The sequence below is a fragment of the Vigna angularis genome, chromosome 11 (assembly GCF_016808095.1).
Source record: "Vigna angularis cultivar LongXiaoDou No.4 chromosome 11, ASM1680809v1, whole genome shotgun sequence".
NCBI classification, from domain to species: domain Eukaryota; kingdom Viridiplantae; phylum Streptophyta; class Magnoliopsida; order Fabales; family Fabaceae; genus Vigna; species Vigna angularis.
Genome location: NC_068980.1, coordinates 12,819,018 through 12,891,106, shown reverse-complemented (window position 1 = coordinate 12,891,106; position 72,089 = coordinate 12,819,018). Strand labels below are relative to the sequence as shown.

The following is a 72,089-nucleotide window of genomic DNA, read 5'->3' as shown; positions in this document are numbered from 1 at the left end:
TGATGACGAAAGCTCTGATGACGGGACATGGGAAGCAGGTGCCGAGGAGAGATTGAAGAAAAACAATGAAGATCTCAGAGCATTGAATGCCAAGATTGGAGTTCTTACTAGGGAGTTATTTGAAATTTGTCAAACTCCAATCTTTACTGAAGAAGATGCATGTGGCATTGATGAAGAAGTTGGTGGTGGAGTTGATGAAGCACCTGAAGTTGGAGGTGACGAAGAGCCTGAAGTTGGTCGTGATTGTGGATTTGAACAACAAGGTGATGGTAATGTAGTTGATGACCCCCTAGGTGCATATACTGAAGTAGGAGGGGAGGATAAAACCGCACATGAAGATGAGATAGTTTCAAGAACTGATGATAACATTGTTTGTATTGAAATCGATGATGATGGTGATGAAGAAGAATGGGAGGTCGTACCATTGGTTATCCCCCCATTGCATAGTTTTGTTGGTGATCCAAGCACCACTGTTGATGTAGACCAATTGTACAGAGCAGTCAGTGTCAGAGAGATCACTGTATACAGGTATATGCCTTGAATTGTAGTTGTGGTTGACGAATCTGTATTGTTTGTGATTGACTATTATTTATATGTTTAGAGTTGTATGCGAGATAATTGGGCAAACCTTGAGCATGACTTCATTTTACACTTTGGCCCCGATAAAATACGTTGATAACATGGTTAGTCTTGTGATATTTGTCTGTGTTTCATGTTGTAGTTTATGTTAGTAATGTGAAAATTTTTTATTGTGTAGGTGGTGTTATTTGCTTGTACGATGTTTATGTACTTTGAGAAAACGTTGTGCGGTGTTGTTAAGAGGATTCATTTTAGTCCATTATACTCGATAAATAAAATTTGATATTGTATCATATATTTCATTGAAGAAATGAATTTTGATTATTTTTTGATTGATGATTTTGAAATTGTCCACAGCACCATATTCTTACCGATTATAGGAAACGTCCACAAAATCGTCATGTTTGAACGCTTCATAACTATAACAGTTATCTGCGTTGCGATCAGTTTGGACTTGGAGACATTGCCACAGCTGACTTTGTGAGTAACCTTTAATTCGCAATATTTGTCTAGTTTTGGTTGTAAATGTGTTACTGATATTGTTTTTATTGTTTGTAGTTGTTTATGCCATTTGTCCACGATGATCATTGGTGGTGTTATTCAGTGAAATTGAGTTTATTAGAGATATTTGTGATTGACTCATTGGGTAAGGGGATCAGAGACCGGAAAAGGATAGACACAGCTGTTGTAAGATTCCACATCTTTCATTGTTGATGACCTTGTGATTGTCAGATAACCCTGTATTGTTTAACAATTTATTGTATTTGTTAACTGGTAGGCTGAAAAATATGGCACGGTTTTTTTGCATCTTGATGAATAGACCGGAAGGTAGTATTGGTCCTTTGATTGTTAAACAAGAAAATATCCCATCCCAACCAAACTTATAAGGTTTTTGAATTGTACTGCTGGATTATATTGTGTTGTGATGAATGTACGGTCAAAAGTAATTTTATGTGGTGGGTATATTATTTCAGACATGATTGTGGAGTCATAATGTTGAAAGCAATGGAAATTTGGGATGGAGACGACAAATACAACGGAAAAAGCATGCCTCAATATACAATTGTAAGTAGCAACTGTGTGTTTGTTAAAATTATTTTATGGGTTGGTTTCTAATGGGGAAAATGTTGGTTTCAGGAGGAGCTGGTTGGGATTAGAAAGAAATATGAATGTGAATGGATCCTGGACAACGAGAACATAAGACAAACGGAAGCCCTAGAGCTATATGGCATTCTTTAGGATTGCTTAGACATGATGTACATAATGTTAGCCCTAGAGCTATACAACATGTTTATATATGTACATAATGTTAGTTGACAATGTAGACTTTGTTTTTGTAATAAGATTATTGGTTGGATTTTCAATTTAATTGTTTTGACGTTGTGTTTGTTATAATGAATAAATCTTTTATTGAAAAATTAACGCAGCATCATAATAAGTATTTCAAATGTAGGGGAGGGTTTGATAAGTTAAATTAAGGGTAATTACTGGGTGGGAGTTGATCAAGTTCTGAGCTGGGGTGGTGAAAATACTAAGTGGTAATCGTTTACAGTGGGTTAGTAAACGATTACGCGACAATAAGGTGTGTTTCGTACAGAAATTTGAACTGAAGTAGTCAGTCAGGGTAACAGGGGTGACCACTGTCAAAACCTGTGAGTTTGAGTGACATTTGCACTTGTGTTTGGAAGATCTTGGTGTTTGACTGTTGGGAGATGGTGGTGGGTGATGAGATGTGAGCCCAAGGAGTGTGGAGTGACCCCTTATGAGTGGGGAGACCAAGTTGTGCAAGGGATGAATGAGATTCTTCAAAAAACCCTGTGGCAATCGTTTACAGTGTGCTCGTAAACGATTACCAGACAAAAATCATATTTTGTACAGAAAGTTGAACTGAAGTAGTCAGTCAGGGTAACAGGGGTGACCACTGTCAAAACCAGTGAGTTTGAGTGACATTTGCACTTGTGTTTGGAAGATCTTGGTGTTTGACTGTTGGGAGATGGTGGTGGGTGATGAGATGTGACCCCAAGGAGTGTGGAGTGACCCCTTATGAGTGGGGAGACCAAGTTGTGCAAGGGATGAATGAGAGTGTTCATAAAACCCTGTGGTAATCGTTTACAGTGTGTTCGTAAACGATTACCCGAGAGAAATCCATATTTTGTACAGAAAGTTGAACTGAAGTAGTCAGTCAGGATAACAGGGGTAACCACTGTCAAAACCAGTGGATTTGAGTGACATTTGAACTTGTGTTTGGAAGATCTTGGTGTTTGACTGTTGGGAAATGGTGCTTGGTAATGTCATGTGACCCCAAGGAGTGTGGAGTGACCCCTTATGAGTGGGGAGACCAAGTTGTGCAAGGGATGAATGAGATTGTTCAAAAAACCCTGTGGTAATCCTTTACAGTGTGCTCGTAAACGATTACCCGAGAGAAATCCATATTTTGTACAGAAAGTTGAACTGAAGTAGTCAGTCAGGGTAACAGGGGTGACCACTGTCAAAACCAGTGAGTTTGAGTGACATTTGCACTTGTGTTTGGAAGATCTTGGTGTTTGACTGTTGGGAGATGGTGGTGGGTGATGAGATGTGAGCCCAAGGAGTGTGGAGTGACCCCTTATGAGTGGGGAGACCAAGTTGTGCAAGGGATGAATGAGATTCTTCAAAAAACCCTGTGGCAATCGTTTACAGTGTGCTCGTAAACGATTACCAGACAAAAATCATATTTTGTACAGAAAGTTGAACTGAAGTAGTCAGTCAGGGTAACAGGGGTGACCACTGTCAAAACCAGTGAGTTTGAGTGACATTTGCACTTGTGTTTGGAAGATCTTGGTGTTTGACTGTTGGGAGATGGTGGTGGGTGATGAGATGTGACCCCAAGGAGTGTGGAGTGACCCCTTATGAGTGGGGAGACCAAGTTGTGCAAGGGATGAATGAGAGTGTTCATAAAACCCTGTGGTAATCGTTTACAGTGTGTTCGTAAACGATTACCCGAGAGAAATCCATATTTTGTACAGAAAGTTGAACTGAAGTAGTCAGTCAGGATAACAGGGGTAACCACTGTCAAAACCAGTGGATTTGAGTGACATTTGAACTTGTGTTTGGAAGATCTTGGTGTTTGACTGTTGGGAAATGGTGCTTGGTAATGTCATGTGACCCCAAGGAGTGTGGAGTGACCCCTTATGAGTGGGGAGACCAAGTTGTGCAAGGGATGAATGAGATTGTTCAAAAAACCCTGTGGTAATCCTTTACAGTGTGCTCGTAAACGATTACCCGAGAGAAATCCATATTTTGTACAGAAAGTTGAACTGAAGTAGTCAGTCAGGGTAACAGGGGTGACCACTGTCAAAACCAGTGAGTTTGAGTGACATTTGCACTTGTGTTTGGAAGATCTTGGTGTTTGACTGTTGGGAGATGGTGGTGGGTGATGAGATGTGAGCCCAAGGAGTGTGGAGTGACCCCTTGTGAGTGGGGAGACCAAGTTGTGCAAGGGATGAATGAGATTCTTCAAAAAACCCTGTGGTAATCCTTTACAGTGTGCTCGTAAACGATTACCCGAGAGAAATCCATATTTTGTACAGAAAGTTGAACTGAAGTAGTCAGTCAGGGTAACAGGGGTGACCACTGTCAAAACCAGTGAGTTTGAGTGACATTTGCACTTGTGTTTGGAAGATCTTGGTGTTTGACTGTTGGGAGATGGTGGTGGGTGATGAGATGTGAGCCCAAGGAGTGTGGAGTGACCCCTTATGAGTGGGGAGACCAAGTTGTGCAAGGGATGAATGAGATTCTTCAAAAAACCCTGTGGCAATCGTTTAGAGTGTGCTCGTAAACGATTACCAGACAAAAATCATATTTTGTACAGAAAGTTGAACTGAAGTAGTCAGTCAGGGTAACAGGGGTGACCACTGTCAAAACCAGTGAGTTTGAGTGACATTTGCACTTGTGTTTGGAAGATCTTGGTGTTTGACTGTTGGGAGATGGTGGTGGGTGATGCGATGTGACCCCAAGGAGTGTGGAGTGACCCCTTATGAGTGGGGAGACCAAGTTGTGCAAGGGATGAATGAGATTGTTCAAAAAACCCTGTGGTAATCCTTTACAGTGTGCTCGTAAACGATTACCCGAGAGAAATCCATATTTTGTACAGAAAGTTGAACTGAAGTAGTCAGTCAGGGTAACAGGGGTGACCACTGTCAAAACCAGTGAGTTTGAGTGACATTTGCACTTGTGTTTGGAAGATCTTGGTGTTTGACTGTTGGGAGATGGTGGTGGGTGATGAGATGTGAGCCCAAGGAGTGTGGAGTGACCCCTTATGTGTGGGGAGACCAAGTTGTGCAAGGGATGAATGAGATTCTTCAAAAAACCCTGTGGCAATCGTTTAGAGTGTGCTCGTAAACGATTACCAGACAAAAATCATATTTTGTACAGAAAGTTGAACTGAAGTAGTCAGTCAGGGTAACAGGGGTGACCACTGTCAAAACCAGTGAGTTTGAGTGACATTTGCACTTGTGTTTGGAAGATCTTGGTGTTTGACTGTTGGGAGATGGTGGTGGGTGATGCGATGTGACCCCAAGGAGTGTGGAGTGACCCCTTATGAGTGGGGAGACCAAGTTGTGCAAGGGATGAATGAGAGTGTTCATAAAACCCTGTGGTAATCGTTTACAGTGTGTTCGTAAACGATTACCCGAGAGAAATCCATATTTTGTACAGAAAGTTGAACTGAAGTAGTCAGTCAGGATAACAGGGGTAACCACTGTCAAAACCAGTGGATTTGAGTGACATTTGAACTTGTGTTTGGAAGATCTTGGTGTTTGACTGTTGGGAAATGGTGCTTGGTAATGTCATGTGACCCCAAGGAGTGTGGAGTGACCCCTTATGAGTGGGGAGACCAAGTTGTGCAAGGGATGAATGAGATTGTTCAAAAAACCCTGTGGTAATCCTTTACAGTGTGCTCGTAAACGATTACCCGAGAGAAATCCATATTTTGTACAGAAAGTTGAACTGAAGTAGTCAGTCAGGGTAACAGGGGTGACCACTGTCAAAACCAATGAGTTTGAGTGACATTTGCACTTGGGTTTGGAAGATCTTGGGGTTTGACTGTTGGGAGATGGTGGTGGGTGATGAGATGTGAGCCCAAGGAGTGTGGAGTGACCCCTTATGTGTGGGGAGACCAAGTTGTGCAAGGGATGAATGAGATTGTTCAAAAAACCCTGTGGTAATCGTTTACAGTATGCTCGTAAGCGATTACCCGAGAGAAATCCATATTTTGTACAGAAAGTTGAACTGAAGTAGTCAGTCAGGGTAACAGGGGTGACCACTGTCAAAACCAGTGAATTTGAGTGACATTTGCACCTATGTTTGGAAGATCATGGTGTTTGATTGTTGGGAGATGGTGCTTGGTGATGTCATATGACCCCAAGGAGTGTGGAGTGACCCCTTTTGAGTGGGGAGACCAAGTTGTGCAAGGGATGAATGAGATTGTTCAAAAAATCCTGTTGTAATCGTTTACAGTGTGCTCGTAAATGATTACCCGAGAGAAATCCATATTTTGTACAGAAAGTTGAACTGAGTAGTCAGTCAGGGTAACAAGGGTGACCACTGTCAAAACCTGTGAGTTTGAGTGACATTTGTACTTGTGTTTTGAAGATCTTGGTGTTTGACTGTTGGGAGATGGTGGTGGGTGATGAGATGTGACCCCAAGGAATATGGAGTGACCCCTTATGAGTGGGGAGACCAAGTTGTTCAAGGGATGAATGAGATTGTTCAAAAAACCCTGTGGTAATCGTTTATAGTGTGTTAGTAAACGATTACCCGAGAGAAATCCATATTTTGTACAGAAAGTTGAACTGAAGTAGTCAGTCAGGGTAACAGGGGTGACCACTGTCAAAACCAGTGAGTTTGAGTGACATTTGCACTTGTGTTTGGAAGATCTTGGTGTTTGACTGTTGGGAGATGGTGGTGGGTGATGAGATGTGAGCCCAAGGAGTGTGGAATGACCCCTTATGTGTGGGGAGACCAAGTTGTGCAAAGGATGAATGAGATTGTTCAAAAAACCCTGTGGTAATTGTTTACAGTGTGCTCGTAAACGATTATCCGAGAGAAATCCATATTTTGTACAAAAAGTTGAACTGAAGTAGTCAATCAGAGTAACAGGGGTGACCACTGTCAAAACCAGTGAGTTTGAGTGACAGTTGCACTTGTGTTTGGAAGATCTTGGTGTTTGACTGTTGGGAGATGGTGCTTGGTGATGTCATGTGACCCCAAGGAGTGTGGAGTGACCCCTTATGAGTGGGGAGACCAAGTTGTGCAAGGGATGAATGAGATTGTTCATAAAACCCTGCTGTAATCGTTTACACAGTCCTGGTAAACGATTACCCGAGAGAATTTGACGTTTTGTACAGAAAGTAGATCTGAAGTAGTCAGTTATGACTTGGTAGGTAACGTTTGGACAAAACAATTTAATTTTAGCCACAGATGCAGTGCTATGGGGTTGATGTTGGTATTACAGTTGTGGTAGATGGTGGGAATTGATAACAAAGCATGCCAACAATTAACTTGAAAACATTTCTATAACAGAAACAAACTCATCATAACACAACATTAATAGAAATTCAGGTACACACCATACACAACAATAATACATTGTAGGTTTGAAATATTACAGTTATCCATTAAATACTTATAATGGTCTTAATATAAAATTACAGTTATCGAAAACCCACTACTGGTTGTCTGGTTGTTTGGACGTTGATGGTTGGTCAGATGGAGGTACAAATTTGCGGAGGATGTCATCCACGTTGAGTTTCTTCTCTGCCCACATAGGGAGTCGAATGATAGGTTTTGGGGTCTCCTTAACAAGGTCAATTGTTGGAGGACAAACTTCAGCTGGAAAAACCTTGACTATAGACCGATGCGTAATATTGAGGTAGTAGTTTTGCCGAAATGCAATGAAGGGGTGGACCTAAATGTACAAACCAAATTAGTGAGAAGAAAAACATTGAAAGACCAAGAAAATAATTATGCTAGTTAAGTACAAAATTGATGGGTTACAAGATTGAGTAGCATAACGGAACCAACTCCGATATTGTCTGCAATTTCAGGATCTTCAAGAACTTTCTTGTGCAAGGAAGCCTTCATTGTGGCAGTTGGGTCCTTCAAACATATAATAAGTTATTAATGTACCATAACATGTAGTGTTGTTCAATAAAGGAAATAATACCTTAACAGTCAACTGCATATCTCCCAACCCATTTGGCTTGCACTCTTTCAATATGCAAGTAAAAAATGGAAGGACCTCTGCTGATTTTGCCTCTTGGAGGGAGTTGACATTTTCGAATTTGCCATCCGTTACGAGACCTCCAATGACAAAAAATATATGAAAAGAAATTACAACTCGTGAACGTAATAATGTTGTTGGAACCGTGTATGAGATTGAGTGTACCGTGGTGTTCAATAAACATCTGTGCCCATTTCCAAGCATTGGAGTTGAAATCTCGTTCATAGGTTGCGTCAGCAACATCACGAGCAAATTCTTGTGTCGATTTGGGTTCTTCTGTTACCATTCTATTGAGGAAAGCTGCTTGGATGTTACCTATACGACCAGGAATAAGCGATGCCGACGCATCGCATTTTTAAAAAAACGATTCAAGGACATCATCATCACAAACAAGGTCTTGCCATGCATCCATGATTATGTTGAATTTTTCTGTCCAAATAAATAAGAGTTAAGCATGCAAGCAAAACACACCTTGGAGGTCAACCATGATGCTGGAGTTAGGTTAAATAAGAGTTTCCTTAGCATTGTCAACGATGCCGGTGGCTATGAAAACATGGACTTTGTCGAGCGGGACGCAAGAAACTACATTGGCCAACACAGAAGATCTTTATGTAAGGATGGTGATGGTTAGGAACTCCTACGACACTTTTCTTCAATGAAAGATAGAAATAACAAGTTCTTCTATGACATTGCACTGGATGAAGGGAATAAAATTTGTAGTGTGTTTTGGGCTGATGCAAGAAGTCGTGCTGCATGTGAAGAATTTGGTGATGTTGTTTCCTTTTACACGACTTACTTAACAAATAAGTACGACATGCCATTTGCGCCTTTTGTTGGAGTTAACCATCATGGACACTCCATTTTACTTGGTTGTGGATTGTTGTCTTCGGAAGACACTGTTTCATTTGTATGGTTGTTCCAATGTTGGCTAAGATGCATGCGTAATAAGAGTCCTCAAGGCATTATTACTGACCAATGCAAGGCAATGGCCAACGCTATTGAACAAGTGTTTCCTGATACAGGCACAGGTGGTGTTTATGGCACATCCTTAAGAAGTTGCCTGAAAAATTCCACGGGTATAGAAATAATCCCGCTATCAAAAGCGAGCTACATGCGCTTATATATGATTGTGGTTGTCCAAGAGAATTTGAAAATGGTTGGGAGGAAGTACTTACCAAACATAGATTGGAGCAAAATGAATGGCTATGTAATTTGTACGAAAAGAGACATAAATGGGTTCCGTGTTACTTGAAAAAAAAATTTTGGGCCGGCATGTCTACCACTCAAAGAAGTGAGGGAATGAATGCTTTTTTTGATGAATTTATCAATTCGACAACCACACTTCAACAATTTGTGGTTCAATACGACAATGTCGTTGGGGTAAAGGCCCAGAAGGAAATAGAAGCGGACTTCTCCTCCATGAACACCACTGTTGCATGTGGCTCTCAGTCACCGATTGAGAGACAATTTCAAGTCGAATACACACATGCAAAGTTTGAGGAGGTCCAAACTGAGTTCCGTTCAAGGATGAATTGTTTCATCAAAGACACCTTAAAGGAGGACTTATGGAACAATTACACTATAAAAGAGGAACGAATGTGGGAGGGTAAACGTTTACCAGATAAATTTTACAAAGTTCAATTTGATCCCCTAACATAGACAAGCACTTGCTCTTGCCAACTATTTGAGTTTAGAGGAATTATATGTCGCCATTCCCTCTTGGTATTTGGTCAAGAAGATGTTTACAGTGTTCCCTCACAATACATTTTGCGGCGTTGGAGCAAATATATCCGAAGAAGACACACACTAATAACAGCATCGTATAGTAATTCCACTAATGAACCACACATGGAAAGATACAAACTGTTGTGCAAATGTTTTTATGAAATTGCTGAAGTTGCATGTGAGTCTGAGGTTGCTAGTACTCAATTGGAAAAAGAAATTAATTGTCTCAGTAAAAACTTTGGGTTCAGTTCATCCATGACAAATAACATCATTAGTGATGCAGGCCAACTAAGATACGATATTGGTGCATGCACGTCAGTACCACATAGTCCAGTTGGAACATCTGATGTCCTTGTACATTGTACACAGTCCTGCAGCTGTTACGCGAAAAGGACGTCCACACACAAATAGGTTGAAGTCCACTATTGAGAAAAGAACCCAAAGAAGAAAGTTGGCTTCATGCACAAAGACTTCAGCACCACCCACCGAACAATGCGTGAGTCATTAATTACGTTGAAAATATTGATTAAATACTTTATTTTGTAACAATTTAGTTGTACTTAATAATTTTGTTGTTGCAGGGGGCAAGGGCATCTAATGTTGTTGAACGTGATGAACATGTTCAGTTTCAAGCCGAGTCTATCCAACTATCACAAGATACCGAAATGGGTCATTTTTGGATTTTTGTCGTTGTTGTCAGCTGTACATAACAATTTCGATAACATAAGTTGATATATACAACTTCTTCGCTGTTTTTTTGTGAATTTATTATGTTTTTGTAAGTCATAATGGTCGTCGATGAAATGCCATTGATGAATGTTTGGAATGCATATGAACACACCAAAATTGACTATTGTAATCGATTACTAGTAAGTCGTAATCGATTACACGTTACAGTACATTACAGAAAACTGCCCATTACATCAGTACATATACAACGTATATAAATTACAATCGTGTACATAACCGCCCAATCACGTCCTCGCCCAAAAACGTTTACAAAACCTCGCTTCTGTCACTGCAAAACCCTAAACAAAATTAAATGGGTGATCGTGCAACCAAGAAACAAAAGGCATCTTCTTCCCTTGGTGGACGTCGACGCCGCCGGAGTCCAACCCCGTCACCATCCTCATCCCCTCCAACGCCTAACAATGATCTCTTCTCCTCAGATGAGCAACAGGAGAAATATGCCCAACATTTTGTCAATCGTGAAATATTGGAAAGTAAGTATGTAGACTACGGTTACTTTGAAGGAAAAAATTTTCATTTCTATGACATATTGGCCGAAGCTGGGCTGACTGAATTTGTGTCTTTAAGAAGACATTACCACCCAGAATTAGTAAGAGTATTTTACAGCAACATGTCAATATCGGATACTGGGGTTATTCGAAGCGAAGTAAAAGGCATAAAAATTAGGCTGAGCCCTAATCTTTTTCAACAACTCACTAAACTCCCCCCTGATGGTGTTCGTTATGAAGGAAAACTTGTAGATGAGTGGAAAGAACAATACGATTCTGTTACTGCAAGGCAACTAGTCTGTAGAGATGATGCAGTCATACAATCCAGAATACTAGCAGGCCAAATGAAGGTTCAACCAAGGATACTTCATTATGTTCTCACTCGAGTATTAATTCCTCGTGCAACCAATATTGGTCAGGCATCCGAAGAGGATATTATGCTGCTATGGGCATTTTTCAATTCCATTCACATTAACTGGGGACATCTTATTAGATATAAGATGAAAAGAGCATTAAGGGAGAACGCAAAGTTGCCATATCCACATTTGATAACCATCTTCATGGAACACTTTGAAGTGCCTACTGCCTACTGACACTGGTCCCACTACTCGAGTCGTCCCACTTACCCAATAACTCACTCAATATATTTCTACCTAGTTTAACATTCACATTCACATCTAAAAACCACGCAAATGGAGTCTTCACAATCAATGACCGATGCTCGTGTGTCAAGCGTTCGTTCAAAGTACATATATACTTTGTCGAAAAAGAGTGACGAACGATCAACTGCATCAACCAAAATAAAATAAGCAAAACTACTAAACCCAATAACCAAAACAAAACGATACGAACCCCAAACCTTAACCCAAACCAAAAAACCATGGAACGAAAAACCACTTACCTTCATCGTCGGACAATGCTCACCGGACCTTGCCATTGCGCACGATAACATCTACGAAAAACACCACCTTTACGAAAATGGAGGGAGACAACACGACGCACAGACAACAATCACAGAGAAAGCAAAGTGAAGAGCCAGGGAAACGAGACCTTCATTTCCATGAAACAGACAGGGGTATTTTGGGATTCTCACTTAAAACAAAACCTACGTACTTCCACTTCCATGATTTTTAAAAAAATTTCATTTTAAAACAAACCAATAAACATGCGACACGTGGCGTTATAAAAAAAAATGTTAAATAATCGTTGTTGGAATATCGCGATCCTATTAGAATATATAGAGTGAAAAAGAAAAGAAGAAAAAGAGTTGCATTGGAAGAAGAGAAGAAATAGAGAGAGAGTGTTTAATAGTTGTTGGACAGAGGGAGATAGCTTTTAGTATTTTATTTATTTATTTAGTTTCATTTTTACCGTAAAAGAATAGTAAGTTTAATAGTTGTTAGATTTTTACCGGGGGTTATATTTATCGTTTCCGGCGGTTTTAACCCCCGAAAAATATGTTACCCGCAGTTAGGAAAACCGTTGGGAAAACCTGCGTCGCTAAGTAATTACTGGCGGTTTTTTTAAAAATCGCCGCAATTAGCGGGGGTTTTGAAAAACCGCCGGTAGTAGTGGGGGTTTTACTAAAACCGCCGGAAATAACCGGGGTTAAGCAAAACCGCCGGTAATTTGTGAGGGTTTATGAAAACCGCCGGTACTTTTGAGGGTTTTCCAAAACCGCCGGAAATGTAATAATTTAATTTTTTTTATTATTCAAATGACTTGATTATCATTAATAAACCAAAATTAAATAATATGAAACCAAAATTAAATCTAAACATTAAATATAAACCAAAATATTATTATATAAATTGTAAACATTAGAAATACAATTAATGTTTCTTAAAAATTAAAATTAACATGTTATGAATAATAATTATAGTTTTGTACTTCTTCAATTGTCTTCATCATTTGATACTTTTTCATTGTCTTCCTCATTTGGTACTTCTTCATTTTTTCCATCATTTGATATGCTTCCTTTTTCAAATACCTAAAATATAAAACAATAATTAGTTAACATCCCAAATTCACTTCGCAACATCAAGAGCAATTCTTAACCCTAGATACCAGGTTAAAGATGAATATATTTGTAAATGATCCCTAATTAATACCCTACAAAGTAAGAAATTATCTACTCATTAACAATACGAAGTCAATATATTCTCATGAAACAAAAAATAACCAAGGTCCAACCTTCCCACAAAAAACAAAACGTATGTGGAGTGCATATATAGTTAACAAAAGTACAGCATGAGTGTTCACATAACTAACAAAATTCTGATCTCATTGTCGAATGTTCAAATCTTTACTGTCAAAAGCAAAAGCTAAAACTGCATAACATTTTTATGAAGAGTACTGCCGAGAAAAAAATCTTTTGACAAACTAAAGAAGTTTTCAAGCTTTTTATTGTAAGAGAGAAATAATACATTGTCAAGGTTTCAAAATGAGGTTCTGAAATAAAACTGAGTGACAACTGCCGAAGAACTCCATTAATTCAAGTGTATATTAATTTGTGTATTTAAACAATGAAAATAGAAACATTATTGAGTGGCATCTTAACTTTTGGACGAAATAGACTGCACTATTTGCAATCATTTGTACTAAGAAAGTCAGATAGATAACAAACTTCACTCATGTATACTAGTTTTTGTTATCAGAAAGTAAAATTTGAACTTATAAATTCAAATTTTATATGGTTATATATAATGAATAAAAGTAGCATCAGCAAAAGAAGTTTCACAAACTGAGGTATATTACGTGTCAGTTGACATGGAAGATGTTGTTCAACCTAAAAGCATATCTCATTTTACATTCTAACAACTATGCACTCATGTCACTTCTAATCATTTCCTAAATATTGTCAACATTCTAAAAGTATTATCTTAGGAGATAATCATACTAGCCAGCTAGCTCTCAGAAGACAGGAATATCATCAATATTTTAGAAAAATAAAATAAAATGACTGTTAAAGCTTAAGAATGTTCTGAGAGTTGTGCTGAGTGCTGCTGCATTATAGCATTACATCAACATCAACAGCAGTAGTGGATTGTGTATCTTTCAACAAAGAAATACAGTTAAACTAAAGAACAATATAATAGAAAGTTGGCCATAATTATAGTCATGTAATGCATTATGTATAATTACTTTTTGGAGGAAAATGCATGTTGCAATAAAGTCACATACGTCACGTGAACCTTTATCATAAAAAAACCATCCCATCAAAACGGGAAAACATAGGCAAAATAACTAAAAATGGCTTATCCATATATTTAAGACATATTTTAGATATTAAACAACTATTAATAACATATACAATGTTGTATTCGAGTAGTAAAAAGAACCAAAAACCACCTTGGCATCTTGGCATTCACTGAGATAGGAAGTAGGCTCAATAGGAAGAATGATACCATCACTTTCTATAACATGTTATTGCTCTCAGTTAAGAATTGTTCTAACTGATTCCCTTCCCTTTTCATTTCCAGAAGATCAGCCTCAACCTTTGGGATGCTTTCCACATCACTGGACAATCTGTTGATCTCATCCCTGTATTCAGAAACAACAAATTCTGGCTTCTGCAAATCAACCTTCAATTGCTCAATCTCTGTATAAGACAACATTCTCAATAATCTCTGTTAAAACTTGAAAAAGATAAGTTGATATAAACTCATTAACTACATAAGAAACCAGATGGCCAATAAAAAAACTATTCACTTAAGGGTTCCTAATAAAAAAGAGAAATGCTACATATTTCAATACATTCTTTGTTACTTTCTTTATCAAAAGATTGAATCTGCACTCTATCAGAGACATGCAAACAGAGACTATTTCTTTAAGCATTTAATTAAGAGTTTGATCATGTCTAATGCATAATCTTTACTTGTAAATCTAGTAATCAAGTTAAAGAATATTCTTGGTGTATAAAAATAAGAATATAGTAGTACCAAGTTCAAAAAGGAGAAATGATGGCAACTATATATATATATATATATATATATATATATATATATATATATATATATATATATATATATATATATATATAGTAGCAAGAATAATTTTTGCTTAAACTACCTGCAGATTTTTGCTTAAAACTAACCTACCTGCAGATATTTGCTTAAAACTGTTCCTTTTTATAGCTTTGGTGCTTCTTCTAGTTGCTGCTATACACACTTACAATCATTATGAACACTTGCATCTTTGGCTTAATTGAAAGTCCTTTTTTCCACAATCAGAAAGCTCATTCCACAATCAGAAAAGTAGTGAATTTTTTTCATCCTCTTTATAAAGTTTAGGTTGTCATAACTATCTTTTAGTTCAACTCATAGTGCATATAGTAGGTTCTTATTCTTCGACGTAGTAGCTAGATTTTCATGTTACTCAAATTTGCATTCACAGAAGTTAATATTACATTTACATATGCATTATAGTTTTAGACTTTAATCTCTGATTCAGCTTTGCATCCTAGAATAGGCTATCATGCATTAATTTTCATTTGCTGCTATACTTAGTTTCAACTAGTAATGGAATGGAATATAGTCCAGTTTCAACTACTATATTGTATTTTCAGTTCCATTTTATCATTATAGCCTTAGCTGTACAGTTCATAGCACATTCATTTTTCAAGTTACCTGCTGATGATGTGGCAAAGATTGTATCGTATCCACCACCGGTGATCTATAAGTCTTGGACAAGGCACGAGTCATATGATCAGTTCTCACTTGCAATTTATTTTGAAAACTTTATGCCTTTAGTTAAAAAAAAACGAATGATGTAAGACAAAAAAATGAAGCATTCAACAAGGCTTCCCCCAACATGAAAAGATTCATGTGCCTCTGAAAACTCTGGCTGTGACATCTGAATATAAACTCTTGCATAGAAGTCAGGGGATGAGAATCGATCAAAGTGTGTGCTTGAAATCATAAAACCATCCTTCCCCCATATATATAGTCACCTAGATAAGAGTAACAAAAGTATGAGCTTTATTAGGATCTATATTTTAGACTACAGACACAGAAAGGAACATCATTCAATTCTCCTAGCAATAGAGCTTTTACTTTCAAAGTTTTCTTCACAGGCAATTGAGCTTTGATATTATTAGAATCAAAGCAATATCTACTATATCTTTGATATATATCAAATCATATGATTCAAATATCTGGCAGCCCAATCTCCACACATTTTGCAAGCTACAATTCAAGAAGAAATAATCAAGAAAGTGTAAATCATACCAGTTATATAATTCATAGATTCATAGATGAAGGAAAGAAATAAGAAATAGTTCTTGCTGCAAATATCAGTACCACTATAAACCTCAACTCATAAAGTCCAAAGCCTGACAAAGCAACCAGGGGAACTGCAGAGAGAGAGGGCTTAAGAACCTATAAAAGCAAAACAAATTACTCACCAAAATTATTTGCAGAAAAATAACTTGCAGAATGGTAAAAATCCTATCTATCAGTGTAATTGGAATTAATCATGATCACTAACTGGGAGTTATCAAAAGAAGGAGGGATTAGTACATTTCTAAAAGAATTAGAGCTAGCTGTCCAAACAAGAAAAATAGAAAAATCTTTAAACATCTGAAAGTATAAGTATTGCATGGATAATCTCAAAAAGTCCAATGTATGTGAGTGCAAGATGGAAGGAAAAACAATTCAAGGATCTAGACAGGAACCAACCTCACTACATTGCGCCAAAGTCCACTGAATCCAACAAAAATTTGGAGGGTCGAAGCAACGATAAGTGTGCCCTGCGTCCCACGCATTATCCTCTCAAATCTCTCCATATTTATCACTAATAAGATAAACAAGGATCAGTAGATCGAACAACGAATGAGAGAGCCAAAACCGAAGAGCCAAGATCGAACACAGTCTTACCTCGACCTCGACCTAAGATTGGTCAGTGCGGGAGCGCACCAAAGCACCTCGACCTCGCTCAACCCGCAAATGCCTTGATGCCTCGACGCCTCCACCTCGACGCTCAACCAAGCAGGAGAAGATGAACACGAAGCCAAGTAAGAGAAGACGAACACGAAACAAGCATGAGAAGATTGTAGTGCGGGGAAGGATTTGGGAGAAATTTTGACGAAGGCGCGGGGAGGGAGGTTAGGGTTTAGACATTTTTTAGATTAGATGAACGACTGAAGGAGCGGGGGAGGGGATATGAGTTGGGTGGAAAGTTTAAAAAAATAAGGTTTAATAGGTTCGGAGGTCCCTATATTTGTGGGTTCGTTTCAATTGGGTCCTCCAATTTTGAAAGTGATCAATTTGGTCCCTAATTTAACAAAATTGAGTCAATAATACCCTTTCCGTTAAATGCAATGGACGTCATTAACTTTTTAAACATGTGGTATGTTGAAGCATCCTTCAAATAAAACTGTGCCACCTGCAAATAAAAGGATGCCTCAACATGCCACATGTTTAAAAAGTTAACGCCGTCCATTATATTTAACGGAAAGGGTATTATTGATTCAATTTTGTTAAATTAGGGACCAAATTGATCACTTTCAAAATTGGAGGACCCAATTGAAACGAACCCACAAATATAAGGACCTCCGAACCTATTATACTTAGTCATAAACTGCCGGAAATTATTTGGGGTTTTTAGAACCGCCGGAAAATAACCTCTCCTAAAATTAATTATTTTAGTAGTATATATATATATATATATATATATATATATATATATATATATATATATATATATATATATATATATATATATATATATATGAAAGAAAGTTAGATTACGTAAGGTTATATATTATTTTAATATAATATAGCTTTTTTGTATATGCGTTAAAAGGTGTGGAGTTTTCTGTGCGATATATATATTTATATATATAGATTCCAGGATTATAAGAAGTATATTTATGTATATAGCTTCCAGGATTATAAGAAGATTAAATTAAAATGTTGGCACTTGAGTTTTCACGAAAGGTTGAGATGTCTTTTTGCGTTATTAATTTAAAAGTTTAGAGAGTATGAACTGTAATGGGAACTGTATTTTATGTTGTGATTTGTCCGGTGAAGTTCTTGGAAGAGTGGTGGGAGTAGCACAGGTACTTGTGTAAGCAATTTTTTAATTTTCAATTGAATGAAAAACACACACGATCTTGAATTTTCATGATATTCACTATTCTCTCATACACAGTGAAAAAGAACTTACTTGGATCCATTGTATAGTTTCTTTCTGTCAATGTTCTCCCTTCTCTTACTCCTCTTTAATGCTTTCTTGATGATATAGAAAATCTGAGGGATGTCACAGTTTCTTTTCTTTTTCAGAGATCGTAACCTTTCTTTCTCTCTTTTCAGAATCTTAACCTGTCAACTGTAGTCCAACCTTTTCCCTCTTTTATGATATTTAATCAACTTTAATAAAATACCAAAATGCCCTTTATTGAAGTTTATTGAAGTGAGAAGAGAGGGATTAATTTTAATAACTCTAAAATAATCCCTATAACTTTAATACATTATATTCTAATAATTATCATATTAGAATCTGTACATCAAAGTTATACTTTAAATTACATGAACCAATCTTAAATATTAATATAATTTAACATTCTCCCACTTGGTTCATGTGATGACTTGAAGATCTAAAACTAAACTTTAAGTGCGCACCATTCATTAGAATTATCAAGTCATCATCCTTATATGAATTGAAATGATCGGATCATGGCGGGCAAAAATCATGAACGACAAGATTCCTTCCATGTATCACATAATCAAACCAACTCAACATAACTTTAATCAATCTTTTAACTTTCATGTCTCTAAAAGAGATATAATATGTTACCACAATCAATAATACATGTATATAACTTAATGTGGATAACAATAGAATAAAGAGAAACATAACTTTAATTGAATTCACAAGTGTCATGACAGTACAAGCATATAACTATACATATTCATATAGATAGATAACATCATTATGTTAATATTGACTTATCCATAATGCCCATATTTTCAACATGGCCAATAAAAGTTTTGGGCGGTAGTCCTTTAGTTAACGGATCTGCTATCATCAAATCCGTACCAATATGCTCAATCAACACTCTATGTTTCTGCACTTCTTCTTTGACCGATAAGTATTTCAAATCCATTTGTTTAGCATCCTTTGAGTACTTGTCATTTTTAGAGAAGAAGACGGCTGCGGAATTGTCACAATAAATCCTTATTGGCCTAGCAATACTGTCGATAATGCCAAGCCTCGATACCAAGTTCCGCAACCACAAAGCATGAACCATGGCCTCAAACCATGCCACGAATTCAGCTTCCATGGTGGAAGTAGCAATGACTGATTATTTTGCACTTTTCCAAGAAATTGTTCCTCCAGCTAATAGATAAACATACCCAAATGTGGATTTTCTTGAATCCACACATCCAGCATAGTCTGAATCTGAGTAGCCAACCATCTCAAGATGATCTGACCTTCTATAGGTGAGCATGTATTCTTTGGTACCTTGTAAATACTAAGAACTTTCTTTGCAGCTTTCCAGTGATCCATTCCGGGATTACTTTGATATCGGCCTAACACTCCAACAGCAAAACTGATATCTGGCCGAGTACAAGTTTGAGCATACATCAAACTCCCAACCACTGACGCATAAGGAATATACTCCATGGCCTTTCGTTCCAAATCATTCTTGGGACATTGCATTTGACTAAACTTGTCTCCTTTTTGAATTGGAACTATTCTAGGAGAACATTTTTCCATTCTGAATCTCTCTAACACTTTGTTAATATAACCTTTTTGAGACAAACTTAACAATCCTTGTGATCTATCACGGAATATTTATATTCCTATCACTTAAGATGCCTCATTCATATCTTTCATTTCAAAGTTGCTAGAGAGAAACTTCTTTACATCATGTAACATACCAACATCATTAGCAACAAGAAGAATGTCGTCAACATATAGAACCAATATAACAAACTTACTCCCACTGATCTTCATATATATACACCAGTCAACGGTGTTCTCTACAAAACCATATGAAGTTATGGTATCATTAAATTTTAGATACCATTGTCGGGAAGCTTGTGACAGAAGCGGCTGCAGCGGAATGGTTAGCGTGGAATAACAAACCAAGAGGGTTTTTAATACTAACGTGTGCCTTTTAATTTCTACTCAATTAAACTTACTTAGCAATTAATAAAGACAAATAAAGCAAGAGTAAGGTTGAGAGAAATTTGCACAGATGATTTTATCCTGGTTCGGATCTTACCAATCCTACGTCCAGTCGTTTATCTCAAAACAAGATAAACAATTCACTAATCACAAAACAATTACAAATTACAATCACAAAGAAACAATTTGTAAAAGTTTAGAAACCACCTCTCTTGATACCACAAGAGATGAACTTACACCTCCTTTGAGTCTTCACAAAGGATGAACACCTCCTCCGAATACTTCACGAAGGATGATTCTCTTCCGAACACCTCCTTAGACACACCAAGGATGAACCGGCTATTTCCTCTGTCACCGTAGCAGCACTTCACTAGCTCCACAGACACGAGTTTCACAAGCCGAACAAGAACACACAAGTCTCAAGAATTTATGAGTATTTGAGCACAAGGGAAGAGTTTCTGTGTCTTTGGTTGTTTTTCTTCTTGAGAGGAAATGAGAGTCTATTTATAGACTCATCCAAACGCTCTTCCATTTTTTGTTTTCAGCCTTTCTAACTGTGTTAATCGATTAGCTACAGTGGTTAATCGATTAACACTCCAACGGATAGTCCAACGGCTCTAAAAACGGGTAGTTTTTCAAACGGTCACTGTGTTAATCGATTAACACCCTCTGTTAATCGATTAGCGTTAATCGATTAACACCCTCTGTTAATCGATTAGCTACAGTGTTTTGCTACAGTAATGTGCTACAGTAATTTTACAAAACACTTTCTTTTTCTGATCTAAGTCTTAGACACTAAACTACAATTATTACAAAAGCTTTCCAAAGCAATACAAGTCTTCATAACATCTTGAATCTTGATTTCTCTTGATTTGGACATCATCAAAACTTCATCTTCATCATTTTGCTAACAGCTTGTTTCAGTCCATATATTGGTTTCTTCAATTTACACACCAAATTTTCTTTTCCTGTTATTGTGAAACCTTCTGGTTGATCCATATAAACTTCCTCTTCTAAGTCACCATTCAGAAAAGCGGTTTTTACATCCATTTGGTGAAGCTCTAAATCATAATGAGCCACCAAAGCCAAAACAATTCTCAAAGAGTCCTTCTTACAAACAAGAGAGAAGGTCTCTTTGTAGTCAATGCCATCTTTTTGAGTGAAACCTTTGGCGACTAATCTAGCTTTATACCTTTCAATATTGCCTTTTGAGTCATGTTTAGTCTTAAAGACCCATTTACAACCGACTCTTTTTGAACCCTTAGGCAATTCAACTAGATTCCATACTTTATTGTCATCCATTGATTTCAATTCTTCTTTCATAGCATTCAACCAATTCTATGAATTATTACTTTCCATGGCTTGTCTGAAAGAGACTGGATCCTCATCAATGCTTAAGTCACGTTCATGCTCAACAGAGTAAACCACATAATCATTCGAAATAGTAGGTCTTTTCTCCCTTACAGACCTTCTTAATGCTGCTTCTTGTGGTTCCTCTATCAATTGCTCATTTATGACTTGCTCATTTGTGACTTGCTCATTGTCATTTGGCTCAACATTTATATGTTCATTTTGTGGGATTGAAACATTAACTTATTGTCTCTGCTTGTTGTGTGACTGTGATACAACAAGATGGATAACAACTTCAGAAGAGACATTAGATGTAGAAACACTATTAGTATGCTCTTGAATATCCACTATTCGTGATTCCTCACTCCCACTAAATTGACCATTTTCAATGAACCGAGCATTTCCAGACTCAACTATTCTTGTACTATGGTTAGGGCAATAAAATCTATATCCCTTTGATTTTTCAGGATAACCAATGAAGTAACCACTAATGGTTCTTGCATCAAGCTTCTTTTCATGTGGATTATATAACCTTACCTCTGCCGGACAACCCCAAACATGAAGATGTCTCAAACTGGGTTTCCTTCCAGTCCATAGTTCATAAGGAGTTTTAGAAACTGCTTTGCTAGGAACCCTGTTAACCAGATATACAACAGTCTTTAATGAATACATCCACAAAGATAAAGGAATATTACTATGACTTAACATACTCCTAACTATATCCATAAGAGTACGATTCCGCCTTTCTGCTACACCATTTTGTTGTGGTGTACCGGGCATTGTATACTGTGCACATATACCCCGAATTTCAAGAAACTTTGCAACTGGACCTGGACATTGTCCACTCTCATCAGTTTTACCATAATATTCACCACCTCTATCAGATCTCACCACTTTTACTTTTCTATCTAATTGTCTTTCCACCTCATTTATGAACACCTCAAGGGCATCCACTGATTGAGATTTTTCATGTAATAGATATATATATAACAATAACGTGAGAAATCATCAATAAAGGAGATAAAATATTTTTCACCACTCCAGGATTTAATGTCAAAAGGACCACAAATATCAGTGTGTATTAATTCAAGAAGTTGACTACTTCTTGTGGCGGGATATTTTGATATGTGTTTTGTTTGTTTACCCTTAATACAATCAATACATACATCCCAGTCATCAAAATCCAATTGAGGTAAAATTTCATTTTTCACTAACCTCAACATCCTTTCTTTGGATATGTGACCTAATCTTTTATGCCATAAGAAAACAAAACATCCTTTTCCTGCACCACAATTTCTATCAACAACATGTTCAACATTAAACAGGGATTTAGAAAAATTAACATCAAGATTTAAATGATATAAACCATCCAATAATGTACCAGAACCATAATAGTACGAAAGTTTATACAAATGAAAAATACCATTTTCAATCTTAAAGTTAAAACCTAAATAATCCAACTTTGCAACAGAAATTAAATTCCTAGCACAACTAGGAACATAGAGACACTTTTCAAGATTCAGACAATAACTAGTGTCTAGAATCAATCTGTAAGTCCCAATTCCTTCTATTTGTGCCTTCATTCTGTTCCCCATATATAAATACTTTTCAGTTCCTTTTATGGGCTGGATTGAAAGGAATCCCTGCATAATATTAGAAACATGAGTAGTAGCTCCAGAATCCAACCACCAGGTATTATTAGGCACTTCAATTATATTTGCTTCAAAACTTACAAAAACATAAAAAGTACCTTTCTTTTCGAACCAAGATTTTCTTTTCGGACAATCTTTCTTGAAGTGACCTACTTTCTTGCAAAAGAAACATTTCTGGTCCTTCTGGATATTGCCCTTATTCACTTTCATTAGGGCTTTGTCCTTCTTGTTCTTCTTTCCTGATTTGGCTTTACTGAAGCTAGCACCTTCATGAGTTGTGAGATGGATAGAATGATCTTTCATTTTCTTCAATCTCTCTTCCTCTTGTACCAACATGGCTTTGATTTCTTGAAAGTTCCATTTATTCTTAAGAGTGTTATAGTTCACTTGGAACTGGCCAAATTCAGGAGGAAGAGAGTTCATGATGAACTGTACTAGAAAAGACTCATTCACCTCCATTCCCATAGACTTCAATCTTGCTGCTATATTTGTCATTCCAGTTACATGGTCATGTATGGGATGTGACCAGTCAAACTTTTTGGTAGTCAGCTCACTCATAAGAGTTCCTACAATAGACATGTCAGTTATGTCTGATTGTGAGTACTCCTTGATCAGTTTCATGAATTCCTTTGCGTTTTTTGTTTTAGGCATAGAAGGCTTTACATTCTCTGCCATAGACATGCACATCAAGTTTAGTGACAGCCTGTTAGACCTATGCCAAGCCTCATAAAGAGACTTCTCATCACTTGTACTAGTCTTTGTAATGGCTGCGGGCATTTCATCCATCATAATTGCCATGTCCAAGTCTAACACACCCAGTTGGAACTGGATTTGTTCTGACCAATCAGCATAATTGATCCCATTAAACTTGACCACATTGTTGCTCAAACTTGATAAATTCATGTAAGCTGGAAATAATACACAAGCTCATACATTAATGCTTTGATAAAATTAATGGATTTAAACAAATTACTACACTAGTCATACATTCAAGTTCACCTTTGGGTGACACTTAAACTGATAGGTAATCATTTAAGTCATTCATTTAAGTTCACCTTTGGGTGATTCTTAAATTGACAAATTCCATATACACTTTAATAAACAATCAATCATACTTAAGTCTATATGTATGTTATCTTTGGATATACAAACATATTTACTAAGTACATGAAATGTCTCACTTTAATGTCATCAATTCTAAACAATGGTTCACCTTAAGGTAATCCATAACATCCTTATATCAATGACTAATAACTCTATATATTCATAATTTAACATCCTTTATATTATGAATAATTTTCACAATAACATGAGTCATTTAAAAGAACAACGGAATTGTTAAACCTTTTAATTTTGATTAGAATTATAACTCATCCGAAATTCAACTTAATTGAATTTCCTTCATCCAAGATTAATAAACAAAATTATACTATGCATGTGAGTAAATACACTTTTTTCAAATTAAAAGCATTCGAAATTATGAAACTTTTAATTCACATTTAATTTCCATTCAATTAACAGTAACCATGTTTAGAATATAATAACTGTGGAAACAAGTGCCGCAACAGTAAAGTTGCGTTATGCCAAAATATAAAAACCCGCGGCTGGAGTTATGAAATTAATGCAACAATGAATAAAAAAATAAACAAAATTATGGCTTCCAAGTTCCAGGGTGAATGAAATTCACGTGAATTGTTTCTATCATTCAGAATTCACTTTACGCAAGGGAATTGGCTTTTCTATCATGCAAAATTAATTTTGCATATTGCGGTCATCGTGCAATAGTAGGGTTATTTTAATGTGACAATCAAAAATTAAAAACTTGCGGCTTCTAGATTCACATTACAGTGAATCTAATTTTCTTTCATGCCAATAAAAAATAACTAAACATCTGAAAAATAAAATCCCTAAATTTCATAATTCAAAAATTAGGGTTTTAAAAATTGAAAAAAATTACCATTAATGGAGAATCATAAAATTCAGAACCAGGCTCTGATACCAATTGTAAGCAATTCTTTAATTTTCAATTGAATGAAAAACACACACAGGATCTTGAATTTTCATGATACTCACTATTCTCTCATACACAATGGAAAAGAACTTACCTGGATCCATTGTATAGTTTCTTCCTGTCAATGTTCTCCCTTCTCTTAGTCCTCTTTAATGCTTTCTTGATGATATAGAAAATCTGAGGGATGTCACGGTTTCTTTTCTTTTTCAGAGAACGTAACCTTTCTTTCTCTCTTTTCAGAAACTTAACCTGTCAACCGTAGTCCAACCTTTTCCCTCTTTTATGATATTTAATCAACTTTAATAAAATACCAAAATGCCCTTTATTGAAGTGAGAAGAGAGGGATTAATTTTAATAACTCTAAAATAATCCCTATAACTTTAATACATTATATTCTAATAATCATCACATTAGAATCTGTACATCAAAGTTATACTTTAAATTACATGAACCAATCTTAAATATTAATATAATTTAACAACTTGTCCGGTGAAGCTCTCTGGGGTAGAGTGGTGAGGGGTGTACACTTGTCCGGTGAAGCCCAAGAGGGTGGTGGAAAGTGTATACTTTCTTGGTGAAGCTCTAAGAGAGTGGTGGGAAGTGGTGTAGTTACCGGTGAAGCCTTCCAGAGTGGTGGGAAATGTTATTATGTAATGTTGTGGTAAAGTGTATCGACAGGTGGAGCTCTTTAAGTGTGGTGTGAAATATTGTTATTAGACGAAATGATGGTATGATTATGTGCTAGTGACTTTGTTTTCTGATAGTGCAGTTGTTAATGATTTGATGATTTATAACGTATAAGATGTCATGTGAAAAAGTGTGTAGTTGTATGAAGATATGTACTAGTTAGCAATCTTATTCTAAGTTGATGTTTAATACTTATGTATGTTTATATGATCTGTTTCTGTTAGCTCACCCTTGCATGTTGTGGTTTTGGTTTCCATCTGCGATGATCGTACTTGTACGGGAGTAGATGTTGTTACAGATATATCTAAAGCGAAGTTGAGCAGCGAGATACATGGGAGAACTATGGGGTTTTAATTTCAAAGCTAATAATTTTGTAATGAAATTCTGTGAACGTTTTATAGTTACGTTGGATTTATGAAGTTTGCTAAGTTCAGTTATAATAAATGAAAGTTTTTATTTAAACAGTATCTCGCAAGGGTATCAGAGTTAAGTTTTACAAAGTTTTTATAAACTCGTGACATCCCAAAATTGGGGTGTTACAAAACCAAAGCTTGACCTTCCCCCTTCTATGGAAGAGACAATGTAGAGGAATACTTTGAGTGGGAAATGAAGGTTGAACAAATTTTTGAGTGTTACCACATAAATGATAGGAGGAGAGTGATCCTGACCACCTTGACCTTTCAAGGTGTAGCTCTCTATTGGTGGACCTCTATCATTAGAGATCAAAAGATGCATAACGACTACACCATCCAATACTGGAATGAGTTAAAGGCAGCCTTGCATCAAAAGACATGTTCCAGCATATTATGCAAGGGAGGTCATGGACAAGCTCTATTGACTTCAACAAAGAAACATGAGTATCGAGGAATATCGACAAAAGCTGGAATTACTCATGTTAAGAGCTGGAATCAAAGAAGAAAAGAGACTCACCATAGCTAGGTTCCAGAGTGGCCTTAACTATGAGATCCGTGATAAGGTAGGACTTTTACCTTACCTAGATCTCAATCATTTTGCTCAGCTATGACGGAACCAAGCATGCATACACAGATTCATAATACAGTTTTTTTTTATGATAGCCTCATCAGTTCTGTGGTCTGAACACTTGTACAACTTTTCACTTATACAACTTTTACCTTCTTCTAGGCCATAAACACCTAAACTAAAACATAATTGAATTTAAGCAACTAATCTAAGAGTATCATCTATCAAATCAAGTAAGGCAACAAAACAGTCAAAGACTTCCTGTAAGATTCAGCCCACTTTGGGGTTTTTTAGTTCTTCTTTCAGAACTTAAGTTGGTAACTCTAACTCAATTCTTCATATCCATGTTTGTTCAAGTCAGAAATATATTATTAACCCTACCAATCATTAGAACAAAAACAAAACAACTACCTATGGTATTCTGAAAATGTACATTTAGATTTAACAAGGACCAAACCAGAAGCTAAACTACTACACATTATACAATTTATAAAAACAACTAAACTGAAAAAAAATTCAGAACCTACCATCTACAATTTACACCAAAGCGAAAGTATCATATACCTAGACTAATTTCACTAAATTGAACAAGCAAAGATTAAAGGTGCAAACCAAAATAAAAGGAAAACGAATCAGAAAACTAATTGTACACTATGTAAAATGAATCAAACTGGGCAGAATCAGAAAACTAATTCTACACTATGTAAAGATTCATTCCAACTTCAAAATGAATTTACAATTATACCAGAATTCACCACCAACTCTTACGGCCTGATGTTATAGTTTACGGCGTATTGATCAATATTTCTCTGACCCTGGAAGGGTTAAAGAAGCCATCAGTTATGTTGATGAAATGAACAAAGCAAACTTGCCAGGGAATCCAGTTATATATAATTCCTCGATCAAATTGTATGCAAAAGTTGACAACCTGGAAAAGGCAGAAGAAGCATACAACTTGCTTCAATTATCAAAAAAAGCATACAACTTGCTTCAATTATCAGAAGAAGCTCCTACTTTATAATCTTCAAATAGTATGATTGCTCTTTATGTTAAGCGGTCAATGGTTGACCAAGCAAAAGAGACATATGAGACATTAAAATAAACTGTCTTATTACATTGCAAGAGAACCCCTTTTTGTAGGGGTTGAAAATGGGAAAGGAGAAAAAATAGAAAGGGGAGAAACCTTTGATGCTTCGCACTTCTGATAGAAAGGTCAACCTTCTTTTCTCGCGCTCCATACCGATCACGTTCTTTGACTTCGCCAATTCGAACTCTTCCGATCACGTTATAGGGTTTGAAAAAAGGAAAGAAAAAAAAAAGAAATGGGAGAAACCTCTGATGCTTCGCACTTCTGATAGAAAGGTGAGCCTTCTTTTCTCGCGCTTCACACCTATCATCTACTTTGACTTTGCTGGTTCGAACTCTTCCGATCACGTGCAACCTCCGGTTAAGTGGCAGCCATGGAGTTTTCCCTTTCTTTTTCTTCTCGTGTTCTCTCTCAACCTTAACCCTAATACGAAGAGTTGCTCTTCCAAAATGAAATGGTTGAGCCTTTGCAAAACTGAAATGAGAGAGAGGGACCCTAAGGCAGCAACTGCCTTTGCTTTACTGAAACACACTATTTCATTTATTCCGCTCTCAGACTAGCACAACAACAACCTATCACACAAAATGACAAAATTACTCTTGATAACATTTACACAAATTGGAGCCATCGTGTGTTAAATAAGTGTCAATCACTTTAACCGTGTCAAATTATTGTTTTCCATATCCTTGTAGGCAAAATTCTAATACCATAGCATTTCACAAATCTATGAAATCAACCACACATCTTGTGAAGAAAATCTTGTTACAAATATTAGCACTAACAAGCCTTCAGTCACATCCCTCTGGATAATCTTTTTACTATATAGAAAGAAATATTTTTTAATAATATTTTTAAAATGCTTTTGTTTTTATCTATTTTTGACTTAATTTAATTCAGTGTTAATATAGTTTAAAAGAAGATTACATAATCATATTTTTTTACATGTTTATTATTTAATTCCAGAAATAAAATGCGAAAAATAACATTAATACTAATATAAGGATTTACATTAAATCTTTTTTAAAATATACACCACCATATATAATAATAAAAAATACTATCAAACCTTTTAAAAACAGGTAAAACTCAAACTTAAGGAATAAGTATAAAAACATAACCAATTTTATTACTTTTACTAGAACTGCTTTTACTTTATTTAGCAAGTATACTCCAAAATATTCCTCTCTTTTATTTCTATTTTGTTAACATTATCTTTTACTCATTTTAATGTAAATCACTTTTGTTTAACACGAAATATTTAATTGAAAAGACAGTTTTATACCGTTTACCGGCGAATTCTACCGCCGTTAGCTGGAGATGGCCGATCGGTTCTTTCCAAACGAGATGCCTCCCTTTGTGGCAGAGACAGCAGACCAAATTCCATTGACGGACTCCCTCACTGCTCTTCTCTCTCTCCCTTACCAAACCCTATCTGCAAAGTTCCAAGAGTCTGCATATCACTTGAAACAATCGGTACTCAAAAACTTCATTTTGAATTTGTGGGTTTCTTTCGATTAGCTTTCTTTGATTTTGGGTAGGGTCAAGTTAGCAGCTTTAGTGATGTTCCTTTGTTGGGTCGGTCTGTAAGTGTTTTGTACTTGTTGTTCAGGTGTTGAGGGAGACATGGGGATCACGTGGGAAGCGTGTGAAGGACTATACCCTTTACACGGGGGCTCTTGGAACAGCATACCTGCTTTTCAAGGCCTACCAAGTAACCAAGGATGGGAATGATCTTAACTTGTGCTCTGAGATTGTTGAGGCTTGTTATTCTGCTTCAGCAGATTCTGGGTATTCTCTCTTTCGTGCGTCTAAGGATATTATTAGTTATGGCTTAGCCACTATAAAGGGTTGGTTTAAACTTTAACATGTTTAAATATAGTGTTTCTGTTTTAGGTTTTAAGGATTGCTTGCTTTTGATGGTTAGACTGGAGCACAATAGCGTTGTTTGAAGCACATTATACTGTTGTCTGTCTTGCTCTGTACTCGGGAGATTTCCACTTGTGTTTATCCCTCGGTTTACTTGAATCAGTATAGTAAATTAGTGTTTGGAAAAGCCTGAAACTAAACAGTTATAGTTTAATGTGGAATACCTTTTGATAAAATTTTATGCTTCTTGTTTATTGTTGGAAAAAATAGTCTCCTCACTTACAGTGTAAAGGAGTTTTTATGCTATTATGTATTAATAAACTGTTATATGTGGTGAGTTTGTTGGCTTTTACAGTACATGCTATGATTTTTTTCTGGTTGACACCGAAAAATTCTCTTAGAGTTCATAGAAATGAATTGTGTATTTCAGTGTACATTATAACTACCATGTTTCTAACATAATCCACAATATCATCTGCCATATGTTTATGTTGGATGTTTGGTTTTTGTTATATGCTTCCATCTGCTGTTAATTATGCTGGCTTCAATCCAATGTGGGAAATGAGATTATCGTGGTTTGACTTTCTAAATTCTAGTGTATGAGTTGCAGCCGTGTGACATTTCTTTGTGGGCGTGCTGGTGTTTGTGCTCTTGGTGTTGTTGTAGCTAAGCATACTGGTGATGAAAGGCTACTTGACTATTACCTGAGACAATTCAAAGAGGTAATTTGTTGTCTTTATTTCTGATCCCTGTGATAATTCCTATTTATACATGGAATCAAGTTGTTTAACTCCTTTTCATATATGTGCCTTTGCTTAGAACAGATTGTAATACCTCGTGATTCGCCATATGAGCTATTGTACGGCAGAACAGGTTACCTATGGGCTTGTTCATTCTTGAACAAGCATATTGGTAACAACACAATACCTACTACCCACATGGTAATAAGGCGTATCTGCTTCATGATGAGTCTCATGGGAATTTTTTACTCTGCAATTTATTTTGATAAGATGGCTTTTTAACTTCAATAGAGATCAGTAGTGGATGAGGTTATCTCGGCTGGCAGACAATTAGGACACAAGGGAAGATGTCCTCTGATGTATGAATGGCATGGAAAGAAATACTGGGGTGCTGCACATGGACTTGCAGGAATTATGAATGTTTTGATGGACATGGAACTCAAGCCAGATGAGGTGGAAGAAATCAAGGGTACCCTACGTTACATGATTAACAATCGTTTCCCTAGTGGCAATTATCCCTCCAGCGAAGGAAGTGAAAATGACCGTCTTGTGCATTGGTGTCATGGTGCTCCTGGAGTCACTCTTACCCTTGTAAAGGCAGCTGAGGTAATATTTTCCTTAGTTGCCAAATTCAAATGCGTACTGACTGCAGAGTAGTATCGGATGTAGTGTGTTCATTCATGTGACATGATTTTTCATCTCTGAAAGGAAACTACTGGTTATAAATTTTGCATCATTTTAGAGTGTTCATTCATGTGAGATATGATTTGTCACCTCTGAAAGGAAGATACTGGTTGTATGTTTTGCATCATTTAAGCATATGACGTGATTTGTTCCCTTGAGAAAGTGTTTCCACACAGGCATGAAGGGAACTCATGAGTTATATACTTCGCATGAATCTGGTTACAATGGGCTAGTACTTTACCGTTTCCTTTGAAAAGAATGACTAATACTAATAATACTAGTGAACATGGTGGCACTGAAGCTGAAAATGGTATATGCATCTCAGTTGGTATTTAAAGTAAGAGAAATGTTAGGAACGTACTCTTTAACAAACTCTACCATTGTTTGAAATTTGTTGGAAATCTTAAAATTGTGGGTCTTACGTTTTATTTAATGAATCTATTTAATAATTTTGTAGATTTCAACAAGTTTTAACAAATGCAAAAAACTGTGTTAAGAAGAATGTGTTCCAAGTACTCTTAAGGGTAATTCAGTTTTGAGTTCAGCAGAAATCATTTTCCTTTCACTTGTCAAACTCCTGTACAAACAAGAAATTAAGTTTCACTTCTTGTTTTCTTATATTTTAAATTGCCGAAGTTATGCAATAATTGTTGAGCCTAGCTGCTAGATACATACATGTTCACATCTCATGCTATAATCTTTGCCATAAAAATTAGGTTTTTGGGGACAAGGAATTTTTGCAAGCAGCTGTAGATTCAGGGGAAGTAGTATGGAAGAGGGGTCTGCTTAAGCGAGTTGGGATGTGTCATGGCATCAGTGGGAACACCTATGTCTTCCTTTCTCTTTACAGATTGACAGGAAATGAGAAGTATTTGTACAGGGCCAAAGCATTTGCTTGTTTCCTACTTGATAGGGCACATAAACTGATCTCAGAAGGAAAGATGCATGGAGGAGATCGCCCCCATTCCTTATTTGAAGGTCTTGGAGGAATGGCATATACTTTTCTAGATATGGTTGATCCACAAATGGCCAAGTTCCCAGGCTATGAACTTTGAGTCACTGTCATGATGTATATTAAAATTACACATATCTATCCTGAAGAACTTTGGAAGTATGAGAAGAAACTGCAACTTTGTAGTTTTGGCTTTGTTATGTTATATGATATGTATGGGATAATGGGAGAGTAAGCTGTTATGCATCATGCATGGTTCCTACTTTCAAAGAAATGTTTGTTTAGGATATATCTTGGTTAATGATTTTTCTTTTAATAATTCTTGAGAGAATTTAACAAATAATTATCTTTTTACAGAAATTGTGCCTAATGAGCATGAAGTGAAGATAAAAATAAACAAACCAAGAATGGCTTTTTATATAACTACACATGAAGAAACATCTTGTTAAATTTTTTTTTCATTCATAATTTTATTAATATTTCTATTCAACTAGTTAACTTGCTTGCTACTTCAGATGAAGAAGCTCTAAGGATAGCCTCTCTTGGTTCTCCTTGCATGTTGCATGCGCAGGTGCTCTTTATATGGATCAAGATCTTAATTATGCCATATTTCTGCAGCTCACTTATAAATGACAATTAACGAAAGACTTGAAAGATAACACCCGATACTATAATTTTTAGTTACTATGCACAGTTATTTCAGAGGTTTTGAGCAAGATGATCACACCCTCATGGATGAATGATTTTATTGAGTCTTGATTCACAATCAACACCCTACATCAAAGCAAAGAAGTGCCTAGCTAACAAAACAACATTAAGGCATTCGAAATGGTAGGATATATCTATCCACTCTTTTGAGACGTCATTTTCCTCCATAGAAGTGCAAGGTCTATAGAAAATGGATTTTGGAAGCTCCCACTTAGGCCAAACCAACGAGCTTCTCACTAATATCCCACACCCTACGAGCCTTCTCAGCATCACTGGCCTCCTGTGACAACTGGTTCTCAAATGAAGCAGATGTTTTATTCCAGCTCCAGTAAACACCAGATTTTGTAAGACTTGGATCACTCACAACCTGTGTAAAAGATAACAACAACAAATGAGATATAAAGACACTTGAAAACTTCATGCTCTTGTTATCATTATGACCAAACTTCATTGCTACCTGAGCAAGTCTCTTTCCTGCTTCATCTTCTGAGACAAAGCCTTTGGTTATGTACTTCTGGAATGGAGGGAATAGAGTTCTGAACAAGGGAATGTGCTCTCTGAACAAACCGGTTGTGGCAATGCAACCAGGGTAGAGCGATGAGAAAGTGATTCCAGTTTCCTCGTGGTATCGTCTGTGGAATTCCTGCATTGTGAGCATATTACAGACTTTGCTGTCCTTGTATGCCTTGGCACCATCAAAGTCTCCACCATCAATCATGGCTGAACTGTTCAGCCCACTCAAACCACCCTGAAGTCCCCTCAAGTCACCAAGGTTTGCCTTGGGAGGTACATTACCAGCCAATGTGTTGGTGTTCCCTGTTGAATCAACCCAATCAGGACAAAAATGCAACCAAATAAAGTGTGATAAGAACTAGAATTCCCAATAAACATCTAACAAACTGACCAGTGATTGAACCAACAATGATCAAGCGCTTTGAAGGGTAATCAGACTTTTGCAAGTCCTCAAGCAACAGGCGTGCAAGGAGGAAATGTCCTAGATGGTTTGTTCCAACACTAAGTTCAAAGCCTTCAGCAGTGTATGTAGGTTCCTTAGCAGTTGGCAAGTAAACTGCAGCATTGCAAACCAACACATCTAGTGGCATTTCTGATCTTTTGAAGTTATCAACAAATTGTCGGACACTGTCAAGAGAGGCAAGGTCCAAGTGCATGATGGTGTAATTTTCCTTAGCCATGCCAGCAGATTTTGCAGCTCTTGCAGCTTTGAGGTAATCCCTGCAGGCCATTATTACATGCCATTTTCCTGTCTCAGCCAAAGCCTTGGCAGTGGCCAGGCCTAATCCAGAGGAAGCCCCAGTTATCACAACACTACCTTTCCTCAATGTTTTCTTGCCTTCTGGTGCAGATTTGGTGACTGCTGGAGAGGCTGTAGCCACTGTCTCCGCCCTCACAGCACCAATTTTTCGCTGGGATTCCCTCTGATAGAAAGAGGGGTGAAACAGAAAAAATTAGACAAATGGCCACAACTTTTTTTCTTTAGGAAGGTGGGTTGATTTAGTATTTTGTTTGTAAGCAAAATCTCTTATAGTATACAGATAAAAACCCATTTCAAACAAGTATAATGACATAATCAGAGGCTAAAGCATTCTAATTCATGTGTTCCAAAAAGTATTCAGTTTCTAAGTGGAATATACTATCCCTCTGTCCAATAGCAAGTGTCGTTATAATCTTTTTACACAAACCAATAAAAGCTAATAAATAGATAAAAAGGTGTAACAATTGTATAACATTAACTTTATCATCCTTGTTTATTTAAACAATAGTATAAAAGAATGTAACACATATCATATGTGACGGAGATAAAGATATTGTTTTGGTCATTTCACATGAGAAACCTTAAAACATGGATTTCCAAAAGAAAAAAAAAAACATAAACTAAAAGAGCAAATTATACTGTCATGCTCTGAGATTTTCTTAAATTTCTCTCCCATATCTCATTTTTTATCCGTAGACTAACTCTTACATTCTTCAAAATAAATTTCATTGACATTGACACTCAATTACCCACATAAAACATGTACTCCCACAAACAAGGAATTAGTAAGATTTCATTGGGTGTGGCGAGCAACCCAAATGATAGTATAATATGCTCAAAATAAAATCATTCTTAAAATACCACTACTGAGAGATTAGGAAGAAGCAAGTTAATGGAGAATTGAGAAGAAGATGGCAAAGCATTAACTGAACTACCTTGCACCTCAATGCAGAGGAGCTGAAGTCAGCCTTGATAGGTTCTGACAATGAAAGACCGAACAGTGTGGAGTCCTTGAGAGAGACACCAATCTTTCCCTGCAAACACAAATGACATGATCCAATTATCTGTAAGGAAAAAGCACCAAACACAATGAATAAGAAGAAGCGACAGCATCCTGGTGAGAAATTAAAGCAAACCTCTTTAGGGACAGAGAAAGAAGCAGGAACAAGAGAAGCAGCTTGGAGAGCCATTGCAAGAAAAAGAAAAGGATTAGAAACTGGATTTTGGGTTTTACAACGTAGTGAAGTAAGTGGAAGTGGTGTTACCACTGGGGTAATGGAATGTGTGGTTCGTGTTTGAGCTGAAAATGAATATATATATGAAATGATGTTTGTGAAATTGTGATGATATGAGTGGATAAGATAATTTGCAGCATGTGCATGTGCCACGTCATTTCGAAGCAACCAATGGAATGTGGAGTTTTGGATTTCTTAAGAAGGGATATTTTGATCCGTTGGAAATAGGAGCCACTGGTAGTTATGGCCTATGGAGTGTAAATATCAGTGCTGAAAGTGACCGAAAGAGTGGTGGTAGGTCATTGAAGATAGAATCTGACTGAATTGAGTACTTTTTTTGGTAGCTTTCTCGATGGGGTATGTGTGTTGGTAATTTTTTTCTGTGACAAATGAAGAAACTAGAAGGTTTGAAGAAACTCCATGGTCCAAATATGTGTCTTTGCAAATGTTAATGTTGTAGCTGAGGGAATGGATCGTTGCGTTGTGTTATCCTAACTCAATCACTGTTTTTTGGTTCATAACCCAATTGGCACAATCAACTATTGAGCCTACCAAATTATCTTACATGATAGCATACCAAATTAAAAGATATGTTTCATGTTTATACAGCGGAAATTGTTTCCATTGTATATTTCCATTTGATAATTTATAAAGTAGAAACGTGGTTCCACTCTATATGAATCTCAACATAATAAAAAAAACAAGTGTCTATTACACATTCATTAATATATTTATATTTTGGATAATATTTATTTTTTGAATTATATATTCTAAAATAGAAAAGTTTAAAGTTTCAAAAATTATGCAATGGGAGAACTCTGATACAATCCGGAACTTAAACACAAAGGAGAAACTCATCAAATGCAATACATAAACATATCAGGACCCATGAACCACCACCGCAACAATTTCAAACATTCATTGTCTAAATTTGTTTCCAGAAGGGTAATATGGGTATTTTGAAAAGTATGGGGGTGCAGGTAGAAAACATGGATGCAAGAAGAATTTGCCTCCCAGGACTTCCTGTCGAATTTCTTGTTGCACCCTAACCAAAGTTTGCAGAAAATTATTTTCATAATAGAAGTGGGCTGATTGTATACCCCCAAATTTTTTTCCAAATTTGAGTGTATGTGTTCGGGAATATGGTGCAGAAAGTAATAGCATGTAAGAAAGCAAGAATTGATGACTCTTGCCTACAATGCAGAGTTTTAATTGATTAATTTGTATATTCAAAATAACTATATTTATAAATTTACATGTTCTTTCTATAGTTTCAATTAAGAATGTTATTAAAATATGACAAAAGTTAAGCATATTAATATAACTGGCCTGAAATATATTTGTTGCTATTGCTGATTAGAGCTGTAGATTAATATTGCACCTCATGGAACCAAAATATAAAGCACATTAGCAAGTGTGGGACATTTCACTTGGGAAAAAAAAATCTTATTATGAAACTTTTGTCAAGGTTATCTTGTGTAAATAAATTTCTGGAATGAAGAATGCCACATGACACTAAATTGCAGCCATGCTGCTTTATTGAATTGATTTGCTTTGGACAAAATATAAAATTCCATAACAATGCTCAAGACAAATAAATGTGTAAAAGAATCATCATTTCTAATTTCAATAAGCTTTTCCCGTGCTTGCGTTACTCTACAATTGCCGATTACATCCATCGGTTTCTAAATTTCCTGCTGTAACTTTTTTTTTGTTTTTTTTTTGTTTGACAATGTTTCCCCTTTATCCCCCTCAGTGCCTGAATGGAATGACAACCTATCTTTCATTCAACGCACAAGAACAAGAAAAGAAAATAAATGAACCCCGCTAATATTACAAATCTCACCCACTTTTTCTGTACAGGTTTTTCACCAACAAATTGAGAAGGTGAACTCAACTGCCTTCAGAGCAGATATCATCAACTCATTCTCCGTCATGTTCATAAACATCTTCGTTCTTTCACCTCTTATATCCGAAGTGGCAATCCAAAATTTTGGAAAGTTCTGATTTCCCCTCGAAGGCCGGCAGTTACAATCACCATACCCCAGGCTGACATTTTTTGACTTGCCCCATTAGAGAAATCCATACTCACACGAGGGCTTTGGTTTCTTGCAGCCAGAAGAAGTTTTTCCTCTGGCCATGTTGCAGAAATTCTATCAAAAAAGTAACTATTTGTGGCACTTGCAATGGTTGCATGGCGTGGACTGTTGTGGTAACCAGATGCAGATCTTGAACCCTCGGTGACAAAGTTTTCCTCTACAGGGGTAGGAGGATGATTGGCTGATGCGACATCATCAGCATTGTTATCAAGCTCGGGTTGCTCTCCAGAAAATGTATCATGCATGTCCCATGCATCACCCATACCAGGCCAGGGAATGGCCACTGACACATCTTTACAGTGAAAATGTTCATATGATCGTGTGACAGTGACACCTTTGCTTCTGTTCGGCCTGCAATCAGCCTCATTTTTCCAGATGTATACATGAGAGTCCTCACTTGCTGCGACAACATATTTACCATTTGCTGTGAGGGATGCTGAAATTGGGCTAGTTGCATTCCGAAAGCCTGCACAAAATTTGCATCAGTTTGATCAGCAGCAAGGAAATAAGAATACTGAAGACTTGTTGCCATTTTAGACTAAGTTGATAAGCTAGTAAGACCGCAACCTTTTCATCTGTCCAAATAAATATAATCATATACGTCTGATAAGAAAGAGACAAATATCCTCCCACTCCAGACAAAACATGAAAAATAATCAAGTTTTTCTTTGACATTGAATTAATAAAACAAATTTTGATGCAGATAAAAGCAGTGTACCAAATGGTTTTTTCACATGTTACACTATCTTTAAATAAATTTTCACTTTATATAACTACATACCTTTAAACTTATGGACCAGATCTACACCATCAACGACCCGTATTCTTGAGTCAGCAGATGTGATAAGTACTTCTGATGAACTTCCAGGGGCAAACTGTTCAAAAATTCAGATAGGAAGACAAGTACAAAGTCAAAGCAAATCCACTAAATTTGTACGCCCTCCTATTTCATTTTACTTTACTTTTTCCCCGTTCAATGTTTTGGGTAGATACAAAAAAGTAGCTTATCTCATAAAAGCACAGCAGTAAATCATTATTCATTACATTACCTGGAAACCAGTAATTTTCTTATGATGTGATTTCTTTTTCTTGTTTTGCAGATTGATCTGACTCTTCTGTTGCAACTTATTTTCTGAACGAAAAAACAAAACGATAATCAGTGGCCCCACAATCACCAAAATATAAATAAATAGACACAGTTAAAAAAAAAGTATCTGACAGTACCAGATGTATTATATAAGTGGCAGCTACCCTTGTATGAACCAACCAGTGCACCCTGCACCAGAAAATTTAACTGAGTTGAACATAAAATTGTACTTGAGTGTTCAAAAAGATTCGTATTAACCTTAGACCAACCTGGCCATCAGGTGTATAACAAGCAGCAGTGACCATCTCATGTAGATCTGTCCAATCAACAACTTGTCGATCAGGAATGCTCCATATGCGAACCTTAGCATCCAAAGATCCACTAATGAAGTATCTATCATCAACAGGATTAAACTGGATGCAAGTTACTGTGGCAGAGAGAAAGAAAGATCGAAGCAAAAGTCTTAATTAGCAAAGAACGAAAAAGGAGGCAGTAGGGAGGTAAGGGGATTCATTGTAAAATCTAATCCACCCTAATGGACAGCAAAGAGCTCTTGTACAATTAGTTTCTATTTACAGTAGAGACGACATTTTAATAAAACTGCCTCTATGCTACATGTGATTATCCAATCCTCAAAGAAGGGGGATGTCTTGAAGAATATTGGATGGGGATAGGATGAACTTAGAATCGGATACAGTTGTTAGTTGGGAACAGGCAGAATAAACAATCATAAAATGTAAAAAATATACGAGTGATCAGTCATTGATCTTAATTAATCCATATGATTTCCACTCAGATTAAGGGAGAGTTGGCAATATGTAATAACTGCATTTACTCACCATAGTCACTGTGTGAAAATATTTTCAAACAAGAGTTGCTAGATAGATGCCACAGCCGCACAGTTTTGTCCATTGAAGATGAGAGCAAGTGCTGAGAAAAATTGGGGGGGAAATATATTAAAAGGATGATCTAAATTTACATGCATTTTTTAACTCATTTGTAGAATATACTGCACTGGTTTTTCCCAAATATTGAAATTATAAGGATTTCTCAACTGACATTAATAATAAAGATCTATAAATAAATAAAAGAAATCTCCAATGGATGTTTTTCAAAGACAACATTTTGGCCTGCAATAAATATCAAACATTACAATTCATCCATAGAATTTCAATCACTCCCAAAGGTGCTCACCCAAGTCCCACAATATTGTGACTCCAAATTTGGTACATGTAGGCAAGTCATTCATAAATTCTAAACAAAATATAAGGAAAGGGGGAGATAAATACAGATTTCTTATAAGGGAAAATGAGACAGGATTACAGCAACTTAGTTTAGAAATGCTTTTGTGCAGTTTTTGAGTTTGACTTAGAAACAGGTCCAATGGAAGCTGACTTTTAAATTTGACTGTCTACTAATAACAATTTCAATTAGGACCTCCGTACCTAGTTAGTCAATATCTTTCTTTTTTCCTTTTTTTTCTTTCTAAGTTTACCAAACACTACCTTAAACTTACATAGGAAACAATGAAAAATGACTTCTAGATAAGATTAAAACAAAAGACAAATCTCAACAATTTATCACAAGGGCATTAATAAACCATCTGAAAAGCAATCCCATGTTACAAACGGGATCCTAAGCACGTCACTGACTGGCAGATATTCTGTCTCTTGAGCACTCTTGAGCAGTAAGTTTTAGCTCTCGTTTGCAGAATTCATCTTAAAACAAATTGACATTAAGTGAAAGGAAATATATAAGCCACATCCTAAGAATTGAGGCAAGCTATATAGGACTTCCCAACACTCGTTTCTTTATAGTCAATCTAAATTATCTCCCTATCTATTGTTCACTATAGTGATTGCTGGAAAAATTGGATATTCCCAGAGGATTATACTGTCAAAGTAACCATTAATTATATTAATTACATTAAACAAAATGCCATCCCGTAGTTTATAAGTTACCTCCCTAAATTAACCATTTTTAAACTCCTTTCTAAAAACTGCCAAGAATAGAAATGTAATTCTATAGGAAAAATAGACCGATTTATACCCATTAAAATAAAAAATTTATAAACCAAAACATCAACCTACAGGGTGTAGGAAAAAAAAAAGAAGGATCCAGAAACCTACTCAATGGGCCAGAACTTCATCCACTTGATCCAACAATACATATTACAACGACTCAACTCAAACTAAAAATAGCCTAGGAGCTCATCAATTGAACATAAACACCTTAAAATGTAATAATCAGAAAACACTAAACAAAATAATGGTAGACCCTCACTCAAAAAGATAATCATAGTTGCCTAAACTGTATATAAAACATAACAGATAACACAATTTGAAATCCATATTTACTATCCCTTGATGCCTTTTCAACCACTTAAAAACTGTCCCACTCCCATCAATTATCTAAGAATGTCAAACCTTTCTGATATACAGATTCAGAGCAGAAAACTCACTCCAACAGTTCAGTAAATGCGAATTGTTCAGCTAACAGAAAAATTAATAATGTACAAAAGTATATCTAACGCAAGAGTGCAAAATACTCTTTACAGTTATACTGACACATTGAAATTGAACACTTTTCTAGAACATCAAGACCCATATGAAAATTGGAAGCTAACCTGAGACTTAGACCATGAGAGGTCAAGAACATCATGTAGATGTCCCTGAAAGGAGCAAACTGGTTTGTCAGTGAGTGCAAACACGGTCTGCGGCACGACAAACTGGTCGAGGCTCAAGGACTTCCTACTCACGCTGGACCTCCCCTTCCTCTTCCTCTCCACATCCCTGAGCGGAGACAGCATTGCCGCAGCCGTCGGCTCCGGCGACCCATTCACCACCAAAAACATATTCACACTCCCCCCATCTTCCCCCTTCTCCCTATCGAGCAGCAGCAGCTCCCCCTTCCTCTCCCCCTCCACCACCTGCCACACATGAATCACGCAATCCTCACCAGCACTTGCTAAATACTTCCCATCCAAACTAAACTTAATGCTCCAAATAGACCCACTATGCGCCTGAATCTCCTGGCTCTTGTAAAGCGCCGTCACCTCCTTGCAACTCTTCCCATACTGCTTCACTCTCACACTCTCCGGACCATGAAACGCCGCGTCCTGGCTGTCGTCGGTGGCGGAGCTGGACCGCCGGCCGCCCTTCTCCGACGAGGTGTCCCTCTCATCGCTGCTCCGTCGATCCCTGTACCCGGCGACGGAGCTCGCGACACTCTTGATACTCTTCAACCACCCCCCTCCTTTCTTCTTCACCTTGGAGCCACTCGCATTGGAATCGACGCTAGCCTCTTCAACATTCTGCCTCCGCATTAACTCCTGAACGATGGGAGAGTGCCCCACCGTCATCTCGAACTCCTCCATCGTCAAGTGCCTCCCCGTGGCAACCTCCCGCAGATTCTCCCAATCGTTCACCACGAACTCCTTCCCGTTGTCGAGATCGCGTATCGTGCAGAGCTCCTCGGAAGGAGGTTTGGGGTTCGGGGGCCTAGGATTGATGGCGCCGGCGGAGGATGATGTGGCGGCGCCGGCGGCAGTCGTGTTTGTGGTCGTGGCGTCGGATTTGGATCGGATTGGGGAAACGCGATCGCGTGGGGGAGGGTGAGGGTTTTGGCGCGTGAGGGAGGAGAGGCCGAGTGATAGTAGGAGGCGCGTGCGGCGCTCGGAGACAGAGGTGGGTTGGGAGATCCATATGTCGTAGTTGTTGGTTAGGGGGAAATTGGGGAGTGTGTCGTTTCGATGGGGTTGGGTTTCGTTCTCGGTTTCGTCGTTGTCGGAGTTGGAATTGGAGCATGAGCAGGAGGAGGAGAGAGAGAGTAAACGGTCGTTTGAGTCGTAGAAACAGTCTTGGTCTTGGTCTTGGTCTCTGTCTCGTTCTTGTTCTTCTTCGTCTTCTTCTTCTCCCAAGGCTTTGCTCATGGTTTGTGGTAACGATGAGGGTTCAGAAGATTCGGATTGGGCATTCCCATTGGCAATGAAAATGCCCAATCGATCCGATCACTGCCACCGATTAGATCCGACCCGAATGAGATGCAATACACCAGAAGCACATAATAATAATAATAAGAATAATGCTAAGAGAGAGAGCAGAAAGCAGAAAGCAGAAATTAGTTTTCGGGGTTCTACAGAGCCTACGCTATATTGCTGTTCCTACTGCCATCGCTATGCTATGGTGTGGTAGCACACAACGCAGGCACCATCAATTTTCTTTTTCCTTTTTTTCTTTTTTCTTTTTTCAGCGTTTCACCATATAATCAATGCATCTACCTCTCTCTCTCTCTCTCTCCCTCGCCGTTTTCTTTTGGTTTCCTCTGTCTCTGTTTTGTGCGCCCTTTTCTCCCTTTGGACTTCCAACTACTAACAAATAACAATTTCCATTCGGTGAGGGACTCCTCACTGGCTAACGCTATTTCCTCTTTCTTCACTAACTTCTTTCAACAAATAACAAAATACTCTTTTCTCTAACTTATTATATTTAGTTTCACCAATTATTTTTCATTTTAACTTCTAACCCTACATTAATGTATCATGCCCGTTACGTCATTCTCATATTCCGTTCACCAATTCAAAACCACCTTCAAATATTTCTACACTGGTTCAAATAAATCATGACGTCATAATAATAATATATTCTTTTCACATGCATTATCTAAAATTATACATTAAAATCTAACGAGACGTGCAAGATTAGTATTAATCTTTCAATAATCAGAACCCAGACCACGTCTTCTCCTTGCTCGGTGTTATGACTTTTTTGTCAAAAATAAAGGGTGCTTTTGACTTTAAATTTTGCTACTAGCTTTTTTTTTTTTAAATTGATGTCATGAATAAGTCGAGTGAGCTCGTTTTTATATTTTAATTTAAAGAAAATAACTATATAAAGATATCAGGTATGTTTTAGCCATATGTCTATCACATTTTAATAATAGAATAGATCATGATACCATTGCAATTTGTCAGCACTTTTATATTAAAATAAACAAATTGTTTTCCTTTTTAAAAAGATAAATCATATTTTATTTTCTTAAACGATTCATCATTAAGGAAGGAAAAAAAATCAATATTTAACTTTTAATATATGTTACGAAGGCAAAGACAAAAAAGCCCTCTATATTTTTGTCACGAACATGTTCCATGCCGGGAGCTGATTCCCACCAACAATCCCATTTGCATCGTTGTTAGCTAAATATTAATTCCAATGTCAGATTTTCTTTCTCATCTATAAACCCAATAATTTCGAAAAAAAATATATTTTTTTTCTCAATTTAAGAAAAATATTAATGTGGCGTGAATATTATATTAGTATATAATTAAGCACGTAAGCATGATTTATGGACGATTAAGTTCAAAGTAAGAAGGGTGTAGATGGTAGATGTCGACCAACAAAAGTTTTTGTGTTCCTGAAATTGTCTCTGGAACAGTTTATGTTCCTGAAAGCGTGTTGCATTTTAGTGAGGCAGTATAATTGTGTCTTGGATTAGCACTCAACAACACATTTGTTTTATTTTTGACATTTCAAAGCTACCATGACAACAAAGACATTCACGAGAGGAATCTTAGGAACATTTGATTACACTAACTGGGGACAAATTGAAAAGGTAAAGCTGTGTCATTATGCAATAAACACTGTAACTTTGAAAAGTGATGACTTACAAGGCTCACCTGAATCATGCATAGGTAGGGTTCACTAAACCTCTTTTCTATGATTAACTATATTATATTCTTTGTTTTAATCAATTAATCTTCTTCTTATCTTTTACTCTTCTTTTTTTTAACTATTGTTATTCTCATGTTCAACATGATTATATCTCAAACTTATCTTTTTTTTTCAGCAACAACCCAAATTATAATAGTTGATTGGTGATCACTTATGATTACCCAAACTTAATTACATTGACTGATCTAAATTAAGCTAGGGATATCCATTTAAAGACCTCCTAAATGTATATATATTTTCTCTGATTCACATGATTTTATTAGGGTTCCATCAAGGGGATAAAGCCATCCCAAATTCCTTTTCTTGGTCAAAATAAATGCTACCTAATCTTTCAATTATTGTACCCAAAAATGAATAAATGGGTATGCTAATTATAATTAGTTTCAAACTTATGTTAATTAGTTTCCCCGCATAGAGTTTTATTTTTTTAAATGATGACAGCTGCATAGAACATTGAGAATTATTGGAACCATTGTGTATAATTTTAAGATAGTTTTATTCAATGACTGGAAAGATTACAGATGAGGAATTTTAAAGAAATAAAACCTTGTATGTGTAAGCTATATTAACTTATTGAAAATATTGTAGTTTTCTGTAATTTCATTAAGAAAAACTTAGACTCTTCTTGCACTAACATCAAAATAAAATAGACTTTAGACTCTAGAGATTAATTGAGGATTCCTAAATCTAAACTTTAGTAATATGCGGGAATTATGGTAAACCAATATTGTTAACAACAAATATGTGAAAACAATATTTGATGGGACTAAATAAATTTCATTGATAAGGACACATACTATAAAGGAAGAATTATTCCATTTTTTTATGTAATAATAATTTACATTTATTGGTTAATTACTTAGAGAACATTTAAAATATTGTTTTTAAGTTATGCATTATAAAAATTAATAATTTCCAATTATGCATTAGTTTATGGTAAATAAAGATGTAAAAAGATGAATAATTTCTTGGTATTTATATTGACCTTATAAATATAAATTTTATGCACTCATCATTAGCATACCATTAATTACATGGTATTCTCTGTCTGATTTATAACATTGTCTCAACAAACTTTTCTCTTGTTTCTTTCAGATTTTGGTACACAATGATTGTAACTTTAATTTTAATTTATAAGAATAATAATAATAATAATATTAATCATTAATTATTCCATTTCAAAAGAAGTTAATAAACTTAAACTATAAATTGTATATAACAAGTTTTCAAGAACTAAATATATATAAAAAACATATATAGGTTGTGACATTTAAACTAAAAATTATATGTTTATATATGTTTAAGATAAAAATGTTAACTATTCATTCTACATTAAAACCTTTTTTGAACCTTCAAAATGACCTCTTATTAATTAACCCATTATTGGTACACAAGAAAGCACATAATAAAGTTGATTTTTTTAATATTTAGTAAGTACAACAGTATTTACTCTAACATGATTAACAAATAAACTCTTTCTCTATATAGTAATTAAGAGTATCTGAATCTAGACATATTCCATAGGGTACAACATTATAGCAAGCACACTTTTAATTATGATACTTAAATGTTAACCTCAATCTATTATTATAGTTGTTGCTTTTATAGCCAATTAATAAAGTGACGCGTTTCATAGAAACTTATAATTCTGTGATATTAAAGGTCAATTATATCGCTTACAAGTTAATTTGTCTGTAAGTGAAGACTTTGGGGTAGTACAAAAATTGAAAATAATATTAATTAATTAATTAAATACTTTACAGATCATCGTAACATGGAAACATATAATGAGCAATCAAGGCGTAACAAGTGCAAAATACTTGTACACATGCCAAATATTCTTAGGGTCGGAACTCACTTCACATTTATTCTCTTCTTCCTTTTTCTTTTCTGTTTCCTCCTTTTTTTCATCTCATAGGAATGGTTCTTTTGTTTCTTCTAAGTTTGCAATTTAATCATGAAAAAGAATCTTCCTTTGTTCAAAACACTGAAAAAACAACATAATTCAATACCAAAGGATGTTGTTGATCATGTATAAAAAAATGCATGATATGATATATATGTTATTTCAAATTAAATATAAGATTAAATAATTCGAATTGTTTAATATTATATATATAGAGAGAGAGATGGAATGTAGAAGAGTTGATTATAATCACGTAAGCCTTAAATTCAACGTAATAACAGTAAATTACAACTCAAAAACAGATGGAAGCATGTTGAAGAGAGAGAAAAGCATGTCTTGTTTTTTATTTGTTTCTTGAATGCATATGAAAGTGTTGTCCGAAAAGCACTTTGTCCTATGGTAAATGGTTTGAAGGGAAAAAGAAAGGTATATATAGAATATTATTATCCTATGAGAGATTATAAGTCTAGTGCATTTTCTTTTTCTCAATCAAGAGAGAGACATAAGGAGATATAGAATGAAAAATGCTCGAATATATATGTAATGAAATTTTTAGAAAATATTTTAAAAAATAGAATTAAGAGAAATAATATAAAAATGTAAAACTACGTGCAACATTCCTTGCATGTGTGACGCAATGATTGAGTTCACCTTGCAAAGCTCATATATGTATGTTTTTTGAGCAGGCGCAAGGAGAAGATAGTTTCCTTTTTTAACTAAAGTAAAAGACTAAGTGGAACTTTAGTGAAATGGAGAGATTATTAGCTAGCAGGAAATAAGGCTTTAAGGCTTCAAAATCACGCTTTACATTTTGTGTTTGGTGTGGGAAACCATAGCTTTTACCTCTTTTTCATCTTCTTCTTTTGCTTTTTTACCCCTGTAATTTTTTGGTTTCCTTAATTTTATCAGCACCTTTACTTATGATAATGGAAAAAACAATGGCCTTTGAACATACATCATAATCCTCAAATACATATTATATTTCTTGTGATCTAGCATTGTCGGTTGCTGTTTTTTTTTTTCCATAAATTACTATCAGTTTTGCATAATGCATCGTTTTGTTGTTTATTTTAAGTGGAACTAATTGTTGGGTTTTTAGAAACCTCTAGTTAGATGACCTTAAAATAATAATTAATATTAAAAATATTTTTGTAATAAGACAACCTTAAGAAGAATAAAAGCACAAATATGTATTGATTGAAATATTGAAATATCACTTGAATTAATGTAGAAAATGACTTATAATATCAATTAAAGTAAGAAATATATGTCACTCCTTTCATATTTGGTTCATGACATAACTCATGTAGAAAAATCTTTATGTTGTTGATATTAAAGATTTAAGCAAGTTTGTTTGAACTTATTTGATGCTTCCATCTATATGAATTTGGTGATGGATGTGTGCTATGGTTGATCTTGTAGTGATTCATGTATTGCATTGAAATTCTTTTTGTTTAGATTATGTTTGGATAAGTGCGTGGTGTATAATATCTCATTTTAATAGCATAAAACTACTAAAATAAAACGTTACAAGGATGATAACTTATAATAAAATTTGGGACTTTTAGAAAAGTAGATTCTACACCTGAAGGATAAAACTTACTACGTTGTTGTTTCTTCCTTAACATCACGCTGAACAACTTGAAGAACGTCTCCCTAAGCTCACACCATTAAGGTTATCATTGAAAAGGAGAAAACACACACAGACAAATAGAAACAAAAACAAGGAAAAGCTAGAGTACAAATGAAATATTTCATAATTTAGATTGATAGTTATTAACATTCAATAACAAATAAACCATACAACCAAAAGACCAACCGCTATACTCAATTATCCAGATACTATGCTTGTACATACCATTTCAAAGGCCTTGAATAGTCATCAGAACATGTACACCATAACAATTTCACCCAAAACATTCATCAAAAATCATATTTAAAAACAAAGAAAGTACTTACTATCGCCACCGCCACCGCTCGACGCTAGAAAACTATCACTCAATGCTAGAGCCACTGGAATATGGCGCTCAATGCCATGAAACTACCTCTCAACACCATATCAGTTGACAGCACACTGTGTTTATGGACTTTGATGCACCTAAGATTTATCCAATTGATCAAAAGTAGGGGTGGACAAATAGAACTAAACTGCACTGTATTACTAAAATCTGTACTGAACTAAAAACTAATTTGTCAAAACTGAACTGAGCTATAAAACAGTTCAAGCACTGAACTGTTTTTTGTTTTATCAAACCGGACTGAACTGAACTATACTAAATTGTACTAAACTAGAATATAAACTAAACTGAACTACTAACTATACTAATTTTAAACTGAATTATACTAATTTTAAACTGAATTGTACTAGTTTTTAAACTGAATTGTGCTAGTTTTTAAACTGAATAATATAACAATACATGTTCTTTTTAATTGAAATTTATTTTAATATTTATTTTATTCTATTCATAAGTGTCTTACAAATTAACTTTTTAATTATTTGATATTATTATTTTCTATTTTATTTATATTTCTTTTATTATTATGTGTATGGAAATTATTTTATTATTTATTTATTTATTTTATTATTTATTTTTTTATTTATATTTATTTTGTCATGAATATTATTTTACTTTTATATTTATTTTTTTAATTATTTATTTATATTTTTTTGTTTTATATGTGTATATAATTTATTTTATCTTTTTATCTACTTATTTTATTTTAAAATAATTTTTTATTTATATTTATTTTGTTCCCTCGTAAAATTGTTTTATTAATCAATTATTTATTATTTATATTTTATTATGTAAAAATTAAACTAACATTTATTAATTATTATAATATAATAAAAGATGATACTAGAAAAGTTACTCTTAATAAACGTTTGTTAATTTTTTTGTCATTTGATATTTCTATAATATTAATTATTTTTGCTACATTACTATTTTTTTATGATATTTCATTATATATTCCTTTAATAAAATTTAACGTTAAAAAATATATTTTAGTTTTAGTATGTAAAATACTATCATTTAAAATAATAATATTGATATTTATTTTAAAGTAAGTTGATTTTTAAAATAAATAGTTATTTTAGTGTGTGCGCTTACACACATTTTAATATCATTAAAAGTTTTTTTAACATATTTTTACATATTTAATAATATGTTAAAGAATATAATATATTTAAAGTATTATTTTTTATATATAGTCTTTTTTTTATGATTTATATTACTTAATCATTTAAAAAAATTAAATTTAAAAAAATATATTTTACTTTTATTACTTAAAATAATATTATTTAAAAATTAATATATGTTTATTGATAAAAAAATAAAAAAATTTGTGATAAAAAAATTTGGTCTTAAAAAATTCATTATTAATTTTTTATTTGAACGGTTTCTTTTATTAATATTTTATTATTAAATAACGTTTTCTTAGCAAGACGGAGCAATTGAATGGGAACTAGAGAAGAGAAAAGAGTAGATACAGTTCTCAAAGTTAACTGAACCGAAACTGTTATAAGTTCAGTTTTTAAAAACTAAACCATAAAATAGTATACTGAACTTATAGTAAAAGTGGATCAGTTTTTTTAAGTATAATATAGTATAGTTAACTATAGTACAATATAGATCAGTTATTTTTGCCCAGCCCTAATCAAAAGTGTTTCTTACACACCATAATTTATATGAAAACACATTTATAACTAAAACAAGGTACCTCTTTGATCATTAGACCCAAACTAGGTGCATTAAACCCATATGACAACTCCAAAAGTACCCAAACTCAAATATACACTTTCTAACTCAAAACTCTGCAAACTAAAGGTATGAACAAGTCTTAAATGACTCAATAACAAACCCCAAAACATTCTTTCTAAGGAAGACCTTCTAATTTAGAATCTCACTAGTTAAAACCCCTAAACCTAGAGAACCCTACTCTGCTCCCTCAGCTATCCAATAAACCAAACAACATCTATAGACAACAAAAACATGATCAGGGGATGTCATTAGAATCACTAATCAGTAGAGAACCTAAGAGAAAGCTCAGACCATACATGCGACCGAGAAAAACACCACATGCATTGAAAAACGTGAAACTAGGAAAAAGAGTAGAAAACTAACTTACTCATTTTGATAAACTGATCGGGTAGATTTGAAGATCTCGCCGCGAGGATCACACAAGTGGTCTCCGATCTTCAACCAGGCGAACAAGGTGTGAGAACCCTTAGAGAGAAGGCAGAAGAATCTAGAAAAGTGATTTTTAGAGGGATGGTATGTTTAAAAATAATGAAACTCGTTTATAACAACTCCTTTTATACTAAAATTTTTTAATATTAAAATAATAGAGTCTCATTATTTTTAACTCACTATCACTTCTAAAATACTATTTTCTAGGTCTTCACATTTAATATTGATATTTCATATATTAAAATTATTTTCAAAAGATTTTAATTGAATGAAATGAATTTTAACTTGTTGAAATGTTCATACCTTATTTGGAAACACAAGTTTAAACATTTAAATTGAATAAAATTGTTTAAAATCATGGAGATTTTATTCATAATCTAATTTGATTTGTTTCAATAATTGCGAATAAATTTAATAAAACAATTAACAAAGTCATTTTAAGTTAATTCAATCAAGTGAATTACTAATTGACTGAAATTATTTCCCCAACTCATTTTACTGTTTTAGTCTATTAATACAAATTTCTACCTCTTGATTTTATCAGTTTAATAAAATTGGTTTCTATTTTTTGAGATTTATAAGAAAACTCAAAATAGCTTTTCTAGATGTATTTTTATGCATTTGAAATTCTTCTTTGAAAAGCAAAAGATATTTCTTGGAACTTTCTTTCAAATAAGATGAAGATTCTTGCATCTCACTCTTGTTGAAAATCACCTAACAATGCTTTTAGAAGAGGATAATTTTTGTTCCAATTTTGTTTCTTCAATTTTATAATTGGTTTCTTGATTAGGATTATCAAGATGGTTTTCTTGTGATAGGATTTCACAAGGTTATAAGACATCTTGTACAATTCAAGATATTGTGTTGTGTTGTATTTCTTATTTTTTCTTACATGATTTTTGTAAAGACTTCAAATTAGTAGATTTTCTTAATTAAGGCAATTCAATTTACCTCTTTTACGAGGAAAAACCAATATAGTTATTGGTGTTTGTCTTTTTGTTCTCTCTTACAACTTATATTTAAACTAGATTCATATTGTGTGGTTATAGTATGTTATAGTATGTTAAAGAACATATGAGTTTTTTATATACAAGTGTGATATTATATGAGAGCTAGAGTTTTTGGAGCTCAATTGAGTAAAGATAATCCAATGTTAGAAGTGAAATAGTCATAAATTGTTGGATTTTATGTAGGTCTTATGTTTTTTATTTAATGAGATTTGTTTTAACTTGTGATAATGTTGATATTTTCGATAGTCTAATTTATAGTCAATTGGGTGAAATTACTTCAGTTTGATGTTATTTGGACTAAATATATATATTTTGGTACAATAAATAAAGAGAAATTTTAATATAAGCCAATTTAAGCAATTGATCTTCCTTTAAAGTTTTCTAAATTATGTAGACTCGTTAAACGAGTCATCTTATTATTGAATGAAATTCAAGCTTTTAAAATCTAAAAAACTCACGTTGTTGCTTGTTGTTTGAACCTTTTATATAAGACTCTCACTATTTTTGTTTACTAAGCGAGCCAAAATCTTGTTGGAAAAAATTAATTTTGTGAACAACCCGAGACTCATGGAGGATTAGTTGTTAGGCAAGTAAGGTATCATCGGGTGAGCCTCTTCTAGTGGTTGAATTGTTGGGCAAACCAATTTCTTCACTGGGCAAGTTTTTTGGTGTAAGAACTTTCAATGGTTGCTCGCTAAGAGAGAGGTCATCTTGTTGGGTGAGTATGTGAGTTTGATGGGGTAGAAAGACCTTTGGTTAAGCTAGAGAGTGGTTCTAAGACTTTTGGAAAAATGTTCTAAATGATTCCAAATGTTAAAAATTGTTGGTTTTTCATGATATTATTTGTTTTAGATAAATGATTGGGATTAAATGCTTTTGTATGTTATGAATTATGGTATTTAAAAAAATAAAGATAAAATGTATTTATGAATGAATGAGTTGTTAAGATGTGATTTTTGGTATGTGAACATGGTTACTATGTTGAGATGATGCAAGTTGTGTATTGAATGGAGATTTGAAGAGAGATTATCTTGACTCTGATAATATCATATTCATATAGAAGAAGATATTAGGTGGTGAGAGTTGATGATGTTCCAATGACCTAACTTGTAGTATGAAAAAGGAACCATGTCTAATAGGTTACAAGGAATATACCTTGTCCTATGAGAAGGACTTAGTTCCTAGCATGTAGTTTTATGTGAGTGAATGTATTATGATAGAAACAAAATCTTTGGATCTAATTCAATGCACGAGTTTTTTAAAAGTAGAGTCAAGTGTTTGTGACAATATGATGTCAATAGTTGATGACATGAGAGGTAACTAGTTGGATTGAGAAATATATTAGACACTTGATTATGTTGTAAGATATTAGTAAGCGAGTGATTGAATTTTTGAATTATGTCCATGATATGATGGATAAGATGTGAAAGTGTGTTATTTTATGAATTTTGATTTTTTGAAGTATACTATAATTTTTATATAATAATAACTTATTTATGTGTTTTGTGGCATAGTTTTAAAATTGTAATGATTGTATGTTACACGAAAATAAATTATGTTTCAATTGAAAAGCCCTTGTAGAGATAGGATTACACACACAAATGAATCAATATCTAAGTCTATAAGCTAAACTAAAATTAAAATAATCAACACTAAACTAACAATAATTACTAATAAAAAAATAAAAAACAAATATAATTCTAACCAAATCAAGAAAACTACTAATTTCTAATACATAAAAAAAAATATTTTTCAATTTATGATAAATTTGTTCAATCTTTTATGTCTAATGGTTCAGTGTTAACAATTTCAACATCCATAATAAATATTACTTTTCTTTAATAATAGTATATTTCAAATCACAAAGTGTAATTTATAAAAAACATTGAAATATTCTATGTATCACTTGCCTCTAAATCTTGAATTTAAGGTATGTAACAAATGCTTAACAGTGACCATATTCAAAGTTTTATTATAACTTATTACATTAATATATCAAATTTAAATAAGTTAATTCATTCAAAGGTAATAAGAATGATTGGAATAGTTTAAACAAACAAAAAACTAATTTATCTTAAGATAAATAAAACTAAGATATATGTGATGATGAAGATAGGAATGATGAATGAGATGAGTATGTGTTGGTTTGATTATTATACACATCTTTAAAGTAAAAATTCATACTCATCTCTCGCCTTCAATACTCAACAAATGAAATTTATGTCTTACTCCCACTCTCATCAAGTAATAAGTATTCTTATTCTATGTTTGAAGCTACCCAAATATTTATTAAATAATGTTTCGAAAAATAAAAATTAAAAAGTAAATGTAAACATATTATTGAAAATTCAACAACAAAATAGTATGGATTTTTCTTTCTCTTTAAAGTTAAATAGCTACGAAAATAATTATAGTTGTACAAATTTTAAATGTATAAAAAAAAACTAATAATGTCTTAGCAATTTAAAATGTGGACATATATGAGTGTTAAGACAAAGATCGTCTAGAAAGACAAGACTGTTCAGTAACTCTTGTTTTGAAGTTTAACAAACGAACTTTAACGAAATAGTGTTTATATCTTAAATCGTCTAAACGATATGCTTGATAAAAACATTGTTGAATAATGTGAGCAAATCGTCTATGTTGAGCATGAATAATATTTTATACAACTCATAAATAGTGTCTGACGAAAATGTGTTTAACATTTTAAATTGTTTAAGACAAAGATTTTATTAAACGTTGTATCTTGTAAACGCTTTGTTACTAAAAGAACATACTTTTGTGCTAAATGCTTAGTACACTAAACATGCCTAGATGCTCTACAACGTTTATAACATTAAGTGCATGTACGATTTGTACTTCTTGTCTATGGTGCTTTGCTTCTCTTTATCTGTGCAGATCATGGCAATACTAAGTTTTATTCAAAAGTCTATACAAGATTAGAAGGACGTTAAGAGATAAAAAGAAATTCTTAGAATATTTCCTTAAAGTTTCCTTCTTTGAGGAAGTCGTACCCGCCACCTTCGTGAAAAACATTATTGCTTTGATGCTACCATGCACCTGATTTCATATTTGAAGGCTACCTGCTTTTCTCAAAGTCAATTGTTTTTAAGTAACGAATATTTCTTGAATAAGGCTATATAAAGAGGATTGGATGAATAGAAGAATACAATAATTTATCTTTGACTCATACACTATTATTCTATCTTTGAGCTTCCATCATCTAACACTTTCTTTATTTACGAAAAAGTTTTACAAGCCTTCAAATTTCATTTTATTGAAAACATACTCTCTTTGAGAGCTTTGATTTGTACTTGTTTTTCTAAAACACTTTCATTGTTTGTAAATTCTGAAGAGAATCAAAACACTTGGTTGTTTAGTTCAGTTGAGCTAAACAGTCTAGTTAGGAAGGCTAATGTTGAACCAAGAGTGGGTACATTTGTATATTCAGATTGGATAGTTATAAACTAGGAGTTTGAAACTTGTTGTAATCTTTAAAAAGATTAGTGAAACCTCTTAAGAGTACTTAAGGGAAAATTGGACGTAGCTTAGTTTGAGTGAACCAGTATAAAAATAAGCTTGCTTTATTTGTTTTCCCTTATATATGTTTTCTTAAACGTTGTTCAAAAACATAAAGTGTTTAATACGTATTTTCGAAAAGTTTTTGAAAACTCTATTCAACCTCCTTTCTAGAGTTTTTTCTGTGTTTCAGTTGGTATCAGAGCTAACCTTAGGGGTTAGTTCTTGATAGGACTTAAGGAAAGATCCAATGAAAAATGAAGGATATGATATAAACCGTCTTCCTCTATTGAAAGGGGAAAAGTTTGACTATTAGAAATAAAGAATAATAACAATCTTTGAATCTTTCCACATCGACATGTGGGAAGTGGTTGAGAATGATAACTATATACCCCTTGATGAAGAGGGGGAGTCATTGGCTAGGAGCAGATTTTCCAAGGTACATTTCACACTACCACCACTACTTTTTCCTTAGGAATTTCTTTTGAGTGCTAAACCTTTATTCTTAGACATTCATTTGCTTGCTTGTCTCCTTGTTAATCTTGGTTTTGTCACCTAAAAATTCCATTTGAGATAGCCTTGTTCATTTTGAACTTTTCTTGTTTTTCTTCTTGATTCTTTTTTGGTTTTTGGTGGTGTTGATTTCTTTTGGTGTATGTTTTTCATCCTAGAGGTGATCCAACATCTTGGAGGTAGCATCTTAGGTGAAGAAGGCCTTGTGGAGAGCTTGAAGTCTTGGTTGAAAATAAGAAGACAAAATAGTATACACTTGGTGAGGAAGAGAGATTTCATTGTATTTTCTTTGCATTGTAAAATTATATTTGCTTTCTCTTTGGTTTGTAATATTTGGTTTGTTAGGGGATTGTCCTAACAAGAATATTTAAAACTTATTATTTAACCGTTATTTGTAGTTGGTGGGTAAGAGGGAACTAAAGTTCCTTCTAATTCATTATTAGGCTGCATAATGTAGATTTAATTGTTTTCTTTAATTGTAATAGTCTAGTGTGCGTTAACTTGTATTTATGGTTTAAATCCCTTTCAGATGTTTAGTACAAGAGAACTTGAGGTAAGCTTTGGCTAGGAAAAACTTGGTTTCTAAGCAATCCATAGTGATTCACCTCTCTTTTTTGGAAGTGAACTTAAGGTTTTCTTGTCTCCTTAAGTCTCTTAAGGAATTTTATTTGAAATACTAAGTTTGTTTTGCATAAATCAGTTTCAAAATTCTTAAAAAGGTCTAGGATTATTTGTCAAAATCATTTTTCAAAATTCTTTTGAAACAAATGAGTTTTTATAGTAGTTTGCATTTAAGTCATGGTGAGGATGAACTACATTATAAAGTTAAGAGTGACATTTCATTCTTTGGTGAGAATACTAGTGCATTATCATACCTAGCATGGGAGAAAAGAATAAAAGAGCTTCATCCATTCCAAGTTAAGCATGGTAATAATATCATATACTTAGTTTATGCATCTCTAGGCTTGTAGGACATGCAAATGAATGGTGGAATCAAAGACAATCTAAGGTTGAGAAAGGTAGAAAATCTCCAATTAAAGATTGGTGTGACTTGAGGGCATGCATGAGAAGAAAATTTATTCCTTTTTCCTTTGTCATAAACCAAGAGCAAATATGCAAGATGACATAACTCATTAAAAGAGGAAATTTTTTTCTAAAAAGTGTATGAGTTCTTTGAAAGAAAAGATGAGTATGAAGAAAAAGTGAAAAAGCTCTTGAGTGAAAAGAGAAAACGAGAGATTAAAAGAAGGAGGGATGAACAATTAAGAGAGTTAGAAAAGAAAAGAAAAAGAGGAATTTAAGATGTCTAAAGCTCCTTCTTATGAAATTAGGAGTGACTCCAGTGAGGCCCAACCATCTTTGAAAACCTTGGCCATAGAACTAAAGTCACTTCAAATTTGGCAACAACAAAAAGAAAAAGAAAGAGTGAAAAGGAAACAATATCTAGCCACTTTGGAGAAAGAGCTTAACAAAACAAGAAAAGATTCAACAAGAAATAAAAGAAAGTAGGAGTAGGAGCTACTCAAGGAGGAGTTCTAAAACTCCCGCCCAAATAACCCAATTTAAGGAAGATAGTAGAATTATTAATCAATTCTACCAACCTCCTCCAAGAGACCAAAGAAATAGAAAGGAAGATAAGATGAGAGAGAAAGAGGAGTAAGAAAGAAAAGATAAAGAGAAGGAGAAAAAAAGTAAAGAGTATGAAGGGAAAAATATAATAGAAAGGAATGAGAAAGAAAAGAGAGAAAAGAAGAAATTAAGAGAATAAAAGAAGAGGAAGTGCTACTAAAGGCTCCTACCACTCCCTCAATCATAGTTGAAGCCAAGATGATAAAGGGAGTTTACTAATCTTTGAGCTTTTCTTAGTTTATCATTAAACCATCTTTCATAATTCCAACTTTTACTCTTGAAAAATTTTCAACTTCATTTTCACCTTCCATTTTGTTTTAAACTCCTTAAAAATTTTCAACTTCACACTTTGAGTTAATGTCCTTCTAGGTTTCCATTAACTTAAAGAAAACACAAGCATTTTTGTGAAGTAGGCCTTCAAAACGCTTTTAAAACTAATATAAGGACTTCTTCTAAATCTTCCTTTGAATACCTTTTGTGTTTGGTACAAGAAATTATTGAATTTGTGTTTGATGACACTTGCATATGGATCTTTGATCCGAGTAGAAACAAACAAACATTAATCAATAATAAGAAAATGGTTTTTTTCATAAAGAAATATAAAGATTGAAGGATAAATCATTTTCAAAAGATAGGGTATGATGGCATATCCCTACAAATAGACTCTTGTGTTGGAATGGATATTCTTTCAAACACTTTCATCCAAGACAAGACAAATAAAAACTTCAAAGATGGTCCTAATCTCCAAGACCTTGATCATTCATTTGATTTAAGATGCATCATTCTTGGGAGCTATATTCTTCAACTACTCACTATTAACATTTGTTCTACCTTTGTTATAAAATGGGTATTTGACCCTAGTGGACAGGCGCACAACACTCCAAAGAACATAAGGAAGTTTGTCTTGTTCCATGTTGAAGATTTGAGGGCAAATCCTTTTCAAGAGGGGGAGGGGGGGGGGGGGGGGGGGGGGAATGATGGAAAATTCCCTAGCCATGGTCAAACACTTTCAAGAGATTGAAAGTCATCCATAAATATGGTATCAACTCTACCTTGTGGGCTACCTTTGGAGCCACCTTTGGAAGACACTCTGAGATTCCATTGTACTTACATAAGCAAGATGTTGAGGAGCTTGCGTAAGGGAAAGAAGAGTTTAATATTACCCTTGTTCAGTTTGAATGATGTAAGTCTATGAGAACTTATTTATATATAATTAATTTATCAAGTTTAATATTACCCTTGTTCAGTTTGAATGATGTAAGTCTATGAGAACTTATTTATATATAATTAATTTATCATGTTACTTATATCAAATCATTTCTTGATTTCAGGTATATGTTTGGTGTAACTAACAAGATGGGGTTCGATGAAGTATATGGGTTCATTGATCCTCAAATGACTTACAAAGGAAATAAATTTGCTGACATCCAAACATATGTCACTAGTTGTTTTACAATGGGGAAGGAGCTATATTTTGTACCTTATATAGATGGGTAAGTGAAGTTTGTTAACTTTAAAGTTTCATTTGTGATTTTAATATATAACACTTAAGTTATTATGATAGCTCCCACGTATCATATTACATATTTCAGACACCATTGGCAGCTACTTGTGGTTTCCATACCGGAGAACATTGTTGTGTGGTTTTTCTCATTGCACAATTCTCCTCCCAAACATCTCACACAAGTAGTAGATTGGTAAGAACATCAATGTTTGGACTTTCTTTGTTAAAGCCATTTTTTTTATTAGTTCCCTTGTAGCATATATGATGTTGTCTAGGAGATCAACTGCTAAGACTAAAAAGCTTGCATGGTTGACCCTTAAGGTTTGGTGTTTTAGTCCAATACTTTCTTATAATAGTTTTATTCCAATGATGTTTCCTTAACATTTTATAATTATGATGATATATTGTAGTGTAATAGACAAAACGGGTCATATGAGTGTAGTTACTACATAATGTATTGGATGATGACCACTATACGTGCCCATATTACAAGTGGATGCGAAACGGTAATATTTGGTTTTATTGAATTTTTTTCTCTATAGTTTAGAATTCATATATAGTAATTGAAATCATTGTGTCTTGTGTAGTGATTCAATTCTATTATTTCAATTCCCAAGAAATTCCTTAAATACAAAGCACTTGCAAAATATGTAATTCAACTCTATAATAGTATGTAGATATTAGGATATAGTAAGTTGTACATTAGCATATTTATGATTAGGTTAACTATGTGTACATTTATTTATGATTCTAAGTTGATTTATGGTTAGAATTATATGTACATTAAATTGATTAATGATTTATTATAATTTGCATTGAAAATAAGCTTTTGGATTGTATTTGGACAATTTCTGTATATGCAGGTGTGTTTTTGCATAAGGGTTGTTACAGAAACAGACTTGCCTTTCAAAAAAAAATTGTAGAATAAGCATCGATTGTGACCATAACGAGGCAATACGTCCTTTATGGAACTAGTTTTGGCCACAACCACGACAAAAAGTCTAACGAAAAAAAAACAAAAAAATACCCTTTACTGCCTTGGTTCAACCCCCAACCAAGGCAAAAGACCCCTTCATACTCCTTCAATTGCAGTAAAAAATTATATGAAATATACCCTACCACCTCGGTTGCATTTGAATCGAGGCAAAACCTTACCCTTTTATGCCTCGATTCAGAACCGAGGCAAAAAACCTACCACTTTTTGCCTTGCCTATATATACCTCGGTTGTTGAACCGGTGCGTATAGGCAAAAATAACCGCTATCGTTTTCTTTTAATGCACTATTGTATATTTAGGACATCTGTGTTCCCTCTTCTCAACTTCCCATAATCATTAAAGGCACTTCAAATAAAGATGAAGTTGTGAAGAAACCACAATAGCCCCTTCCCAACCTCCATTAACCACACCCTCTCCAACTCTTCGATCTCCAAGCCCAAATATCCAAGACTATATTCCCCAACCCTTAGCCACAATCACACCCCCAACCATCCCTGAATTGCTTTCTGACCTCCATTTGCAAGCCATTCACACCCACGTTCATCACTTAATTACTTACAATAATATGCAACAAAAAACCTACCCCGTTTTTGTCTTGCTTGTATATACCTCGGTTGAAGAACCAATTGGTATAGACGAAAATAACCACTATCGTTTTCCTTTACTGCACTAGTGTCTTATTTAGGACATTTGTGTTCCCTCTTCTCAAATTCCCATAATCATTAAAGACACTTCAAATGAAGATGAAGTTGTGAAAAAACCATAATAGCCCCTTCCCAACCTCCATTAACCACACCCTCTCCAACTCTTCGTCTCCAAGCCCAAATATCCAAGACTATATTCCCTAACCCTTAGCCAAAATCACACCCCCAACCATCCTTAAATTGCTTTTTGACCCCCATTTCCAAGCCCTTTACACCCACGTTCATCACTTAATTGTTGAGAACAATATGCGACAAGAAGCTCGCATTGTCGCCATGTTCCAAGCAAATAAGGAGGAACAATAGGTCAATTTCTAGACCCTACTCAACACCCTAAAGAATGTCATAACCTAAACCTGACCAACCAACCACCATCACCACCACCTTATGTTGGGCCATGATGTTGATTTTTTTCCCTTTTTGGTGTTTGGCAAATAATGGGGAGAAAAATAAAGCTAAAAATTCTTTTGAACATTACATTTAGGGGAGTCCACCCATTTATTCATATAATTTCATAATTCTAATGCATAGTTGATAAATAAATTCCATTACTTACTCTAATTTCTTTTCGCTCTGATACTTATCTATTAATCACTCTGATATTATTTGTTTCTGATTGATTATTCTCTTATGCATTGCATAGATGGCTATGACTTATAGAAGTAATATATCATTCATAACATATTTCTTTACTTTGATATTATGAATCGTTTTAAGTATTGTGCTCTAATATTTTGTTGCTCTAATTGTTTCTAAAATCACTATGATCTATAATTTACTCTGATAACATCTAATATTCTTAAACACTTTGATCAAATTTGTTTAAATGATAAATGCTCTAAATCACATCGTTTAAACATCTAAATGATATGCTTATAAATGCTCTTATCTATACTATTTATTCTTTTTATATCTTCCTTTCAAATATATTTCATTTAGCATGAGTATTTGTTAAACACACACCACCTCCGTGAAAAGCATTATTACTCGAACGCTACCTAGCACCTAACTTCGAACCTAAAGACTACATGCTTTTTTCGAAGTCAATTCTCTTTAAGTAACATATCTTTCTCGAGGAAAGCTATATAAAGAGGATTGGATGAAAAGAAGAATACAGGAATTTATCTTTCACTATTATGTAATTATTCTCTCTAAGTCTTCATATTTCGTTGTACATATTCTCTTTGAGAATGTTGATTTGTACATATTCATATAATCCTGAACTAACATATATTCATCTTTTCTCTAGAAAGATCACATACTTCTTGTATATAAAATTTCTCAAAACCAATCAAATAAAAGAGAAAAAAAATTTACTTTAAAACAAATCTTAATTATACAAATTTTATATTCTCCACCAGGTTTTCTAAGATGGTTTTGATCTATATAAACATATTCTTAAAAAATCTATAAAGAATAAAAAAAAAGTAAAGAAAAAGTATTTTATCATTCTTTTTAAAATGATATTTACATAATTAACTTTTTATTTTATAAATTTATATTTAAAAATGAAATAATCCTACTTTATCTTAATTTTATTACTTTTGCTTTTAAATAATTACCTGCATTACACGTCATTATCATGAATGATTAAGACAATTTGTTTTGCTTTATCATTTTTCACTATCTTTAAAATATTATTCATAAGAATGATATCGTAAATATGTTTGTTTGGTATTTAATAATAAACAAGTATTTCTTTTAATTTTAAAATTGTAAAAAAAAAGTATAGGAGATATATAAAATATATGTAACATCCCAATCAAATAGAATTACTATTATAAATGAACTATTACATAGTTAGTATTATAGAATAGTTAACAACGAGAATATAAAGTTCTATTATAGTCATTTAAACAAAATTATAAATCAAACTCCATATACATGTTACTAAGCTCAAAACTATTGGTTATCTAAAACAATCAAAGGAAAAGATAACTACTACAAATATAAGTACAAAAATTACTCTACATCTGGGCCATCTCCACTTAGAGCCTGCTCCACGGTCACATCATTACCTCTGCTCACACCCACCAGATGATCATCGCCAAAAAAAATCAACACATAAAGCAACCAACCAAGAAACACACACAAGAAGGTAAGCTAATGATAAAATAATTCAACATGGTATAATAAATTGCATCATATATCACATTTCATATGGAGTAAAACAACCGCCCTAATTATACTATAGACCTAGACTTGGCCATCTGGATATAGTATAAATGTCGAGCCATAGCGGGTTCTGCACTTGTATGGTGAAACAACTGACCCACTCAAAGCTATCACACAAGGTTAGTCTGTTAATATGCTCTTTGCCAAATGGAGAAAGGCCACTAGACTAGAACATCCTGCTACTCTCACGACATGACCCATCTCTCTCTATCTGAGCATGGATGAACAATAGAGTGTCAGGATAACCCCTATATCAAAGCTTCTTACATTTATACCAACAACACTTATTACAAACACTAAGAATTCTCCTTAGAACTCTCACGACCTCAAATCCATACCATCATGTATTCCCAACCATTTTACTGAGTATCAAGTAAATCATCACACCATATATAAATCCAATCAAAGATGATAAATAGAAAGTAAGACAACCTAATAAACTCAACTCACTCGCCCAACAGACACATCCCACTTGCCCAACGAGAGCCTAAATAGGGAGCTCCTCCAACCCAACTAGGGAGCTCACCTAGCCCTTAAACACCACTTCCAAGAACTCCAAAAACACGCCCAACGAGCAATCTACACTCGCTCAGCGAGAGCCAAAATAGCAAGTTCTATAAGTCTAGCGAGCTGGCTCGCCTAACTACTATAACTCACTGTCAGAACTCTCATATACTTGCTTAATGAACCCCTTTTGCTCGCCTAGCCACTCTACATAATTTGTAGCACTTAAACTACATAATTTGCTCATTTAAACCTCCAATGACTTATCCTAAACGCTTTTACTAACTTCTAACACTCCTAGATTGAATTCTAAACTATAATTGACCTAACCAAAAGTATATAAACCAATCTAAACTCATTTTGAATTGTTTTACCACAATATTCTAACCTAAAACAACTAAAACCTCACTTTATGGACTCCAATTCAATTTTACAAGTTTTAGATCATAACCAAACCACTTAAGGGTCTGAACAAGTCACAAATGCCTCAAAGAGAGACCCCAAACACTCAAACCTACCTTTAACCTACCAGATCAAAATCCCACTCTTCAAAACCCATAAATCAAGCCTAAAAACCTTTCTAAACCATCCTCTTGACTCATTCTCACTTCTATCTCAGATTTTTATCAACTCAACCTATCAAGTTCTAATTGACCCTACCAAATGTCCCACATTGTTGTTTATCCCTTTAGACCCTTACTTCTAAAAATCACCTATCAAAACCTTACTTTTTAGACCAAACTAGTTCATGTCTCATCCCATAACATTTCTTTTCAACATATAACCAATTCATCACCAATAATTTCACAACAACAACAACATTCAAGTTAAATATTACATATAATTAGAATTATTCAACCAAATTTAGTTAATCAAACACATTTAATACTAACATACTCATTTCAAGCATACAATTCCACATACATTCAACTCACATACTAATAACTATAATTTCATACTTTATAACTCAAAATAAAATAAAACACTAGCTTCCCTTACCTTAAAGAGAACCACCACAACTCTACACATCTCACCAACCTTACTTATAGCTCAAGGAATCTTAGAAACGTCTATAGAACACAAATTTGTGATAAAAGAGAGTCCTTAGAACATCTGATCAACAAGGAAATAAGAAAGAGAGGTAGATAACATATGCGAGAAAGGATTGTTATGCACAATCTCAAACTAAGAGTAAAGAAAAAAAGAGTCAAAATTTACTTACTCTCCATTAGAAATTGATCGATAGAGAATGAAGATTATATTGATATAATCTCCTAGGTGTTTCTTGATCGACAAACAGATGATCGAGAAGTCATAAATCTTAAAAAAAAGGGAAAGAGAACTCAGAGGAAGAATTCTAGAGAGTTGATTAGTATTTTAGATAATGAGATAAGTTTAAAATTTTTATTAATATTATTGAACTATTCTAATTTTAAAATATTTAGTCTTATTATTTTAAAACACTTGTCAACTCTAATACTTTATTTTTTTAGGTTCTTATATTATCCACCTATTTTTCGTAGAATAAAAATAGTTAAAATGTGAATAATCAAATTCATGGAAATAAAAATAAGGGAGTTTTGTTTTTTGTGAGGTTTATTTGTAGTTTGAAAGAGAAAGAACAATGCACTAGTGAGTGAGAAGAAATGTAGTATTTATGTAATGTGCAAGAGATCTTATCGTATTAAATAAGGGGGGAAATTTTGAGAAAAAAAATATGATTTTTAATTTTATCTTCATGCTATGCCAAGGTAAGGTTACCCATCAATTTGGATGATGTTGCATTTATTAGGGTTTTTATACATATAATTACAGTGGACTCAATCTAATCAAATAAAAGCTATTCAATTTATTAAAATGAAAACTGACAAAAAAAACTTATTCAAATAAAACAAAAATAACTCATGAACTCAGAAATAAAAAATAAAAAATCCAATAAAACCAACATTTTAAATCAAACAAGAGAGCCTGTGCAGATTATAAAACAAATTAATTACCTAAAAGTACTTGCGACCAAACCAAATTAAATTAAATCTAAACAAATTTAGTCAAACGTAATTAAAGTGATAATCAAATTGAACCCATCTAAACTACACGAAATTAAAGCAAACAAACGCAACAAACCTTGCATTAATAAACTAAATCAAGCCAAACCAACTTAAAGCATAAGTATGCTTTTAACAAATAAATTCTTTAATAAATAAACTTTTGAGCTAAATATAATTTTAGTTCTTAAACTTTAATATAAAATTAAAATTTATTACTCTCAAAATTTAATATAATTTAGTTTCTAAAATCTATAATTAAATTAATATAATTTTTTTAATTTAATTATATTAAAATTTTGTTGATATGTTAAACGATATTTTAAGATATCATTTAAGTTATTTACCTAATTTAATATATTATAACTTAAAATATCATGTAAAAGATTTAACATTATTAAATTAAAACAAAATCGAATTTTGTTCTTCCGTCTAAATTTCGAAATGGAAACCATATTTATTCCTTACATTTTTGTCAAACAACTTGGTAGATGAAATTTGTACAGAGTAATAAAAAGTGAAGAAAATTAAAAAAAATAAAATTTGTTATTAGAAAATAGATTTTAGTATAGAGTCATGTAAGGAAAAAAAATGTAGACGGAAGAGATGGACCCACATATATTCTTTCCTGAATCTGTCCTATCTGTAAATAAATTGTCGGTATCCGGAACGACATTTAACTTACTTTTTCTTTTTGAAAAATTTTGTGTTGTTTTATTTTTTTCCAACTATTGTTTTGGTTTAACACCTCTGTTACTTTTAGACTTCTTTCAATAACTTTCTTCATAAAGTACTGCTAATATTAATTTATCTCTGTGTCTTCATTTTTATAAACATAATTATATTCCTTTCTTAAATATTTTATTTTTAGGCTGTATAAGTTACTTTTAGCTTATTTTCATTTTTCTTCCGTTGAAAAAGATTATACAATTCTTATTTTTTATTAGTAAAAATTGAACAAATGTGAGAGATATTCAAACACAAGTGTTTTTATTTTAAAAATTTAACTTTTTGTAGTTTTAATTTTAAAAAAAAAACAGTGTCTATGTATAAACAGATTTCACGTAAAGATGGCCCGAATAAATACTTTAAAAAATTCAAAAACAAAAAACCAAAATGGTTGATGATAAAAATGTTGAATCAAACTAAATTACTATACAATAGTTTCTAATTCTTAATAATATAAAAGACCAAAAATGCATTAAAAGAAATCTTTTTAACTAACAAAAATATTTCAAATATACAAACCAAATTTAAATTTGAACATGAATGTTCGTTCCTACACAAACTCCACTCACCCCTTTATTTCATAACAATAGCATAGGATACGACACATTCAACATTAAATATTTATCACCAAGTAAAAGAAAATTGTTGAAGATTACAATATAAGACTTATTTGCGAGTCTATTATTTTTTTCATAAGTTATTTATTTTTTAATTTTTAATCAATATAAGACTAAAATTGATACTTGATTTAGAAATAAAAGTAAGAAAATATTAAGGAGAAATAGGTTGAAAATGTAGGTTGTTAGGAGGAAGAAATTGAATAGGGTTATGGAAGGAATGAGAGTAAGTAGTTAAGTGAGAATGTGATTAGGGCATGTGAGTGGCAGCTATTGTCAAAGGTGGCTAGATAAACGATCATCACCATTGATGCATTTTTCTACCTTCTTTAAAGCTTCCATGTGCATTGTACTATTTCTCCCATTAAATTCAAAACATAATAACAGAACAAACACACAGACACCAACTTAAATGCATGCCTCCCCTTTCACTTTTTTTTTTATAATTAACAATATCCTTTAGAAATCAACTTACTAACAAAAACAAAGGTCAACTTGTTTTATAGGAAAATTCAATTAATATATAATTATATTACGATTCCAATATGATTGAATAATATTGCTAACATTATTCATCATCCGAAATATTATTTGTTTTAGAGTTTTATCCATTATTGTTTTAACTATAAAAGACATATAATAGTAAATAAAAACAAATGTATTTAAACTATGTTTCACCTCAACTTAAATTATATGGAACTTGAATATGGTAAAAATAAATTAATAATTTTTTTATAACCTATTTTATAGTTTTTATGTAAAGAATTATGATTTTTCTTTTCTATTTCTTGCTAGATATTGTGAGTATATATATTTATTAATAACTAGCGAGAACATATGTTTTTAAAAATTTGTTAAGAGTGGAGATAATTGGACATATGAGTAACATTGTCTTAAAATTTCAATAAAATAAATGGGTAATTTTTTTATTGATGTTCGTGATATATTAAAGACGGGAATGTTTTCTACAATTTTGAGTACTTTCAATAATTAATTTTGAATGTTTTAATGTTGTTTTGAATTATAATCAATTGTTTTCAATCACGATTGCCTTAAAACATTTAAGAAACTTCTGAAGAAGCTTCAAATACTGTGAAATCATAGTTTTTAATAAAAGGTCAAAATCAAGGTCGATTTGGTACAATTGATTGTGTACCTTTCTATTCAAATCTTAAAAATTCAATTACTCATAAATTATCTACAACTTTGTAATTTTTGAAATGCATCTGGTTGATGTATGGATTACATGTGTATCTTCATATTTAGATCTAAAGTTCGTATCTTGAATGCGATATATATTTTCAGATGTATTTTGTAGTTGTAATTTGAATATTTTAAAATAGTTGAAATAAGAGTTGAGTTGATCATTTTAGGATGTAGATTCGGTTTATTCGAACTGATCTAAAAATTTCTTTGTACATTTTTTTTATCTGCTGTTTAATATTAAATATATTATGTATCTTTGATTTAACAAAAATCATTTCTCTTAAATCTATTTCCCTAAAAAGAGTTTTTTTTTTATAATTTTTTAATAACAATAATTATACTTCATTGTGTATTCTCTATCAACTTTTCACTCAAGTGATGGAGTTTTATGGATTTGAGATCACTTTGTTGCATTGTCTTTTAAATCAGTATTGTTTAAGAGAAATAAGCTTTGCTTTAATTTAGAAATCATCTACAAAAATAATTGAAATTATCGACGAACTTTTATCGACGAAAATAAATATATCGGTAAATTTGAATTACGTACAGAATTTATTGACAAAATTTTACATTTTGAATTATCGACAAACTTTTTCATCGGTAATACATACTGGATTTATCGAAAGATTTTTTTCTTCGATAAATCAATCAATAATACCTATTTCATTTTACCGACAGATTTTTCCTTCGGTAAATTTGTTGGTAAAAAGAGCGGCAAATTTCCTGTCTAACCTTTCTCTCTCACTACGAACCACACATTAATTTTTTTCTACCTCTCTATCTTTCATTCCAGACTCTTCTTTCTTCACCTTCCCCAACTTCAAATCTTACTTCTCTATCAAAGTTTCTTGTCTTCTCCATTTCTCACATATTCAAATCCCATCTTCTTCATTTGACGCGCCTCCATCTTTGTTGAGTCATGCCACCGCCACCACTTTCGTTGAGTCATTCAACTGTCGTCGTCTCTATTGAGCCACACTGTTGCTATTTCACTATTGAGTCACGCCGCCGTTGTCGTCTCTGTTGAGTCATGTCGTCGCCGGCTTCTCCTTTTTTCGCTCCATCTTCTTCTTCCACTACCGTTGTGCCACACATACTAGATTTGCCGACGGATTTTTTCTTCGGTAAATCAGTTAATAATACCTATTTCATTTACTGACAGATTTTTCCTTCGATAAATATGTTGGTAAAAAGAGCGGCAAATTTCTTGTCCAACCTTTCTCCCTCACTACGAACCACACATTATTAATTTTTTTCTACCTCTCTCTCTCTCATTCCAGACTCTTCTTTCTTCACCTTCCCCAACTTCAAATCTTACTTCTCCATCAAAGTTTCTTGTCTTCTCGATTTCTCACATCTTCAAATCCCATCTTCTTCATTTGACGCACCTCCATCTTTGTTGAGCCATGCCGCCGCCACCACCTCTGTTGAGCCATTCTGTCGTCGTCGTCTCTATTTTTGAGCCACACCGTCGTTGTTTCACTATTAAGCCACGTCATCGTCGTCTTTGTTGAGTCATGCCGTCGTTGGCTTCTCCTGTTTTCGCTCCATCTTCTTCTTCCACTACCGTTATGCCACACACCTCCACCACCGTGCATCATCATTGGACTGTGCATCCAAACCCCACTTCTCGTTTCCTCTCTTATTTTTTGTGTTTATGGTTAAGTAATATGCTAAGTTGGCTTTCTACAAAATTGTATGAAATTGTTGTAATGGTAATGGTAATTAGGTTATAAAATTATGCAGGTTGTAAAACAAAACAAAGTGGGATAGTGAATAAAAGCGGGATGATAAATTTTTGTGCAGGTTATAAAATTGTTAGAATCTGTATGACAGTTGGTTGTAATGTCTTTATGTTTCTGGACAGGAAAAAATGGAGGAAAGAAGAAGGGGGAGAGGAAGATGATGAACCTGATCGTAGTATTTACCAACTGATTAACTAATAGACTTTTTCTTCAATAATTACCGACGAATTTATCGACGAACTTTTCCTTCGATAATTACCGACGAAATATAAAAGTCATCGATAAAGTTTACTGACGACACTTTTATCGACGGATGTTTGGTCGTCAATAATTCATTGATAATTTTCATTTATTGACAGATTTTACACATTATTGATGGATTTTGGTTGTCGGTAATATGAATTTTTATTGTAGTCCAAATGCTAATTAAATAGGATTGTCCTACTAATTAAAACATTCAGAATTAAGTATTAGTATAATTAAATTTAGGGTTAAATATATTTTTGGTTTCTTAATTTTCAGTGAAAATTATAATTAGTCCTTTTTCAAAATTTTGATCTCATTTAATTCCTTAACTTTAAAAATGGGTGAATTTAATTTTTTTAACCAAATTTTGTTAAGTTTATTTAACGTTTCAAAAGCATTTCTTGATAGCATTTTAATTGAGAAACACATTTGAAACCTTAAATAAATTTAATAAATTTTGGTTAAAAGAACTAAATTCAAGTTGTTCTAAAGATGAGGAACTAGATTGGTCCAAAGTTTCAAAGATGGACTAATTCCAATTTTCACTGAAAGTTAAGAAACCAAAAACATATTTAACCCGTAGATTTATAAGTATATAATATGTATTTGTGGTCTTCATGAAAATCATAATTTTAAAACTTTCATATATATATATAAAATTTCATAAATCGTGTTGATCTATCTAATACAAAATGTATATATCTAAGTTACAATTACTCACTATTCAACTTAGCAATCTCACAATTTCTCAACTTTCTCCACTGCACTATCATCTATTCACGTATAATATATGATCATCATCGAAAGGATAAAACCACCATAACACAAACGCAAGGGTAAGCTAGTGAAATTTTAATAAGTTATATGGTACAAATTCTTATAACCAAGAAGTCATCACCTTCACCACTTTAATCTCATTCATACCACAAATTCAGATCACATGTTGACAATAAAAAAATAAAACAATTAACCCAATAGTCATATGGTACAAAAATATAATCTTTATGCAACATAACAATCATAATCACCACACAATCATAATCCTTCCATCTATTCACTATATTTCAACATTTAAAACCATATTTCATTCAATCAAGATCATAATCACCAATAAACTTTTCATTTCCAATAATGCCTTTTTTTATCCAAGCATCACAAATTCAGTTAGAAAGTTCGCTCTTTGCTTAGTAAGTTACCCCTAAATGCATAATTGCTTAGCGAGAAGGTGGCTCGCTCATCATCTCAGGCCCTTGGACTAAAATAATCAAAAATCGCATAGCAAAACTAGGCTCGCTCAACAACCAAACACCTCATATCTTTCTACCATTTTCTAAAATGTTTTATGCTCAATGAACACTGCTCACCCAATGAATCAAGCCTTAAGATCTTATTTAATCAATCTTTATCAACGAGCTCTGGCTTGCCAAATGAGTGAAAGAGTTTGGAGATTTTTGTGATTTTAATTTTTCACTCTTGCTTAATGGGGTTTGTTGCATAACACCAAAAACTTCAAAGGCGCATTAAATTGTCAAATTGGTCCATCTAACTCTTCTTACACATTTTTCTTGATCTCTTTTGAGTCATATGTAGTAAATCTATAAACCCATGCTTGCAAAAATTCTGAAAAAATTTACTCAGAGAAGGGATAAAGATGAACTTACTCTAATGAAAATTCTAATTAGATATAATTTCTCTACTCCGCTCCATAATCCTTACGATAATGTCTAATCTTCAAAGGGATGAACAAGTGGATCATGATAGGTCTTTCAAGAGAGGATTCATAAGGGAGAAATTACATAAATGTGATTAGAGCTAAACCCACATAAGGGATTGACATCACTTACAACTCAAAGTCTTAAAGCAATGAATTTATGGGTCTATTTCTTTTAAGATACTCAACTTTCTCATATTTTTTTCCAATGTTAGACTCAAAGTTGAGGATTCATTGAGAGAGATCACATATATTTGACTTGAGCTCAACCCACACAAGAGATTAACATCACTTGCAACCCAAAACCTTAAAGCAATAAGTTTATGAGTCTTCTTTTTTTTATGGTACCCAACTTTCTCATTTTTACCCAATGTTATACTCAAAGTTGGATTCCCAAAAATCTCCACCTCAAGGATGAGAGTCTCTTTTACAATGGTACATTCTCTCTCAGGTGAAAGCATGTATAATGACCTTTTACTTATATCACTATTGTTGTTGTTGTGGTGGTGTTATTGTTTTTATCATAACGTTCTAAATCGATAACCAATGAACTATAAACTTTGATACCACTAGTGGATCTTTTCAAGGAAGGGTTCATTAGGGTGAGATTGCCTATATGTGACTTAAGCCCAACCCACATAAGGGAGTAACGCCACTTTCAACCAAAAATATTAAGGCAATGAGTTTATGTGTTTTCTTTTTTATATGATGCTTAATTTTCTCATTTTTATCTAATGTGGGACTTAGGTTTACACTTGGATCCCCAACAATCCTTCTTCAAGGGTGAGTCCCTTCTATATTGATACATTCATTATTGAGGAAAACATGTATGGTGACATTTACTTATATCGTCGTCAATTTTGTTTTCATAATAATGGTCTAAGTTGATCACCAAGACAAATTAGGGACTTTGATATCACTTATTGATCTTTTAAGGGAATAATTCATTAGAAAGAGATTACATAAATGTTACCAAAATCTAACCTACATAATGGATTAACATCACTTTCAATCCAAAATCTTAATACAATGAATTTATGAGTCTTTTTATTATATAATGTTCA

General features: G+C 33.8%; 3 protein-coding genes across 3 annotated transcripts; 1 reads left to right on the top strand and 2 right to left on the bottom strand.

The window, feature by feature from the left end:
• The first annotated feature begins 28,928 nt into the window (after positions 1 to 28,928).
• LOC108334065 (lanC-like protein GCR2) lies at positions 28,929 to 32,247 on the top strand. The gene is made up of 6 exons (XM_017569686.2): positions 28,929 to 29,179; positions 29,316 to 29,494; positions 30,183 to 30,294; positions 30,397 to 30,513; positions 30,604 to 30,918; positions 31,713 to 32,247. The coding sequence occupies exons 1-6, from the start codon at positions 29,024 to 29,026 to the stop codon at positions 32,049 to 32,051; spliced, it is 1,218 nt and encodes a 405-aa protein (XP_017425175.1). The 5' UTR covers positions 28,929 to 29,023; the 3' UTR covers positions 32,052 to 32,247.
• Positions 32,248 to 32,680: 433 nt separating this feature from the next.
• LOC108334066 (protochlorophyllide reductase, chloroplastic) lies at positions 32,681 to 35,227 on the bottom strand. The gene is made up of 5 exons (XM_017569687.2): positions 35,066 to 35,227; positions 34,865 to 34,963; positions 33,561 to 34,092; positions 33,114 to 33,472; positions 32,681 to 33,023 (listed from the first exon to the last, which is right to left on the bottom strand). Exons 1-5 carry the CDS (start codon positions 35,117 to 35,119, stop codon positions 32,868 to 32,870), a joined length of 1,200 nt encoding a protein of 399 aa, XP_017425176.1. The 5' UTR covers positions 35,120 to 35,227; the 3' UTR covers positions 32,681 to 32,867.
• Positions 35,228 to 36,763: 1,536 nt separating this feature from the next.
• LOC108334086 (uncharacterized) lies at positions 36,764 to 42,796 on the bottom strand. The gene is made up of 7 exons (XM_017569719.2): positions 40,977 to 42,796; positions 39,190 to 39,280; positions 38,620 to 38,777; positions 38,488 to 38,539; positions 38,313 to 38,395; positions 38,045 to 38,138; positions 36,764 to 37,729 (listed from the first exon to the last, which is right to left on the bottom strand). The coding sequence occupies exons 1-7, from the start codon at positions 42,279 to 42,281 to the stop codon at positions 37,131 to 37,133; spliced, it is 2,382 nt and encodes a 793-aa protein (XP_017425208.1). The 5' UTR covers positions 42,282 to 42,796; the 3' UTR covers positions 36,764 to 37,130.
• Between the last annotated feature and the right edge of the window lie 29,293 nt (positions 42,797 to 72,089).

Excerpts from the sequence above, each read along its gene's own strand:
- LOC108334066 (XM_017569687.2), bottom strand. The coding sequence starts at position 35,119 with ATGGCTCTCCAAGCTGCTTCTCTTGTTCCTGCTTCTTTCTCTGTCCCT. Across the intron at positions 34,964-35,065 it reads CTTTCTCTGTCCCTAAAGAG|GGAAAGATTGGTGTCTCTCT; the intron begins GTTTGCTTTAAT and ends TTGTGTTTGCAG. Across the intron at positions 33,024-33,113 it reads CAGGAAAGAGACTTGCTCAG|GTTGTGAGTGATCCAAGTCT; the intron begins GTAGCAATGAAG and ends TCTTTTACACAG.
- LOC108334086 (XM_017569719.2), bottom strand. The coding sequence starts at position 42,281 with ATGAGCAAAGCCTTGGGAGAAGAAGAAGACGAAGAAGAACAAGAACGA. Across the intron at positions 38,778-39,189 it reads ATTTTCACACAGTGACTATG|TAACTTGCATCCAGTTTAAT; the intron begins GTGAGTAAATGC and ends TCTCTGCCACAG. Across the intron at positions 38,139-38,312 it reads AGAAAATTACTGGTTTCCAG|TTTGCCCCTGGAAGTTCATC; the intron begins GTAATGTAATGA and ends ATTTTTGAACAG.
- LOC108334065 (XM_017569686.2), top strand. The coding sequence starts at position 29,024 with ATGGCCGATCGGTTCTTTCCAAACGAGATGCCTCCCTTTGTGGCAGAG. Across the intron at positions 30,514-30,603 it reads CAATACCTACTACCCACATG|AGATCAGTAGTGGATGAGGT; the intron begins GTAATAAGGCGT and ends TAACTTCAATAG. Across the intron at positions 30,919-31,712 it reads CCCTTGTAAAGGCAGCTGAG|GTTTTTGGGGACAAGGAATT; the intron begins GTAATATTTTCC and ends CATAAAAATTAG.